This window comes from Pinus tabuliformis, chromosome J (genome assembly GCF_031772625.1).
Source record: "Pinus tabuliformis cultivar Carrire ecotype Pingquan chromosome J, CPIR1, whole genome shotgun sequence".
Taxonomy (NCBI): Eukaryota; Viridiplantae; Streptophyta; class Pinopsida; order Pinales; family Pinaceae; genus Pinus; species Pinus tabuliformis.
The window spans coordinates 1,323,835,327-1,323,907,415 of record NC_142295.1 but is presented as its reverse complement, the minus strand read 5'-3'; positions in this window follow the sequence as shown (position 1 = coordinate 1,323,907,415).

Genomic DNA, 72,089 nt, shown 5'->3' with positions numbered 1-72,089 from the left:
TGAGAGAAGGTTGTAGCCTTCTGTAGGCCGACGCCTATGTACTGCTAAACATATCGGTCAGTACAAGAGCTAGGGGGTTGTAGCTCCCTTCCAGTAGTAGCTAGAGAATGAGAGAAGGTTGTATCATTCTGCAGGTGGGTGCCTGCATACTGGCATGAGTTTGCACCAGTACAAGATTGTAAACAGTTTTTTCTTATATTAAAGGAAGACAACAACAGGTGGTTTTTGTCCCGCATTGGGTTTCCACCTTATATCTTGGTGTTCATGTGTGTTTCTTATGTGTGATGATCTGTTCTATTTTTACTGCACCTGGTTATTGTTTATATGGTTAATGAAGTACTGATGCACTGATTAAAGATCAACATATGATGAATTAACTGAATCATAAGTTTGCTTGATATACGATGGTTGCCTTGAACACAGCTGTGTGTACATGCGTGTTACCTTCACTGAAGTAGCATATATGAATTTGAGTATGAAAAGAAAAAGATGATTGATTTTCTAATACTAATTCACCCCCCCCCCTCTCAGTATTATTTCCAACAATTGGTATCAGAGCAGGTCCTTTGGTAGAAGCTTGATCGCTTGAAGGAGATCCATAGAACAACAGGAAAGAAGCTAAAGAAGAAAGTGCCTCAGGAGAAGAAGTCAACTCAAAGGAACAACGACAGTAGGAGAGACAATTGGCCATTAGGTGGAAGCAAGGATTCAGATTCCAAATCACCTCAAGATGAACAAGCAAATGAAGCATCAGATAAATTCATAGATCAAAAAAATCTATTTAACAAAAGGGAGTGTGCCCTCAAAGAAGAAGTTACCAGATTAAAAGCTTAGCTGGAGTGTGCCTTCACAGTACGTCACATGCTGCAGGATGAAGTGATATCATTAAAAAATAAGCAGAATGAAGAACTACCTCAAGCAGATAAAGAACAAGAAAATGAGATTTTCGAATTAAGGCAACAAGTGGAAGAAGGAAGAAAGGCTGAAGAAACCTTGAAGAAGCAACATTTGGAAAAGGAAGAACAACATCAGGTTGAGGTAAATATCTTAAAAAGTAAGTTAGAAGAAAAGGATAAGCTCTTATGATTTCAAGATAGTACTAAGATCTTGGATGATATTCTTAGTAGTCAAAGGTCTCCTGCCATCAAAAATGGTCTTGGTCTTCATGAATCTATTGAAGGTGAATCTAGCTCACAAGGTGAGGTAAGGAACTCTAATGCAAAATCTGAAATGCTCAACAAGGAGATGAGAGGTCAACTCCATCAACAACTAAGGAAAGAAAGTCTTCAAAGAAAATATTTTACTCTTAACCGTGGAAGTGATAGATAGTTATTTCCTCCAATGAATGATGTTGAATGTTTTATATGTCATAATTTTGGACATGTTGCAGCCAGATGCAGAAGTAGAATGGTTCAAGACCATCACACAGAGATATCATCACATTCCAGGTACTTTAAGGGATATTGTTTTTCTCGAAATATGTTTGGTCACAAATCCATTGACTGCTATAGAAGGAATATGAAACATGTAAGATGTTATGCATGTAACAAGCTTGGACATATAGCAAAGAAATGCAGGAGAAGATTTCAGGTACCATACCAAAAGGAGAAAACATCATCACAGTCGAAGAGATGGAAGAAGAAGGAAGTACAGTCAGAAAGATGTGGCATAGTAGAGTATATAGACATGACAGACTTAGAGGGAGCTGGAAGTGTGAAACTTTAGTGTTCTAAATCTGATACGCAAGTTTCATGAAGAAAAGTTGCATATATACGCGAGTTCGAAGCTACACAGTCACGTATATGTTGGTTTGAGGAAAAGAAGTGGGACAGACTCAAGAAAAAGGGTCTGAAATGGTTTAGTTAATTATTTTGTCTGTTTGATGATGGTTATAATCTACTGATGATGTATGGAAATGTGTTGGTACTCATAAGATGTTATTTAGAAGTGCTTTTGATCCTCACAAGTTAACTTGGTGTATATCTCATTAATGATGATGCCTTGATACTTCTTGCTGATATATGCATGGTCAGATCTGACAGTGAACAAATGGAACAGGTTCAGGGGGAGCATATGCTTTGAATAATGCATTGTTGGCATTATGGTCAGAAGTCTTTGGTGAAGATGCTTATGTGGTTAAATGATACATCTTTCTATCTCAGATGATACTTGGGGTCACATTGTTGGTATTTAGATCAGATTCATGGATGATCACTTAAGTGGCATATTATTGTTGGTTGGCCAAGAGAATGGTATTGCAGGTTACAGGTCTGGATGTTGTTGACATATGCTTATGATTCAGATCATATATGTTGTATATGACTATCATGGTCTTGTTTAGATTGTTGGTCTTTGTTATAAAAGGCATGTATAGCATTTGATGTAAAGGTCATGCAAAGACCTAATTTGTAACCCCACTATGCATGAGAAGGATGATGTAATATTTTCTATGTCAGTCATGTATAAACATTTGGTATATCCCCACTTGGTTGGAGCATGGATGGATTGGTACATCTTAGCATGTACAAAGAGGGAGCTCAATCAGAGATTTCAACATGTACTTAGGGGGAGTATGGACAACATAATGTATATCAAAGGGAGAGAATATCTTGGTCTACCCTTTGCCCTTGATGTCAAAGGGGGAGAGTGACTTGGTGTTGTTGTTGCCATTAAGTCCAAAGGGGGAGATTGTTGGCATTATGATACAAGTGTTGTCCTTGATGGAAACTCACTCAGATGACAGATCATAGTGCAGTAGGTCAATAGCAAAGAATTAATGATCAGAGAGAGGTATACGCAGGTTCATCTTGACAAAGGAGTGTATACATGCGGGTTAACATACCAAAAGGAGCGTATAACGTACAAATGCACTTTCATAGAAAGAAAGGCGTGTATATCTTGGAAAACTAAGTTTTGGTCGGAGGTATTTGGTCCATGGTATTGGTGCAAAGTATCTAGTCTAAGGCATTGACCCTAGGCATTTGGGCCAAGGTATTAGTCCTAAGTGGTTTTGGTCCATGGTATTGAGAAAGGCCTAAAACTATAAAAGGAGGAGAAGATCATTAGGTCATGTGTGCAAGTATTGAATATCTAATGAAGTGTGAGATCCACTATGCAGGTTATGGGTTTTTGATGCTTTGCTTGATTTGAACTAAGGATGCACCTATGTGGATGATGATGGATGATGGATCGGGATCTTAAGGCTTGGAATGTATTATCATTATGTGATTTGATCATGGATAGACGAGATCTGAATACTGACGCATGTTTTATTCTGCAAATGTTATGATTTGTGTATGACTGAATTTTGAAATAGCTGTGAAGTTTTCTGTATGCGGGTTTGCTTTGGTGAAAGTGTGTATACACGCTGTTTCGACACAGCCAAGTAGCATATACCTTATGAACTTGATGGTTGAAGTATCAGTTGCTTCTGATTGCTGTTATAGAGATATGGGTTCTGCTCTGTGTTCTGGTGACTGTGTTTTGTTGACTGAGTGATTCATAGAATGATGATTGGTTAATGCAATGGCTGTATTGCAGTGGTGATTGATTTTGAGCTTCAATGTTGTTGATGGGTCCAGTATGAAAATATGATGAAACATGGCCTTTCAGATTATTCTATTGTGTTCCAAGAGTATCCAGTCTGAAAATTTATGAAACGTGGTCCTTGGAGGAAGAGAGAAGCTCGTAGTCTTCTGTAGGCCGACGCCTACGTACTGGTAAACATATCAGCTAGTACAAGAGCCAGGGGGTTGGAGCTCCCTTCTAGTAGTTGCTGGAAAATGAGAGAAGCTTGTAGCCTTCTGTAGGCTGGCGCCTACGTACTGCTAAACATATCGGCTATTACAACAGCTAGGGGGTTGTAGCTCCCTTCTAGTAGGAGCTAGAGAATGAGAGAAGGTTGTAGCCTTCTACAGGTGGGTGCCTGCATACTGGTATGAGTCTGCACCATTACAAGATTGTAAACAGGTTTTTCTTATATTAAAGGAAGATAGTGGTAGGGGGTTTCCACCTTATATCTTGGTGTTCATGTGTGTTTCTTATGTGTGATGATCTGTTCTATTTTTACTGCACCTGGTTATTTTTTATATGGTTAATGAAGAACTGATGCACTGATTAAAGATCAACATATGATGAATTAACTGAATCATAAGTTTGCTTGATATACGCTGGTTGCATTAAACACAGCTGCGTGTACACGCGCGTTACCTTCACTGAAGTAGCGTATATGAATTTGAGTATGAAAATAAAAACATTATTGATTTGCTAATACTGATTCACCCCCCCCGCCCCCGCTCTTAGTATTATTTCCAACAACTGTCAGTATGACAGTTGGTCACAAGCATTACAGGGTATCTCTATCCTTAGATCTTCGTTCATCATGGTTATGGGTTAACCACATAAAACCCTTCTCTTCAGTGGCTCTTCATATTCAGCAAAGGCTTCGCAGGAGGGAACTTCACGCAATGGGGGCCATTGCTTCTTAATGAGGGAGAAATGATCTGAATGGAAAATGGCATCAACCCATGGTATTCATCCACCCATGTTATTTATCCACCCATGGAATTTACTCATGGTATTGTAAGTGGCATCCACCCATGGTATTGTAAGTGACATCCACCCATGGCATTCATTCACCCATGGTATTTTCCCATGGTATTGTGACATCCACCCATGGAATTGACTCATGGTATTGTGACATCCACCCATGGTATTCATTCACCCATGGAATTGACCCATGGTATTGTAATTGAAAAATACTATAAGTAACAAATCGCATTTTATAAAAGGATAGATTGTCCACCACAATGTCGTCCTTATAGTTATTATCTGTTTTAATAAAAAAAAATCTTTGTGGTGTTGTTTAGTGGGCATTCTACTCTTTTTCTTCTGCCAATTTCAAATTTTGAGATCTTGGGGGCCTCCCCCCCAAGATCCATTTCAATTTTTTAGATCTTGGGGGCCTCCCCCAAGATCCAGATCAGAGATTAGGATGGAATTTGAAAACAATATCACATGCATTCTTACTCTTTCTTGATGGAAAAATTAATAATTGTGGAGTCACCTGAAATCTAACCTAGAACTATTTATGAGTGTGCATAGATTGCCAAGTCTCTAATGTGATCTACCAAGCAATATCGATAAGTGTGCACATTACGATGAGCTATGTTATATTGTTGGTGGAACTTCCAAGTCCATGTTTGAAAGATAATGTATCACTAGAGGGTATTAAGAGCCATCCTCTAGTTTGTTTGAGTCCAATGTTCCCTTGAGAGGCACCATCAAAATATCCTCTATAAATTTTAGAATTATGTTTCAAAGATATGATTGTGGTGAAGTAAAATTATATGTGCAGACACAAACAAATTCCTCTAGCCCGATAATGGGTCTAGCCACAATAGATACATTCTATGGAAGATTTCCTTAGGTTAGAATCAATCAAGAGGGTCTACCTCTTAGTCCGCTTATCCTGTTTGATGATGTTCTCACTTTCTTTCTCTATCTATCTCTTGCTTCCTTCTTCAAGCACCTGAAACAAGTAAACAACAACAAACAACACACATGATAATAGAAAAATTGCAATTCAACCTACTTAACAAGTCAAGAAACATTAAGCCATGAATGTATAATATAAAAAAACATGTAGGAAATCAATCGATAGTTGCATATATTAATATCAAAGAGAGATTACAACCATTTGTCTTGATGTTGAAGTCCTCCTTTAACAAGACCAGGTTCCCACACACTTTTTCTAGTATTCCATGATGGCCTTAAGCAACAATAATTTTAAGGTTCTTCCCTTTAGGCTTCACTCCAAACCAAAATAGCATCAACACTCAACCAAAAAACTAGCTTGTGCTTGGGAAGAAGGGAGGTTTATATAGGAAAGATGGATGGGAGATGGATCCTCTTCTCATGGGAGAAGGGCTTATCCCTTGATGTAGTTCCATCATTATAGGGGAAAAGAGTCCAAACTGTCATCCTCGACTCCGTCCAGCCAAACCATATACCAAACTTCTGTTAGAAAGCTTCAGATCTTTATTTAAAAAACTTTCCATAATAGGACCGATGTGACTGGAACACAGCTTAGTCGCACTAGTCGGCATGAGGGATAGTGCTAATCTTTGGACATCGGCATGGGGAAGATAAAGGTCATTAGCATCGGTCTTGTAAATTGGGCAAAACAGAAGTTTTAGGGGAAATGGTGCAAAAGGGAATTGATATGCTCATGAAGAGGGACACAATGGGAGTTTCTTCATGAAGGTAAAGCATGTAGGGTTCATTGTAGAGGTCCTCTAGGATCAATGAATGGGGAGTACAGGGATAGTGAACAACTTTTGTGTAACAGATGCCCCCTAAAGCATGAAGGCTGAGCTGGAGTGAGGGATGAAATGCTTTATAAATCATTGCAGGGAATCGGTCTGCCGTCGGAAAACTTGCAAGCAAGTATAGATACATATACATAAAATGATATCTCTGTCACATGATACATGAATCGTGGCATGGACGCAGCCATCTAGATAATGATCATGTAAATGGATCTAGGAATGGGTGCAACGATCCGTCAAAGAGGATCATAATGAAACCAAAGTATGGTCACAGCCAACCATCTGATAGAGATATGCATATCATCATAACCATGTCACACCACTTCGCAACCTGGACTTTTTGTGATCTGAGTCTAGGGTCTTGCTCTCCAACATGACCCAATCAAATTACATATTCTAACATGTGAATAGATGTGTTGACGTCGAACATGTTATAAAGTCGCTTGATTACCAGTCAATGATGTAAACTATTAACAAGCGCAAGAGAAGCCACCAATAATGACAATGGTCCTCAAGGTAATATCAACACAATCCACGAAATGTGAACAGAGGAACTGAAGTCGAACACTCATGAAATCACTCGATCGAAATCCAATGATGTGAACTTGTCGTCGAGTGTGAAGAAATTGCCATTAGGGCATGCAAGCTCTAAGGTACCGGAAAGGAGTCTCTCAGTCAACTTCTGGGATAATGAGTTGAAGTTGATGGGAAACGAACGTGTCGAAGGAGGGCCATAATGAATCCCACATCATCGACACGAGACGAGAGGATGAAAAATGATTTTGGATGATATAGAGAATCAAAGGTAAATGTAATTGCAGAAGGACAACTTTTGAACATATCGACGACACAAATGGAAGGAAAAAATGAATTGCCCAACCTAAGAAAGTCAACGATACAAAAGAGGATTTCCCAACCCAACATGAAGTAGAAAGTGTCATGTTCAAGAATAAGCTACCAACACAACTGATAGATTTCCAAACTTCCCCCCACCATTTCTGGTAGGTAACCCAATTATTTTTTAATCGTAAGCTTGAAGGGGATATCATATGCTTTCACTGTAAGTTCATCCTCCGAACAAATCCGACCTAGCAAGTTTAATGAGCCCTAGGAAGGAGAAGCTCACGTTCGTCATGGTGACAAATCCGATGCCGTTTAATAGTTTAACGAGTCTGACAAAGGTGTAACTCGATATATTTTTCATGTTTAGATAGTTTGAAAAAGACACGGAAAAGAAAACTCCACATGGTCACTTTTCATACATTTGTGTCTCTTGAGCCCGAAAAGGTAGAAACCAATACTTGAGAGAACTGCTTGACCATTTCAGTCAAGGAGTACCTTTTTCGTAAATAGAGCATCCCAGCCTGAAAAAGGGGTAAAAATATACTGGGCGCACAATGTTTCACATCCGGTAACGAGTTCGAAATGACAAGGGCTCGACCATCTTCTCGCTTTTAAAGGGTCGGAAAAGAGCTAAAAGTCGACCCCTCATTTTATTTTCTTTTACGAATCAAAAGGGGAAAACACTCGGTAATATTTTCATACGAGTTTAAGGAGTCTAGAAAAGAGCTAAAACATGAATCTTCCTGGAGGAACGAATGGTATAAAGGGTATCAACTGGTTCCGACAATGGAGGAATTTCTCAAAACATGTAATGTTCAAGAGGCTGGCTAATAAAACCATTCATCATTGCGGTTCCTCAGGAAAGGAAAAACAACCAAGTGAAAGCATATGATCGGCCAAAGAGATGGTGGCGATGGAATGAAAAAACCAAGGATCATCTAGTAGAAATTAGTTGATTAAAACTGCAATCACGAGATGTAAATTGGGCATGGGTTAATTTTTACACAAGCTTGAACCATGGAGAACTCTGCTTGGATTCGGTTTCATGTTTACACAAGCTTGAAAGGAAAAACTATTCTTGCTATAAGTTTGCATGCCTCCAATATAATGACTCAATTGAGGTACATGCCCCTCAAGCTTCATTTCAGTTAACTAGGTAGATGGAATGAAGGTTCACTTTCGAGATCTTGGAAAGACTCGACTAGGAGTTTACGAGATCTTAATCAAAGACTCAATGTGGAAGACGAAGTTGCTTCATTTTTTAACGAGGTTGACACAGTAGAATAACTATCGTCGAGACCCTTGTTTCACTTTTAATGACGTTGACACAAGATCAGGAATTATCCTCACGACCCTGTTCATGAACCATATGAGAACATGGCTCCCAAGAGTTCTTCACTAGATGGAAGAACCATGCACTAGGAGGAATACATGTCAATTGGTAACATAGACAGATTGGGTTCCAATGCCCCCAGTACATAATGTACAATACCATCTGTGTGACCATCAGCAGATGCGGAGATGGAATGGGTAGCCACATAATTGACCTATGGTGGGGAAGGTACTTCTTACAAACAAGAGCCGATAGGGGATGATGGTTGCAAAGGAGGTGCTTGGTGACCAATAAAAAATAGTTGATCAATAATCACAATTCTCACTTCGTGCGAAAAAAAAACCACACAGAAAAGTGAAGAAATAAGATCTCCCATCATATAAACATAGTCGCGTCCAAGGAGAATATTGAAATCTAAGGGACCTTGGACTACCATCACGTCTATACAGATGGTCTTTCCTCCCAAAGTAATAGTGAACTTCGAAAGGATCCCTAAAGGTTGATTGGTTCCTCTGTTGAAAGCCAATAGATTCTGGGTGACAGGCACAAGCTATGGGGAACCCAAAGCTTTCCAAGTAGTAGAAGACATGATGCTAACAAATGCACCTTCATCTAATATAGTGCCAGGTACTAGCATATTACAGTCTTGTACTGTGATCTGGAAAGGCACATAAGATGGGAGGCAGAAAGCAGTCAATGGACCCCAATCGAAAGAGACGACATAATTACTTGGTGGGGGTATCATATGATTGCCCTCATGCTATACAGGAATAGGATAAAGACTCTTGTGAGCAACCGGGACGGGAGGGTCACTCTTTGATTCATGAGAATATGAGGAGATGAGAATAACTTGAGCATCATGATCATCACTACTCTCTTCGGGAACATAGTGAACAACTGAAGGCAGAGCCAAGTTGAAACTATTTTCGACCAATGGTTGGTCAGGAATGGACACAAGAGAGTCTTGCTTAGGAAGAGCAGGACCGGCAAGAGATGAATCCAGGTCAATCTCTTTACCAACCGGTAGAGGGTCAGAAGAAAGGCTTTGAGAACCAACATGAAGTTGGGGTTGAGGAGTTGCAAGGTTTTCCAAAACTTTGGAAGCTTTATCCATAAGAGGACAAAGGTGAAGAAGACGATCTCCTTCACATAACCTACAGGGGAATCTAATCTTCCCTTTCTTCTTACCATCAGTAACTGAGGATGCAACATCGACATGATCTCCAGAGGTCGATGGGGATGGTTGATCCATATTTTGAGACCATACCTCTAAGACTCTGGGAATACTAGGACAGTCTCGAAGGAGATGGTCACCCTTACATAGCCTGCAAGGGAATTTTACCTTTCATGGAGGATCGAAAGGTTTGTCTATGGGAGGTGCATTTGGAGTAACAGCTGCATGGTTGGCCTCTCACTTATTTGACTTCTTCTTCTTCGCCTCTTGGTTACTGGATTTCAAACTTTCACTAGGTGAAGTAGAAGAAGAGGGTGAAGAAATGGGGGAAGAAGGCGAGGGGTCAACCTTAGAATCACCATGATGTGATTCGAATGAAGAAGACATTTGGATAGGAGTCGGGACGCTTGGGACCATCGAAGTTGAAAACAACCAGACAGGTAGACCAATGGTTAACCTAGGAAGCGACAACGTCGCCATATAAGGAGCACCAGCATTTCCAAAAGAAGGAAAAGGACTAAGATTCCCATTTGAGGGGAATCCTTGACTGGTAGATTCTAGAAATGTTGTCATTGGAATCAACCCTAAATAATCACTAAGGAAGATAACTTTAACCAGGAATATTTCATGGGTAGTTAATTTTAAGACACTAAAACAAAACTTTTCCTTTTCATATTTTAAGAGTCGAGAAAAGAGTGAAAGGTGACTCTATCACTTTTAATTTGAAACGAGCTCGAAAGGACAAGTGCTTGGGTGATCTTTTATATTTAGGGAGTCAAAAAGATCAAAATGACTACTCAGGGTGCTCTAGGTAGAAAGGATTACTAGGTAACCGTGAAATGCATAATACCTCCCAGCGAACTGAGAAGTATGGGCAGGAAATCTCTCCAAATGCTGTGTTCGGTGTATCATGTTTACAAGGTGGTAGATTTGGCTTCCAACGGATAAAGGATTGCAACCTTAGTGGGGTCTCCCTTTATATACACGACGGTACAGGGAGCACAAGTTTGTACTAGCATTGTCTAATGCTGAAGCAAACAACAACTGCTAGGTTTAAAGATGCCAGAACACGTCTCTAGCCTAGACCACTAAATGTGAATGTTAAGTTTCAATGCTTCCTTAGGTCAATTCAATAAATTTTAATGGTTGATCTTGAATTAGGTTTCAATTACAAGGCCCTACTGTTGTCATCTGAAAAAACTCCTACATGAAGCTATATGAGAAAAGAGATCTTTGCCTTTGATGAAAGTTATCACTAATTGAGAGATAGAGAAAACAAAATTAATGCAACAATCGAAGAATGAAATCTTTCACTAATAAATCTATTAAATGCACTTAATATTCCTATAACAACATACGGAGTTTCATTTCATTTCCAATTCTTATGATGATGCAATTGTAGCTTCTCAATAATGCTACTAATGCAATATTTTCGCTTAAGTAAACTAGAATGATGTTCTCCTTTTCATAAAATGCAAAATGAATCTTTCACATAAAGCACTTTAAATGAAAATTTTCACAATTCTGAACAAACAAGCATCAATCAATTCCAAATAATTATAAATGAAACTAAAAGAAAATTCTTCCCTGAATCAAACAAACCAAACACATAAAAGCTTCAGTCGACAAACCAAGCAATGTAATCTATTCTTGGAAAGAGAAAAGAGACACTCAAAATAAGAGAACAAATGAGACTCGTTCACTCATTCAATTGAAAACAAAGTATCCTAGTCACTTTCGGGCGGAAGAAGAGAGTTTGAGGGTCAAGACACACTGGCACTGGAATGGGAGAAATTCTGATTTTTCTTAACTTAGAGACCGGAGCAACTTTTGGGCCAAAAGTAGCGCTGGTCGGCAAGACTGACTAGTACTACAACTAGCGTTGATGGCCTGATCAACGCGAATTTTTGGGAAAAAAAGGCACTGATTGAGGGATTCAAAGAAAAGATAAAAAAGAACTTCACACAAGGCCAAACCTAACACATCAGAGGGTGGGCTAAACCAAGCAAGCACATAAAGCAAGCTAAATGAAGATTTCTAGTCAGGGAGAAGACGGTCTAAAAGGCTTACAGGGTCAAAATCATGAGAGAAATGGCCAAGATTGGGGACAAACCCTAGTCTTCACTTACAGGCATCGACGCGACTGCCTAACTGACAACAAGTGCCAGAGGGAGGTTGGTGTGACTGTTCCTCAGCAACTCGTGCTGATCAGTGCGATTATCAGTGAATTAAGTGCGCTGATCGAGGGAACTAAGGGGAAAAACAAAAAACTAAATAGGGACCGAATCTGCTACTATGAATTTTAGACTCAGGCTAGTAAGCACGAGAAAAGAAATAGAACCAAAGGGAAAAAGTGGAACTAGAAAAGTTCTCACGAAATCATGAAATCCAAGACAAACAAAAGGATTGGGTTCCCCAGTGGAGTCGCCAATTTGTGGTGAAGCAAAATTATAAGTGTGGATAGGAACGAATTCCTCTAGTCCGATAATGGGTCTAGTCACAATAGATACATTTTATGGAAGATTTCCTTAGGTTAGAATCAATCAAGAGGGCCTACCTCTTGGTTCGCTTATCCTGTTTGATGATGTCCTCACTTGCTCGCTCCATCTATCTCTCGCTTCCTTCTTCAAGCACCTGAAACAAGTAAACAACAACAAACAACACACATGATAATAGACAAATTACAATTCAACCTACTTAACAAGTCAAGAAACATTAAGCCATGAACATATAATATAACAAAACATGTAGGAAATCAATTGATAGTTGCATATATTAATATCAAAGAGAGATTACAACCATTTGTCCTGACGTTGTAGTCCTCCTCTGACAAGACTAGGTTTCCACACACTTTTGCTAGCATTCCATGATGGCCTCAAGCAACAATAGTTTTAAGGCTCTTCCCTTTAGGCTTCACTCCAAACCAATATAGCATCAACACTCAACCCAAAAACTAGCTTGTGCTTGGGAAGAAGGGAGGTTTATATAGGAAAGATGGATGGGAGATGGATCCTCTTCTCATGGGAGAAGGGCTTATCCCTTGAAGTAGTTCCACCATTATAGGGGAAAAAAGCCCAAACTATCATCCTCGACTCCATCTAGCCAAACCATTTACCAGACTTTTGTTATGAAGCTTCTAGAGCTGGAAGCATCAGATATTTATTTAAAAAACTTTCCATAATAGGACCAGCATGACTAGAACACAGCTCAGTCGCACTGGTCGGCGCGAGGGATAGTGCTAATCTCTGCACATCGACACAGGGAAGACAAAGGTCATTAGCACCAGTCTTGTAAACTGGGAAAAACAGAAGTTTCAGGGGAAATGGTGCAAAAGGGAATTGATCTTCTCATGAAGAGGGATGCAATGCGAGTTTCTTCATGAAGGCAAAGCATGCAGGGTTCATTGTAGAGGTCCTCTAGGATCAAGGAATGAGGAGTATAGGGACAGTGACAAAATGTTGTGTAACAATGATAGTGCGAGGAAGTCTTGTGTTTGGTGAGGTGCATGACAAGTTAATGATTGCCTTCACATGTAGAAATTATTGTAGATGTTTAGAGGTTTATTTTGGAATACACCATTGGTTTGAGCTAGCCAAATGGAGCAGATCACCTCTAGAACCAAAATTTTGTCCTCTTTTTTTCTCGTTGTAGTCTATTCATTTAATGCCTCAATGTTATATCCAATCCATTATTGTTGCATTTTATGTAGTCTATGAGTGATATCCCATATCTCATTAGTGAGATGACAATGAATCAAAAGGTGATTTCATGCATTCATGTTATTCCCTTAAGGGTGCATGTGTTGGGATTTGTCCATCCTCTTATTCTAAGCATGTCTAGGTTAGGATTGCACCCTTGATTTGAGTTTTTGGGCCCCAACCTTAGTTGTAGATAGTGGTATTGCATCTAGAGGGTCTACACTTGTGCTTGAAAAACTTATTTGGTGCAAACCTATTCATAAATATTCATCAATTGATTTCTCATCATCACATAGATCATTTTATATATGCACATAATCAATATTCCTAAAATATGGTTGATATTTGTGTGCCTTAGGCCATTAAATGCCTCAAATCATAGTGAGATGTGCTTGAGTGTGGGTTGAGTAATTGCATTGTGGGAGAACTAATATGCAATCTAAAATGTATATCAAAAGAAGAAAGATGCATTGTAGAATGCATGTGGGTCATATGAGAGGCATCATGTCACTATGCTAGGGATGTAAATATAAAGGGGTATACAAAATGTTAATGAAAAAATGGATACCTACAATATCTAGTGAATGTTATGGTTTTTTAAATCGGGAAGGTGTATTGGGTTCGTATTGGTAGTGGGTTAAATAAAGTGATTTTTAGAGGTATTTTCCATTATTTAGGCAAATTAAGGGTATTGTTTAGTATGTCACGAACACACATGCTAATTCTAAGGTTTATTCAGTGAAGCCCCCATGTAGAAGTCAACAATCATAGTCTTTGCTTCCGCATATTGTAAGTGTTTTTAAATCTTGGAACATTTATTTTTTGTGTTTTTGTGTTTAATTATTCAAGTTTGTTGGATATGTAACCATGAACTAATCTGATTCCTGGATGTAGCTTCTTATTTTTCATTACAAGTTCCTTTTTGGCATTATGGTTTATAGGAGCCCAATCCTAGTCTCCATTGGGGTGAATGCATTTATATTTATGATTTAGGTATCAAGATTTTGATAAGAACTTTATGCAAAAAATATTATTCTTTGGACCATGACTTCGCATTCAATCTTCATTCCAATTCTGATTACTTCGGGTTCTAATTCTGAGCCTGTTTACTAATTCCAAAAATAATTTTGAGATAACTTTTTGGATGAGATGTTGTATAGGCTTTAATTATGTGATGTTGTGAAAAAACATGATTTGAACATATGTTTTTGGTAATTTTCTTTGATATCTATGTATTACCTAATGTTTTGTAGATTCCAAATTATGCTAAGTGTGAGGGGCCATTTCTAGAAGCATGTGAAGGGTGGGGAATTTTTGTTACTTGCTCAACAACCTCGTTCTGCTGCATAACACTCCTTCCTTATATGCATTAGAAAGACATTTAATTTAATATTGGATAATAACTATTTAATTAGAAAATTTCAAATCACAAATGCATTTAGTATTCAAGAATCTCAAGTAAAACAAGTCCACATAGACATAGTAGTGGGAACAATTAATCGGTCACCCTTATCTCGCACCCGATATACACAAAACTGAAACTTTTCATGCCTCAAAATTTTGTAGTTAATTTTACTATAAAGTTTCAAAGATGTTATATGTTTTAATAATTTAAAGTTATGCAGAGTGTGAAGGTGTGGAAGAAACTTTCATGTTGTACTTGCTTCCTTCATACTTGCTTATAACTACACCTTTGCACTCAAAGCCACTGAAAATAATTTTGAGAACCTGACATCGAGCCACCTGCAAAGAAATTTTGCCATAACTCTTTTTCATCACGATAAGAAAAAAAAAACACCCACGATGACATAGTAGTGCACATAGTTGGTCGCCCACCTTTATTTCAGAGGTGCAAACATTGTGGATGAAGGTTATTCACATGCATTTAAAAATAACTTCATTTAATATTGCATAGTAAGCCAAAAACACTAATATTAATTGAACATATCAATCAATTAATTAGTAGTTTTGACTTATTAATGTGTGTTAAGAAGAAGCATTTTGTGGTAAAACGGGTGTGCGGGACAATCAACCTAAAATTTATTCCACAATGTTTTGTATCTTCACATACATTTGCACATATTACATATTAATCAATTAATTAGTGGTTTGGGCTTATTAAAGTTTCAGACATGAAATGTTTGGGTTATGTGTATATCGGGTGCAAATAAGGGTCAATTAAAATTTTCCATTACTATGTTGACATGGACTCGTTTTATTGAAGCTTCTCAAATATGAAGTCCATTTGTGACTTCACATCTATTAATTAAATAGATATATTAAATCTAATGTTTTTAAAATGTGTATGAGGAAGTAGTGTTGTGTGGGAAAATGTGTGCGTGGAACAAAGAATATAAACTTTCATTCATAGTGTTTGTGCTTCCAGATGCATTGCTCACCCACACACTTCTATTGCAGATATCCTTTTCATATAACACTACACATTAACCAATTATTTAGTAGTTTTGGGTTATTATTATGCGTGAGGAAGAAGTTTTGTGTGGGAAAACATGTGTTCAAAGCAAGGAACAAAATATTTCTTTGGAAATGTTTTGTACCCCTGCACACATTTCCACAAACTAAATATTAGTCAATTAATTGGAAGTTTTGTCTTATTAAAATTTTGGCCATGAAAGGTTTGAGTTACGTGTATATCGGCTGCAAATATTATCTAAAACATATTATGAAATTTTGAAAGGTAATGTGATAATTCTAACTACTAATTCTATTTGTTCTCTCTATAGGTGCATTGGTAAGATGTTCAAAATATGATTTTCAAAATATGATATCGTGAACGAATAACATATCATCTTCAGTTAGTATCTAATATGTATTTTGAAAGTTTGAAATATAATGTGACAATCGTAACCATTATTTCTAGTTATGTTGTCCATAAGAGCATTGCCTAGGTGTTTATCATGCATTTTTTAGCATACACGTTGCCAACACATGCTTGAGTACTTTTTGGGGGATATGGTTACAAAAATATTTTTTCTCTTGGCTATACAGTGGTTGTTCTAGTAGTTGCATGACATGAGGGATTTTCTCTGCAAGATCATTTCGAATGCAGGTGCAAAATGTGTAGCATTTTTGTCAGGAAAGCAGTGCATCTATACAGTGGTTGGTCTGGTAGTTGCATGAGGTGAGGGATTTTCTCTGCAAGCTCATTTTGAATGCAGGTGAAAAATGTGTAGCATTTTTTTCAGGGAAGCAGTGCATCCTTCCTTATGTATGCAAGTACTTAGAGTGTTCATATAGTATACGTTATAGCCCTGTAGAAATTATGTGCATAGTTTAAAAAGTGGATAATATGAGAGTGCTAAAAATGTTTATAAAATATACGATACAATCATGTAGCTATTAGGTCTGAATTGTTTTCATGCTATGAAATTAGAACCTCTTTTTTTTCTTATTTCTATATATTTGATCTAATTCATATCTTCAGAGTAGGGAAAATGAACACAAGTAGAACATATACAATTAAAGACAATGATAACTTTGATAAGAGGTGTGTTTTTGTTCTATTTATTTTCATTTGATTATTACATTATACAACTCTCCATTTTTTTGCTAATTTTTTTATATGTACTCTAACTAAAAACGACATTTTTTCAATTTTCAAGAAACATGTAAATATTAGAGATTCAGATCCAGGACAAAAACTACAAGGAAAAAGGTACTTTGAATATTTCTATAAAACATTTGTGCATTTGTACATTTGTTAATTCTTCATTTTATATATGTAACAAGGAACTATAAATTAGAATTTGTTGAAACTAAAATCTATTTAGTATTTTACCTATATGCATAGAAATCAGATTCTATCTACTAACTATGAACCTGATATTAGAATATACATTATAAATGAATTTGTGATATATGATTCTATATTCATAACCCAATTCTTACTTAGTATCAATTATAATTTCCTTTTAAGTAGTGATTTGAGTGTTGTATTTGTGAACATGAAAAAAAATTAGATTTTGAATTGGTTTCAAATAAAGATACTGTCAATGATGTGACGATAGACATGGATGAAGAAGTAGAGATGGCAATAAGCACAATTACAAAATTAGATATTGTAGGAGACACAATGAAAGGAGCATAAAAGATGCAAGAAACACAGACAGAAAGGTAGTCGTGTCCAAGTTTAGGTAACCATATATAAGATTTCCTTTTGTTTTCTTGAATTAATTTCAATGCAATGGTCATGACTAGGGAAGAAAAGGTTGAGTCTATTCCATTAATAATTGAAGATATTATTAACAACATAACATAAAACAATTTCAATGGCATTGTGTTAGTTACATATCCAAATTTTTTGGATAAAACAAATAAGAAAAACCAGTACTCTGTGAAGATTTGACATATAAGAAGGCCAAAATGACAATAACATAGTTTATTGAACAACACGAGGAAAAATTATTGCAAATTTTGGTGTTTCTATTAGAAATTTCCAAATAATTCCAAAGCACAAATACGATAGTGGTGATTTTGAGAAAACTATTTCACTTAATAACTTTAGTATTGTAGAAAATATTTGTCTTGTTTATGGAGAGTACCAATTTTTCCCAAATATGACAATTGCAAATATGTCTCATAGTCAAGATCTATTTCTAGTTGGAAAAATCAATACCATTGAAATTTCAGCAACATGGACAAGGATGCAATATGTACTAGAAATCAAAGATGGGAATGAAAATTAGGAGAGGGCAATAGTAAGCTTATATTTATTTGAATGTCTCAATGATGGAAAGTTATTGTTCATATCTTATGCGGTTTACATGTATTGTTTTACAAATACTGCATATTTGACAAGTTCAAGTACATGAAAAAATTCTTCCAACATATCCTTCAATCCAAGGACAATTGCTTGAAAACATTTTTCCGCTCATCTTGCTAAAATATATAGTCAAAAAACAAGAACACATTTTCCAAACTTCACAATCCACTTTCATATGTTCATTGAAAACATAAAATAAGGTTGAAAGTCTCAGAAAACTTCTATATATAGATAACGAGAGAAGAATAGAAAGACATTTGATTTCAAGTTGCGAAGTCTCAGTTTTCAATATCAATTTTGCAGCACTTGCAAGGACTACTGATGGTAACTAGTACATATGAAAATCCCTTTGAGATTGTATGTACTAAATGTAGTACTCCAATTACAACTACTAGAACTATGGATGAAACTATGGTTTATTGTACCATTTGTAAGGAAAATGGCCACTTTGTTTATTTCCATCAATTAAATTGTATCATACGTGCACACAAAAATACTACAACATATTGTGTTCTAAGAAGCATGGAACTGGAGAAGGTATCCCTTGATCTATGAAAAATTTCTACCAACAATACTGTGCGAACAAATTAGTTTCCATTGGTTTGTTTTCTAGTTTGGAGATCCATGGCACAATTACAATAAAGCATCAAAATGTGATTTTATACATACAATGATGGTTCTCTTTGTTTGCATTCTCGAAGAATATAATGATAATATATTTCTCTTTAGTTGCATGGTCAAGTAATCTATTGACGATATTCTAGAGATGATGCTATTGTCAAGTTGTCAAAATCAAGAAGTGTTCCATAGAAAGTGCAGATATCCATGTTAGTAGTAACTAATAAGACTAAATTACCATTAGCTAGTTGTGAGGAGTAGGGGGGCGTCTACACTTCCACAACTTTGCATCTCCATAGTTCCAATATTAACACTACTTCCTAGTTTCTGTTTGAAGAATTTAACCACTACTACAAATATTTTTCAATTTTTGGGATGGTTGGGATCTTATTTCATCTTGTAGTTACCTGATATATAACTATTAACATTGTATAAAGATGTACTTCAATGAATTTGTTTGTTTAAGTTCCATGTTTTGTATTATGCTATTTACTAACATCATATATACTCTAACATTCGCAACATATAATGTGTAGCTAGCTCATTTTCCTATGCTGTCTTTGTTTCTTTGCTAGTGATTTCTTACGTCGTTTAATTGATTTACCAAATTTTCAAATCCTATGATTATTAAAAAATATTAGAATTTTTTTTTCCTTTGCACATGGTTTATGTTTGCATAGACTTTGGCATTTGACATGACTTCTTAAACAAAGAAATAAGACAAGTTAATGCTAGCATGTAACTTTTCCTAAAGTAAGTAATGATATGTGTCTGTTTGTAATTGCTAGCATGTAACTTTTCCTAAAGAGGAGAACAAGATATGTTTGTTTGCAATTGTACAATTTGATTAGATTAGAAAATGAAAGAAAATACTTTCACACATAACATTTACAATAAACCATCAAAATGTGATTTTTCGTATACAATGATGGTTCTCTTTGTTTACATTGTCGAGGAATCTAATGACGATATGGTTCTCTTTAGTTGCGTTGTTAAGCAATCTACTATTGATACTCTAGAGATGGTATTATTGTCGATTTCTCAAATAAAGAAGAATTTTACGGAAATTATGGATATCCCTATAATTGATAAAAAGTAAGACTAACTTCCCATTGACTATTGGCGATGGGTGGGGGGGCATCCGCACTTCCACACCTTCGCATATCTGCAGTTCCAATATTAAAACCACCTTTTACTTTCTGCTTGAATAATTTGACGATTTCCAGAGACATTTTTTGGTTTGTTGGATGGTTGGGATCTTATTTCATCTTGTGGTTACCTGATCTATAACTATTAACATTGTATAAAGATGCATTTCAATGAATTTGTTTTTTTAAGTTCCATGTTTTGTACTATGCTATTTACTAACATTATATATACTCTAACATTCGCAACAATGTGTAGCTAGTTCATTGTGCTATGTCGTGTCTGCTTTTTTGCAATGTGATTTCCTACATTGTTTTATTGATTTACCAAATTTGCAAATACTATGATTAGTAAAACAATATTAGAAATGTATTTCCTCCACACATAGTTTATGTTTGAATAGGATTTTTCATCACAAATGACTTTTTAAATAAAGAAATAAGACAAGTTAATGCTAGCATGTAAATTTTCCTAAAGGAAGGAACAATATCTGTTTGTTTGAAGTTGTTAGCATGTCACTTTTTCTAAAGGAGAGAACATGATATGTATTCTTGCAATTGTACAACTTGATTAGATTAGAAACAAAAGAAAATACTTTCACACATAACATTTACATTAGTCTGATGATCCAATTCGGCATAATTTACAAAATTTATGTTCTATGAACATGATCAGAGTATAGGTAATGCAATGTTATTGGACTATTCTATTATATGTTTTGAAAATTGCAATAAATAGCCTTTAATATATACTAAATTTCCAAATTGGCTAAGAAAGTAGCAAAATTTCGTAATTATTTCTTTATTAATCAACAATAGTTCCTAGAGGTTGGTGATTTTACTCATTTTGCTACGAGAATGGAGATATGATTGCTCCATTCATGTTTTGAAAAATCTCTTCTAATTGCATTCTTATGGTGTCCAGTACATCTTCCAGTTTCCCAAGTGTTTGCTGAAGTTTCAATATACTTTCATTAGTGTTAAGATATATTAGCTAAGCATTAAGATATCTTGGCTGAGTATTAACATATCTTGGCTGACTGCATATAACTCTTCTTGTATGCTTCTTCTATTGCTTCCTTCAACCATTTGCCTCATTATTAGTATTGCAATAGTAACAACTAAATTGTGATATTTTGAGTGATAGAGTGTTCCTCCACCCCCAGTACTCCCCCTCCTCCTCTATTTATCTTACCATTTATCTAGAATAGTGACAATAGAGTCTAGTGCAACGCCAAATTAATAACACCAAGAACATCAAAATCGTCTTTCAAATTCATGGAAGAGTTTCCATTTAAAATAATTTTGTCTTAAAACAAAAACAATTTCATAAGACTTCACTAGAAAAAAAAAATTCAATAATGATGATACCAAAAAGACTTATAAATTCAAAAAAAAAGACAAATGAGAAAACAAATCCTGATAACACTTGTCATTTTCAGAAGAAACAAATCAAATCATTTTCCTAGAGATTTTAGAAACTATTTTAGTGTTAGAAGGCCTATAACAAGATTTAGGAAATTCATAAAATAATGGGCATATGATAAATAAAACCTTGATAACGTTCATCAAGTTTAGAATAGCTGAATCAAATCACTTTTCCAGAGATTTTATAAATTAGTTCATAGCCAACAGGTCTACATATAATGCGTCGGAGGCCATAAGTCATCTAAATCATGAATTGACATCAAAGTTATGAAAGGAAATTTAATTGTTATCAATTTTAATGGTTTTCATTAACCAATGATTGTCATAAATATGGCTAGTACTGATTTGCATGATCTGCAAAAAAAAGAAGAATGTTCTGATATCGATTACTATAAACCATATATGTTTTTATTTAAATTCTCACTTGAGGTAGTATACTTCATAGGATCACATTTCATGATTGTTGCATTCTCCATGCTTTAGAAATCCATATCAGAATACTATTTTATTGATATCCTAATTCTCATTCTATTTTGACTTATGTAATGACACAATGACACTTAAACATTGATTTTATTGGTTTGGGTTACTGCTTGTTTATGGCAGTTTTATTTTTCGTGTTAGTTCAACCCAGATGTTCGATTTAGCTTAACCCTATAATTAACTATAGCTACCCTACCAATAAATAGAAGTCATTTTATCATTTATTCAGCGAATCAATGTGTATTCAGCACATCATTCGAGTGCTCAATATAAAATGCTCTATTAACTTGTTTTTCTGCTAGCCAATGTTTTGTTATCAAAAGAGTGAGCAAACCTTGGTATTGATGTTTCCTAAGTACTAAGTGCATTAGTGATTGAACAGGAAGAAAAAGTGTTGTGTAAGGGAATGGATATGTGGAGTAAGCAACACAAACTTTGTTTCACAATGTTCTAGACTTTTGCATACATTCTCCCTTCAGGCAATTCTTTTGCACACTTTCATTTTACACAATACTACACATAAATCAATTAATTAGTAGTTTTTTTCTTGTTAAAGTTTGGGGCATGAAACATTTGATTTACATGTATATCAGATGTAGAATAAGTGTAGATGATTAACTACCTCTGCAATCCAATTTTGTATCTTGACTCAATATGGTTTCTACCAGTTCATGTTAGGCTAAAAACTAGCATTTTAAAACTATTATCAATTTTTATAAATTTTTTTATTTTTAGTATAAATTTTATATTTTTGGTGATCAACGGGTGTGAAAAACAAGTGATAGAAACCTTCCCCCCTTCACACATAATTATTGGGGATTTTGGTGTATCGAGAAAAGGTGAAAAGTAGTTTATGTCTCTTGCTCTACACATGCATTCCTTGGACACACTTTCTGTTGCACTCCACGCATTACTTTTCTTCACACCTCAAAATAGAGCTTATTATCCTCATAGCTTAGCTTGTCTATGTACCTTGGTAAAATTTCATATTCCTAAGAATATATCTCAATAGCAAGACATACCATTTGATATTGCTAATAGGGAGCTCGAAGTATTGTGTGAGGAAATAGATTGCATCCTGATATGACAATGATTAGCAAGAGGTCAATTGGAGAATCAATATTTACTATTATGGGAAATAAAAATACTGGTTTGGAATTCTTTCTAACTCCATATTATTGATTAATGTAAATATTTGACCTTTTGAATATTTAGGATTCTAGGAAAGGAGGGATGTTGTATTATTCCACATTGAAGGAGAATTAAATTATTGAACCATTAGCATAAGTCTCCTGCATACATGACTGCTTTGAAAGTACCTTGAGTAAAATGCATTGAGCATTAAAATGAAGTGTTTGAGTTTTAAATAGTTTCTGGAAAGTGAATTAATTAACTAAGTAACACTTTTGGCTTATTAATGCATGTGAGGAAGGAGTGTTTTGTGAAAAAACAGGCGTTTGGAACAAAGAACATACACTTTATTCTGCAATGTCTCGTATCTCCACATAATTTTTTGCACTTTGCATATTAATCAATTAATTAGCAATTTGGGCTTATTAAATTTTGGTGCATGAAAATTTTGGATTATGTGAATACTAAGTTCATTTGTGATTTCACATTTTTCAATTAAATAGTTATATTAAATGGTTTCTTTTTAATTCATACAAGGAAGAATTTTGTGCACGAAAAAGGTGTCTGGAGAAAATAACAAAAAAATTATTTGGAAATATTCCATGCCTCCGCATATGTTCCCGCAATCTACATATTAATGAATTAATTATTGGTTTTTGACATAAATAGGGCAATAACTCCCTCTATACAACACTACATATTAATTGATTAATAATTAGTGCTTTTGTCTTATTAAAGATTGGGACATGGAAATTTTAAGGGTGGGCGATTAATTGTTACTCATTTTATTTGAACTTATCGAATACTAAGTGTGATTTCACATTTGTGAATTAAGTTTGTATCTTCGAAATAAGGGTGGTTGATGGAATATGCACACTACTATGTCAACGAGGGCATGTTTTATTTGATATCAAGATACAAATGAGATTTGGTGAAATTGATTTACAGGTGGCTTTGAGTGCGAAGGTGTAGTTGTGCATAAGTAAGGAAGAAGCACATTGAAAGCCTCTTCCGCACCTCTACACTTTGTATAAATTTAAATGATTAAAACATATAACATATTTTGAGCCTTATAGTAGAAAACCATTCGCATTATCCCCTTAATCAGTTTATGAAAAAAATATTACATAGTCCAGAACAACTTGAAAAAATCTTACCAGCCTCACTCTTACCAAATTTATTGACTAGTGGCTAATTACCAAAAAAACATTACAAATTGTGAAAAATTGCTTCCCTGGAAAAAAGGGAAAATAAACATAAATCCAAAAAACTTTCAGGATTAGTACACAACCAAGAGCTATTAATTATGAGTGGTTGTTATCAAATAGGATTCTCCAGTCCTAAACCTGATGATGATGGAGGTCGAAGATCACAGTGTACATTTGTTTCCATGTGATCCAATATGGCTTCAAAGCAATTTAGTTTTTCTTGTAGACATCCCTAACCCGTTTTCATTTTTGCTAAATTGTCTTGCATTTGGCACTAGTTGCGTTGGAGATCATCCATGAATTAGATGATCATATTCTAGACATCATGTTTATCTCTTACGAGTTGTTCCAGAAGCATATTGATATATCCAAGCTCATTTCCAAATTGTTGTTGATCAGATGTGAGGTTGTTAAAATCAGGTCTATTGACAAGGTTGGGATCTATAACCTCCCCTTGTCTAATGCTATCTAGGTTATTTTGGCTTGACTCTCCTCATTCGCCAACTACATGCCTTACTCTACCACATTCACATGGCATCTCGTATTTCATCAGAGAAAAAAAATAAAAATAAATAAATAATTCTATGGATGGACTAAACTAACATAACCTTTTATGTTAAACACAATACCAACCCAATTGAGAAAGAAAGCAACCCACCTAGTCTTGCACTATAATGAACCAGGACATAGTCCCAAAAACTTATATCTAAATAAGTAGTCAAATATTGCAAAATAAAAGTTATAAAACCCACAAGAAGTTCGTCGAAACAAAAAGCATAAACACATAAATCATTATACCACTTAATAATAACAGAAAATAATCAAATGACCCCCAAAAAAGAAAGAAAAGATAGCATCACTGATCAAATGAAACAGGAGCATAGAATCGTTCCACCTTACCTCGTTATTGAGCTAGGAATCTTGAAAAGGGTTGGTGCGCAGTTGTCAGCATGCCCTCTGATAAACAACAAAATATCGTATTACCAAACTTTCCAAATAAATAACTTTTAATTACCATTGTTAGCAATATGTATCTATATACCTATTTTAAATTCATTGGATATACCCTACATCAATGTAGATCGCCATTGATTTCGGTGTTTCCCTACTCTAGGTGTAAGAACTTATTTCCCCCTCTTTCCATAAATAAGAAAATATTCCCTCATTTAATTTGCATATTTCTCAATTCCTTGCCTATTTTCTATTCCTTTCCTCATTTCTCCTGCGATATTTGCTTCTATAATTGTGCCCATATGATATTAATAATGAAATGGTTATGCGTCAAATTGCAATTTGTGAAGTGCAGAGATGCGAGATTTTGGAGGCCCAACACAATAAATGCTTCCTTCACATTCTGCACATATCATTTAGATGTTTTGGATTTTTCCCAAAATCTATTTCCCTAATTTTAAAATATTTCCCTAATTTAATTTACATATTTCTCTACTTCTTGCCTAATTTCTGCCCCTTTTGCTATGTCTCTTGCAATATCTTCTTTTGTAATTATGGTCACATTATATTAATAATGAAATGGTTATGCCTCACATTGCAATTTGCAGAGTGCAAAGATGCAAAACTATGGAGGAAACACAATAAAATATTCCTCCACACTCGACACATATCATTTAGATGTTTTGGGTATTTCCCAAAATTTAATAATACAATTTATCAAACTATTTATTTATTTAATTAAATAAATTGATTTAAGATACCAAAATAAATATGTTTTTAAAACTATTTATGTATTTGTTCATGCATTTCAACATTCCTTTCAATTTGCAAAAATCTAATAACATAATTGAACTTTTTTTATCAATTTTCTATTTCCAAGGTTGAATATGCATGATAAATCTACATGCTCCAACAGTTGCATTTCTTTCAATAGTTATGGAAACAATTACAATGGAAAAAGAACAATTAATTCATAATTATGATATTTATATAATCATCGTAAATTTCAATATTGACATAAATATATATAGTAAAATTAGCAAACAATAACTAGATTACATGCAATCAAAACAAAGGCCATAACTTATGAGATTTGGAGAAATTATAGTTGATGCTTTATTATATTCAATGTGATTCTATCTAAGAAATTGGTGTAGTAGATCATGATCTACCCACATTGCTTCTAAGGCATTATTGCTGAAGCAATCATCATGATTAAATTTCTTTAGAAGCCTTCTTCATATGTAGATAACCTAACTAAACACAAATATCATGTTGAATCCTTTACACATACACATTTTTCCTAATAAATCTTGGAGCTATTGTCACCCCATTTTCTAATGTGTTAACTTTAATGGCTACTATCTTTGAGAATTTAACAATATAAAATCAGAATTAGTTTCCTCTTTCTATATTTCCTTACATAGGTCTCTTGACTTCTTCATCGTCCTTGTTCACAACAAGACAATAATTGAGCACACTAGACAAACAATACCATAAATTCTCTTTCCATAAAGAGTGCATCTATAAGCTATGAGTTTGTTAGAGATGTTAATTGGACATACTAATTCATTCCTTCTTGTATACTACATTTTTTCCCTTGATATCGTAAATATTACGAGTTTACTAAGTGATGTATACTATGCCATGCTTCTTTCTGCAACACTGAAACATGAATACTTAAAATTCATCCTCCATGTAATTTCTAGATTTTGAAAAAGGGTTTATATTTCATTGCCCTATGTTCCCTTGTTCATATTGACTTGGAAAAAATTTAGATGAGAGGAACCTTTTACAATTTCTTCTTACTGTAAACAATATAAAAATATGGTAGCACGAGTAAACAAGAACTACTAGAAAAATTCAATATGATTGAATTCACAGAAGCTCTAAATATATAATGATCTTACCATTACTCTACTACAAACACTTATGATTTAATAGTAATTTCAATTAAGATTTTAAAAGATATATGTTAATAATAGGATTAAGCCTTAATAAGTTTTTAATATTCACTAATCCACATTACCAGAAGTTGATATGTGCTTAGGGTTCGCTCATGTATTTGGTGAACACACGACTAGACATGTGCTATGTAGTTAACCAACTTAGTCAAGGGATGGTTATACCTACCAAGCTGTATTGAAAGGCGGCCAAGCATGTGTTGAGATACCTTAGAGGCACTACTCAGTATGAATTGTGGTACATACGGACAGAGGGAGTGAAGCTTCAAGGCTTCACCGATGCAGATTGGGTAGGGAGTCCATCCAACAAAAATAGCACATCAGGAGGGATCTTCATTATTAGGTCAGCAGTTGTTTCTTGGTACAACAAGAAATAAAGACCGGTTGCACTCAGTTTGGCAGTGACAGAGTACATGACTAGTATTCAAGCAGCGTGTGAGGCCATCTGGATGAGCAATATTCTAGTTGGTTTGTTTTGTCAGTAGATGGATCCAACTAAGATTTACTATGACAATTACGGTTGTATCAAACTCTCTGAAAGTCTAGTTTCTCAAGATTTGTCCAAGCATGTTGATATCCAGTATCATCATATTCGAGATTGTGTGCAGAGCCAGATTATGTTGTTGGAGTACATTCCCACAGAGGAGGAGGATGTTGACATTTTGACAAAGGCATATGCAGAGATGTAAAAGAGAGGGAACTAAGGTTTTGTTTCACATATCGATCTTCCACATATCCTTCCAAATTGTCAGAACAAGTAGTTGTTGTAGAGCCATGTTTACACATTGATTTACTGAATAAATGCCAAAATGAATATTTTATAATATCGATGGATACAATATTATTGATTTGTTAACAAGCAATAATTATTACGCAATATGTTAGAGTAAATGTTATTAAGCATTGGAATGATGTCCTGATTACACATCAATTCACTAAATAAATGCTTATGTTAACCAGGAAGGGACCTTTGGTTCATTGTAGGATTAAGCCTTAATTATTATTTTAGTATGCTATCAAGCACTTGAACGGTTTCTTGATTACATGTCGATTATTCTTTTATATCTGGTAATCCGTGTTGTAGGAGGCTGATTGAATCTATGTAACATTCCTCCAAAACATTGTCGACAAACGAGGCAATGTGTGCAAGAAGTGTGTGAAGGGGATCTGCATATCATTTCATTTTTCTACAAAAAATACTAGTTGCTGAGTTGTGTGCATCTTTTCGAGTTTTTTTATATGCAATAAACGCTACTAAGAACTCAAGAAATGTGTTGATTATGCATTGATTCGCTGAATAAATGTTGAAAAGGCTATTTTATAATATCGATAAATACAATATTATTGATATAATTACAATGAGTAATCATTACACAATACATTAGAGTAAATGTTATTAAGCACTCGAATGATGTAAGTTCTTTGTGCATAGTGCAGAGGTGCGGGGGGTGGGCGGGGGTGGTTTTTTTTGGGGGGGGGGGGGTGGTTGATTGTGCTCCATCGTCACCTTTTCATTCAATAATTATTTTAATAACTATAACCATTAAACTTTAGAAAATTAATTAATACAAGTAAAACATTATAACATCATTTTATTCGTGATTGCATTGTTTCTTCCTTGTGTTTCGCAGGTGTCAGTTGTATCCTCTTCCATATCATAATTTACCATCTTTGAGCATGTATGGATCCTTTAATTAAGTTCCAACGATAATTTGACTCGAAAAAATAACATTTCAAAGAAAACTTAATAAGATTTTATTCGCATAAGCTTCGTTAATCATAAGTTCTGAAAAGATATATGTTAATCATAGGACTAAGATTTAATTAAGTTTTATAATATACAATAATGTACACTACAATGGATTTGATATGTGCGGATGGGTAACATATTTGTAACTATGCAAATGAGGGAACAAATTTTTTCCCACACATATCCCTTTTCCACACATCCTTCCAATTTGTTAGAACACCAAAGGGACCCTTGGCATAATAAATTCATTAAAAGTAAATCATTTCAATATGGTTATTGGGAATTGTCGTATGAGTCAAGATTTTGGGATTTCAAGGGAAAAATAACCATAAGATGGTTAGGACCATATAAGGTTGAAACTGTATATATGAATGGAATTGTTAAATTGAGGACAATTGATGAATAATTTTTACCACTATTAGTGAATGACAATCGTCTCAAATTATACAAGAAACTTGCTTATAAATATGAATTCATAAGAAAAGTCAAGAAACATCATAATTTGATTTTGGTTGACAACCTCTTAGGTCTCAACCTTACCTATTTTTCTATCTATATTCTTCTAACAAATAAACACCCTTTTTGCAATGAAAACCAACAATTATTTTATGAGTAACAATGACTTTTGAAAACCAGCAATGGCGCAATTCATTGTAGTGGTGCGATAATGTGTTTTGAAAAAATATCTTGTAATAAAAATAAAAAATGGCGTGACAATCTATAATAGTGTTTTAAAACTAGAATGTCAATGTAACACCCTCCTCCCACATCTACCCAAGTAACTAGCCAACCAGGGTAAACATGCGACGGGAGGCTACTATGATTGGATTCAACCTCCTATGTGAGCTTAAGGAAGTGGAATTGATAGAAACATCACACATAGTCATCCAAAATCAACTTCAGGACCCACAGAAACCAATACAACACTTCAAATAAGTTTCCCTTGGGTCCTGTTGAAGTTTTGACCATCTTAGGCCTCAGTCGCTCTCATGCTACAGGCATGAAAACATCCAAAAACCCAAATTTGCTCTCACAGGCTTATGTTCCGGTGTCCAGGGAACCAATTTGTCAGTTATGTGCTAGCAACATCGGGATTTAAGCCACTTTTTTAGGCCCAGAGCCCAGGTCATTGCCCAAAATGGAGTGATAGCTTAAGATTAGTAAAATAACAAGAAAACAATGATGCCAAAGTAATAAGTTGGACAAGATCTTAACCAAACCCCTACTATCAATGACAACCATTTCCTTAAATATATCATCAACATGTAACATACAAGTGTAAACAACATAATTAAGTGTAGGGATTTCATACATATCTGAGAATCGCTATGAACGATTTCTCCCTCATTCCATTTGCTGCATTCATATATTAGGCCATAGATACATTATGCATTCATTTACAGGTAAAAACATTCTAAGAGCCATACATGGTTGTTGTCATAAAACATACATATTACCAACATAATAGGGATAGAAATATCGTAAACATATCAGCCATAAAATCCACATATACATCAGTAAATTTACACATGAAAATCAAGGGAATAAATTTCTCATTAATGAAAGCGATAAACCAACCGGAGATGGGACTACCATGTTCCACCTGACCATAGATTAGCTGACCCAAGTCTCTCTTCAGCCAATCACCTCCGTGTCATATTCCAAGCATGAATGTGGGACTCATAGAATACACCAAAAAACACCAACAAGCATGGATGCCACCAGAGTTCTCCGCCTACACATTGAGGAATTTGAATGTCTCCTAGTCTCTCAGGCTTTACCGTAATCCACATTTCGATCCAGGGATCATGAGTCCCTACATCGAGACATTCTCTCCAGGCTTTACCGTACATCCCATCCCAGGATTACTAGGCCCAATAGAGAGAAATCCACCTCTTGTCTTTACTGCATATCCCGCCATTCATTAACAAGGATTCCTAGGCCTGCCAAGGCACACAATTTGGCTTTACCACAACCCATAGTCTGGTTTAGGGATTACTAGGCCAGTGGCTTGACCGTGATCCACAGTTTGGTTTGGGGACCACTCGATCATGTTTTTTTTCAGTTCGAAGATCCACCCCACTCAGCTTTGAATCCATCCGACCATCCCACATTAACCGAATATGAGAAACCCATCTCATCAAAGCTATCAGGAGATGGAAAGGCTAAGCTGAATAACACTGTCACACCTGGAAAAACCCATTCCATGATACAAAAGAACCACATGAAATATGGTGCATGCCAAATCTAGCAAGGAAAATACACATGCAAGTTCATACCTGCAATGAAGCCTGTTGTAGAAACTCAAGTGTCCAAGAGTGAGAGAGAGAGAGAATAATGAGAGAGCTCCAAAGCTAAATTGACAAAAGGTTACCAACTGATCCTCATAAGCCTTTTTATGAGTGAGGCCTCTATTTTCTTCATTTTCCATTATTTTCCTTCATTTTCCTCCTCACATGCAGACTATGACCTTTCAACTCCTTTTTCTCCTAATTTCCTTTATTTTCATAAATAATTGTGCCAAAAATGCCATTTTTCCTTTCCAAAGCCTTAGTCATTTCCTTTTCCAATCTCCTTAGCCATAAAAAAACAAATGAACACCCCCTAGGATGTATTTCCCAACATTCAGCTTAGAATATGTGTCTCATCACCTATGGCTATTGTTTTTAACTTTTATTACATGGAATTTTCACCATGGCTGTAACAGAACCCTCCCCCTTGGGGGACACTGTCCTCGATGTTCAATCACACATATGCCTTAGCAAAACCCGTTGAAAGAATACATACTACTCATGGCGATTTATAACATAGTTCGATGTAGTATTTATAATGAAGGATTTGCTCAAAAGGAAAACACCATGACAACATAGCGCATACTAGAGCTTTATAGCATAGCTCATTATGGTATTTATAATGATCATCCTGCTGAGTGCCAACCCACATGACATCATAACATCATGATAACATAACCACATGATAGCATAGTAACATGGCAACATAATCATAATGACATGACACCCATACTGCTTAGTGGAGCTTTATAACATATCTCATGGCAATATTTACATCCATATACATATGTACATATAGAAATATCACCAAAATATATACCAAAAACATGTACCAAAACATATACCAAAACATCATATCAAAACATATACCAAAACACCATATCAAAGCATATACCAAAACACCATATCAAAGCATATACCAAAACACCATATCAAAGCTGCTTTGCCTCAACCGACAAACAAGGAAGGATACATAGCCCACATTTGATCCGCCATCTCCCATGTAGCTTCATCGGGCCCAAAGTGCTTCCATTGCACTTTAACTTGCTCGATTCTGGAGCATGAGCACCTTTTTCTGTAATATACACTAAGGCTCCAACTAGAATTCTCCATCTGGTTCCACCTGCAATACAGATCAGTCAATCACATGATCAACATCCTTAACATGCTTCTTCAACAAAGATACATGGAAAACATCATGGAATTTCACTGTCAGAGGTAGTAAAATTTGATAAGCTACTTGCCCAATCCTCTCAAGGATACTAAAGGATCCAAAAAACCGTGGTGCCAGCTTGGCACAAGATCGAATCTGTAAGGAGATTTTCTTTGGTTTGATGCACAAGTACACATGTTCTGTGACCTATAACTCCTTGAAAAAATTGTTCCTATCTGGATAACTCTTCTACCTATCCTATGCTGCCTTTAGATTCTTCTTGATCACCTACATTTCCTGTTCCATGTCTACCAACATATCTATTTCAATCAATACCCTGCTAACTAGATCAATCCAAATGATAGGAGTGTTACAAATCCACCCATACAATGCCTCAAAAGGACTGATCCTCAAAGACTCCTGATAATCTTTGTTGTATACAAACTCTACCAAAGGAAGATACTCTTCCCACTTTCGTTGCTAATGCATCACATGAATTCTCAACATGTCCTCCAATATCCTATTTACCCTCTCTTTCTGTCCATCTATCTGTGGATGATAGGTTGTAATGAAGGCCAAATCTATGCCCAAACCTGCAAATAGCTCCTTCCAGAACTTGGAAGTGAACTTCGCATCCCTGTCTGACACAATCTTCTTTGGAACACCATGTGACCTGACCACATCTCTGATGAATACGTGTGCTACATTGCTAGCTAAGAGCGTAGACTTCACTGGAATGAAATGTGAAACCTTTGTCAACCTATCCACGATAACCATGGTGGAATCATGTTGTCTCACTGTCTTCGAAACCCTGTCATCAAATCCATGGAAATAATCTCCCACTTCCATTTTGGAATCGCGATCTACTGTAGCAATACACATAGATTTTTACACTCTATTTTCACTTATTGATGGTTGAAAAACCTCGCCACAAACTCTGCTACATCCCTCTTAAATTTCGGCAATAGTCAAATATCTTCATTGTTGTTAGTGTCTTCTGATAACCTGGGTGACTTGAATATGGTTTTGCATGAAACTCCCTGAATATCACCTTCTTTAGCTCACTGTTATCCAATACATATATCCTGTCTCGGAACCTAACCAATCCATCTATTGTAAGACAATAATCCATACCCCGTGCACCTATACTTGTACTTGTACCTGTACTTGTGCATGTACCGGTACTTCCACTAGTACATGTACCTACACCTTTACCTGTACCTATACCTATACTATCACATGTACCTATACAAGTACCTTTCTGCAACCTGTGCATAATCTCCATATATGTAACATCCTGCTGACCTGCCTGCAATATCCTATCTTGTAGATCTATCCCATAGGATCTCATACCTTCCAAGTGATTTACCTGTACCCGTATGCTAAGAGCATCTGCCACCCTATTCTCTTTATGTTTGATGTGCCTGATATCGAAATCAAACTCAATGATCGTGGCCAACAATATAGCCTGCCTGGCATTAAGATTTAGCTAGTCAAACAAATACCTCAACCCAATGCGATCACTCATAAGTACAAACCTCTTGCCAAGAAGATAATGCCTCCACATCCTCAATGCATGTATGATCGCTACTAACTCAAGATCATGTGTTGGGTAGTTCTTCTTATGATCTTTTAGTTTCTGAGATTCATAGTATACCACCTATCCATCCTACATAAGGACTGCACCAAGCCCTCTCTTGCAAGCATCTGTGCATACCACAAATGCTTTTTCTGGATCTGCAATCTGTAGCATGTTGCATGTTTCAACAACTACTTAAGCAGCTCAAAGCTAGCCTCAAACGCCTCTATCCATTTAAACTTCTTACCTTTCCTCTATAATGATGTAACAAGATAAGCAATTTGCGAGAAGTTCCTGATGAACCTCCGATAATAGCTTGCCAGACCCATGAAAGATATCACCTCACCCACACTCTTAGGAGCTACCCATTCCATGATGGCTCTTATCTTTTTTGGATCTACTACAATTCCCTCCTTAGAGACAACATGCCCCAAGTAGTGTACCTCAGTCTGAAAGAAACTGCACTTGCTAAGCTTAGCATACAACTGATGCTCTCTCAACAACCTCAACACTGCTACTAAATGCTTGACATGCTCTTCCTCATTTTTAAAATATACCAGTATATCATTAATGAACACAATAACAAACTTATCCAAATATGGACGCAACACACTATTCAAAAGAGTGAAGGGAACTCTACTTGAATGGTTCATGAGGCACAAATACTTGCTAAGGTTTTGCAAATGGGGTAGCAAGATAAGTGGGCTTGATTGTGGGGAAAATACATAGTTAAGCACGCTTGAGCCAGATATGATCTAGGATGGGTGACCTCCCGAGAAGTCCTGGTTACCGGGTGCAAGGCTCGAAAGTGATGATTGACACTGTGATTCATTTCACTAGTTTCAATCTCACTTCTTCACCCCTGTGAGCATCACCTGATGCAATGAGTTCAAAGTGGACTATTCAAAAAATCATGAGAAATTAGTTAGTTACGACTACCTCTCATGGAAATGGTCATACATGAATGACTTACTTAATGCAGTTGAATCTCAAAAAATGATTAATATAATGCATTGCGGAAACCCCTTAATACTTAAATTCAAAAGAGTGAAGGGAACTCTACTTGAATGGTTCATGAGGCACAATACTTGCTAAGGTTTTGCAAATGGGGTAGCAAGCTAAGTGGGATTGATTGTGGTAAAAACTCCACAGTTGAGTGCACTTGACCTAGAGGCGATCTGGGATGGATGACCTCCCGGGAAGTCCTAGTTACCAGGTGCAAGGCCCGGAAGTGATGATTGATAAAGTTATGTGATTCATTTCACTAGTTTCAATCTCACTTCTTCACCCCTGTGAGCATCACCCGATGCAATCAGTGCTAAGCGGAATATTCAAAAAATCATGAGAAATTAGTGAGTTACAACTACCTCTCATGGAAATGATCATACATGAATGACTTACTTAATGCAGTTGAATCCCAAAGAATGATTAATATAATGAACTGCGAAAACCCCTTAATACATAAATGTAGCTGGAGCATTAGTCAAGCCAAATGGAACAACAACAAACTCATAATGTCCATACCTGGTCTAGAATGCAGTCTTGTAAATGTCATCCTCTTTGGTGCGTTCCTGATGGTATCCAGATCTCAAATCAATCTTCGAGAACATTACTGCTTCCTTCATCTGATCGAACAAGTAATCAATCCTCAACAAAGGGTACATGTTCTTGATGGTCAATTTGTTCAACTACCTGTCATCAATGCATAATCTCACAGTACCATCTTTCTTCTTCATAAACAATACTAGTGTGCCCCAAGGTGATAAACTTGGCCTAACATATCCCTTTTCCAACATTTCCTTCAACTGCAAATTTAACTCAACTAACTCAGGTGTGCTCATCCTACAAGGTGCTTTTGATTTTGGAGTTCCCCCTAGCACTAACTGAATAGAAAATTATACCTCCGTGTGAGGTGTGTGATGAAATATGCACACTACTATGTCGACAAGGGCATGTTTTATTTGATATAAAGATACAAATGAGATTTTGTGAAATTGATTTACAGGTGGCTTTGAGTGCGGAGGTGCGGTTGTGCATAAGTAAGGAAGAAGCACATTGAAAGCCTCTTCTGTACCTCTACACTTCGCATAAATTTAAATGATTAAAACATATAACATATAACAATTTTCATTATCCCCTTAATCAGTTTATGAAAAAAATATTACACAGTCGAGAACAACTTGAAATTTTTTTACCAGCCTCACTCTTACCAAATTTATTAGCTAGTAGTTAATTACCAAAAAACATTACAAATTGTTAAAAATTTCTTCCCTGGAAAAAGGGAAAATAAACATAAATCCAAAAAACTTTTAGGATTAGTACACAACCAAGAGCTATTAATTATGAGGGGTTCTTATCAAATAAGATTCTCTAGTCCTAAACCTGATGATGATGGAGGTCGAAGCTCATAGTGTACATGTTTTTCCATGTGATCCAATATGGCTTCAAATCAATTTAGTTTTTCTTGTAGACGTCCTTGACCTGTTTTCATATTTGTTAATTTGTCTTACATTTGGAACTAGTTGCGTTAGAGATCATCCATGAATTAGATGATCATATTCTGGTCATCATATTTCTCTTATGAGTTGTTCCAAAAGCATATTGAGATATCCAAGCTCATTTCCAAATTGTTGTTGATCAAATGTGAGGTTGTTAAAATCTGGTCTATTGACAAGGTTGGGATCTATAACCTCCCCTTGACCAATGCTATCTAGGTGATGTTGGCTTGACTCTCCTCATTCACCAACTACATGCCTTACTCTATGACGTTCACATGGCATCTCGTATTTCACTAGAGAAAAAAAATAAAAATAAGTAAATAATGCTATGGATGGGCTAAACTAACATAACCTTTTATGTTAAACACAATACCAACCCAATCGGAAAGAAAACAGCCCACCTAGTCTTGCATTGTAACGAACCAGGACATAGTCCCAAAAACTTATATCTAAATAAGTAGTCAAATATTTCAAAATAAAAGTTATAAAACCCACAAGAAGTCGGTCGAAACAAAAAACATAAACACATAAATCATTATACCACTTAATAATAACATAAAATAGTCGAATGACCACAAAAAAGGAAAAAAAATAGCATCACTAATCAAATGAAACGGGAGCATAGAATCGTTCCACCTTACCTCGTTATTGAGCTAAGAATCTTGAAAATGGTTAGTGCGTAGCTGTCAGCATGCCCTCCGATAAACAAAAAATATTGTATTATCAAAGTTTCGAAATAAATAACTTTTAATTACCATTGTTAGCAATATGTATTTATATACCTCTTTTAAATTCATTGGATCTACCCTACATCAATGTAGATCACCACTGATTTCGTTGTTTCCCTGTTCTAGGTGTAAGAACTTATTTTCGCCATCTTTCCATAAATAAAAAATATTCCCTCATTTAATTTGCATATTTCTCAGTTCCTTGCCTATTTTATGTTCCTTTCCTCATTTCTCTTGCGATATTAATATTGAAATGGTTATGACTCAAATTCCAATTTCCGAAGTGTAGAGATGCGAGATTTTGGAGAAACAACACAATAAAAGCTTCCTTCACATTCTGCACATACGATTTAGATGTTTTTGCTTTTTCCCAAAATCTATTTCCTTAATTTAATTTACATATTTCTCTACTTCTTGCCTAATTTCTGCTCCTTTTTCTATGTCTCTTGTAATATCTTCTTTTGTAATTATGGTCACGTTATTTTAATAATAAAATGGTTATGCCTCAGATTGCAATTTGCAGAGTGCAAAGATGCAAAACTGTGGAGGAAACAAAATAAAATATTCCTCCACACTCGACACATATCATTTAAATGTTTAAGGTATTTCCCAAATTTTAATAATACAATTTATCAAACTATTTATTTCTTTAATTAAATAAATTGATTTAAGATACCCAAATAAATATGTTTCTAAAACTATTTATGTATTCGTTTGTGCATTTCAACATTCCTTTCAATTTGCAAAAAGCAAAGACTGAATATGCATGATAAATCTTCATGGTCCACCAATTGCAGTTCTTTCAATAGTTATGAAAACAATTACAATGGAAAAAGAACAATTAATTCATAATTATTATATTTATATAATCATCTTAAATTTCAATATTGACATAAATATATATAGTGAAATTAGCAAACAATAACTAGATTACATGCTATCAAAACAAAGGCCATAATTCATGAAAATTGGAGAAATTATAGTTGATGCTTTATTATATTCAATGTGATTCTATCTAAGTAATTGGTGTAGCAGATAGTGATCTACCCACATTACTTCTAAGGAAGTATTTCTGAAGCGATCATCATGATTAAATTTCTTTAGAAGCCTTCTTCATATGTACATAGCCTAACTAAACACAAATATCATGTTGAATCCTTTACACATACACATTTTTCCTAATAAATATTGAAGTTGTTGTCACCCCCTTTTCTAATTTCTTAACTTTAATGGCTATTATCTTTGAGAATTTAACAATATAAAATAAAAATTAGTTTCCTCTTTCTATATTTCCTTACATAGGTCTCTCGACTTCTTCATCATCCTTGTTCACAACAAGACAATAACTGAGCACACAAGACAAGCAATACCATAAATGCTCTTTCCATAAAGAGTGCATCTATAAGCTATGAGTTTGTTAGAGATGTTAATTGGACAAACTAATTCATTCCTTCTTGTATACTAATTTTTTTCCCTTGATATTGTAAATATTATGGGTTTACTTAGTGATGTATACTGTGCCATGCTGCTTTCTGCAACATTGAAACAAGAATACTTAAAATTCATCCTCCATGTAATTTCTAGATTCTGAACAAGGGCTTATATTTCATTGGCGTACATTCCCTTGTTCATATTGACTTGGAAAAAATTTAGATGAGAGGAACCTTTTACAATTTCTTCTTACTGTAAACAATATAAAAATATGGTAGCACGAATAAACAAGAACTACTAGAAGAATTCAGTATTCTTGAATTCACAGAAGCTCTAAATATATAATGATCTCACCATTACTCTGCTATGAACACTTATGATATTAATAGTACTTTCAATTAAGATTTTAAAATATATATTTTAATCATAGTATTAAGCCTTAATTAAGTTTTTAATGTTCACTAATCCACATTACCAGAAGTTGATATGTGCTTAGGGTTCACTCATGTATTTGGTGAACACACGACTAGACATGTGCTATGTAGTTAACTAGCTTAGTCAAGCGATGGTTAGGCCTACCAAGCTGTATTGGAAGGTGGCCAAGCATGTGTTGAGATACCTTAGAGGCACTACTCAGTATGAATTGTAGCACATACAGATAGAGGGAGTGAAGCTTCAAGGCTTCACTGATGCAGATTGGGCAGGGAGTCCATCTGACAGAAAGAGCACATCAAGAGGGATCTTCAGTATTAGGGTAGTAGTTGTTTCGTGGTATAGTAGGAAACAAAGACCGATTGCACTTAGTTTAGCAGCGACATAGTACATGACTGCTAGTCAAGAAACATGTGAGGCCATTTGGATGAGAAAGATTCTGGTTGGTTTGTTTGGTCAGTAGATGGATCCAACTAAGATTTAGTATGACAATCATAGTTGTATCAAACTCTCTGAAAATCTAGTTTCTCATGATCGGTCCCAGCATATTGATATTTAGTATCATCATCTTTGAGATTTTGTGCAGCGACAGATAATTTTGTTGGAGTACATTCCCACAGAGGAGGAGGATGTTGACATTCTGACAAAGGCATATGCAGAGATGTAAAAAAGAGGGAACTAAGGTTTTGTTGCACATATCTCTCTTCCACATATCCTTCCAAACTATTAGAACAAGTAGTTGTTGTAGGGCCATGTTTACGCATTGATTTACTGAATAAATGCCAAAATGGTTATTTTATAATATCGATGGATACATTATTATATATTTGTTAGAAAGCAATAATTATTACACAATATGTTAGATTAAATATTATTAAGCATTGGAATGATTCCTGATTACACATCAATTCACTGAATAAATTCTTATGTTAACCAGGAAGGGACCTTTGGTTCATTGTAGGATTAAGCCTTAATTATTATTTTAGTATGCTATCAAGCACTTGAACAATGTCTTGATTACATGTCGATTATTCTTTTATATCTAGTAATCCATCTTGTAGGAGGCTGATTGAATCTATGTACCATTCTGCCAAAACATTGTCAACAAACGAGGCAATGTGTGCAAGAAGTGTATGATGGGGATCTACATATCATTTCAATTTTCTACAACAAATAATGGTTGCTGAGCCGTGTGCATCCTTTTGAGTTTTTTACATGCAATAAATGCTACTAAGCACTCGATAAATGTGTTGATTACGCATTGATTCGCTGAATAAATGTTGAAAAGACTATTTTATAATATCGATAAATATGATATTATTGATATGTTTACAATGAGTAATCATTACACAATACATTAGAGTAAATGTTATTAAGCACTCAAATGATGTAAGTTCTCTGTGCAGAGTGCAAAGGTGTGGGGGGTGGGCGGGGGTGGGGGCGGGGGGTTGATTTTTCTCCGTCCTCACCTTTTCACTCAATAATTATTTTAATAACTATAACCATTAAAATTTAGAAAATTAATTAATACAAGTATAACATTATAACATCATTTTATTAGTGATTGCATTTTTTCTTCCTTGTGTCTTGCAAGTGTTGGTTGTATCCTCTTCCATATCATAATTTACCATCTTTGAGCATGTATGGATCCTTTAATTAAGTTCCAACGAAAATCTAACTTGATAAAATTAATATTTCAAAGAAAAACTTAATAGGATTTTATTCGCATAAGATTTGTTAATCATAACTTCTTAAAAGATATATGTTAATCATAGGACTAAGATTTAATTAAGTTTTATAATATATGAAAATATACACTACGATGGAGTTGATATGCGTGGAGGGGTAACACATGTGTAACTATGCAAATGAGGGAACAAATTTTTTCCCACACATATCCCTTTTCCGCACATCCTTCCAATTTATTAGAACACCAAAGGGACCATTGGCACAATAAATTCATTAAAAGTAAATCATTTCAATATGGTTATTGGGCATTGTTGTATGACTCAAGATTTCGGGTTTTCAAGAGAAAAATAAACATAAGATAGTTAGGACCATATAAGGTTGAAATCGTATATGAGAATCGAACTATTAAATTGAGGACAATTTGATGAATAATTTTTACCACTATTAGTGAATGTCCATTTTCTCAAATTATACAAGAAACTTACCTATAAATAGGAATTCACAAGAAATGTCAAGCAACATTTGACAACCTCTTAGGTCTCAACCTTATCTATTTTTCAACATATATTCTTCTAACAAATAAACACCCTTTTTGCAATGAAAAACAACAATGGTTTTATGAGTAACAATGACTTTTGAAAACCAGCAATGGCGCAATTCATTGTAATGGTGCAATAATGTCTTTTAAAAAAATATCTTGTAATAAAAATAAAAAATGGCGTGACAAGCTATAATAGTGTTTTAAAACTAGAATGTTAATGTAACACCCTCCTCCCACATCTACCCAAGTAACTAGCCAACTAGGGTAAACATGCGACGAGAGGCTACTATGATTGGATTTGACCTCCTATGTGACCTTAAGGAAGTGGAATTGACGGAAACATCACACACAGTCATCCAACATCATCTTCAGGACCCATAGAAACCAATCCAACACTTCAGACAACTTTCCCTTGGGTCCTACTGAAGTTTTGACCATCTTAGGCCTCAGTCACTCTCATGCTATAGGCATGACAACATCCAGAAACCTAAAGTAGCTCTCATAGGCTTATGTGCTAGCATCCAAGGAACCAATTTTCTACTTATGTGCCAGCGACATTGGGATTTAAGCCACTTTTTTAGGCCTAGATCCCAGGTCATTGCCCAGAATGGAGTGATAGCTTAAGATTAGTAAAAGAACAAGAAAACAATGATGCCAAAGTAATAAGTTGAGAAAGACCTTAACAAAACCCCTACTATCAATGACAACCATTTCCTTAAATATATCATCAACATGTAACCTACAGGTGTAAACAACATAATTAAGTGTAGGGATCTCATACTTATCTAAGCATCTCTATGAAACATTTATCCTTCATGCCATTTGTTGCATTATCATATATTAGGCCATAGATACATTATCCATTGATTTACAAGTAAAAACATGCTAAGAGCCATACATGGTTGCTCTCATAAAACATAAATATAACCAACATAATAGGGATAGAAATATCGTAAACATATCAACCATAAAATCCACATATACATCAGTACATTTACACATGAAAATCAAGGGAATAAATTTCTCATTAATGAATGAAATAAACCAACAGGAGATGGGACTACCACGTTCCACCCAACCATAGATTAGTTGAGCCAAGTCTCTCTTCATCCAATCACCCCTGTGCCATATTCCAAGCATGAATGTGGGACTCATAGAATACACCAAAAAAACACCAACAAGAATGGATGTCACCAAAGTTCTCTGCCTACACAATGAGGAATTTGAGTGCCTTCTAGTCTCTTAGGCCTTACTATGATCCACATTTTGATCCAGGGATCATGAGGCCCTACACCGAGACACATTCTCTAGGATTTACCATACATACCATCTTAGGATTACTAGGCTCAACAGAGAGAAATCCACCTCTTGGATTTACTGTATATCCTACCATTTATCGATAAGGATTCCTAAGCACACAATCTGACATTACCGCAACCCATAGTCCTATTCAGGGGTTACTAGGCTAGTGGCTTTACTGTGATCCACATTGTCATTCGGGGACCACTAGGCCATGTGTTTTTTAGTTCGGAGATCCACCCCACTTAGCTTCAAATCCATTCGGCCATCCCACAATAACCAAATATGAGAAACCAATCTCATCAAAGCTATTAGGAGATGGAAAGGCTAGGCTGAATAACATTGTCACACCTAGAAAACCCATTCCATGATATAATAGAACCACATGAAATATAGTGCATGCCAAATCTAGCAAGGAAAATACACATGCAAGTCGATACCTACAATGAAGCCTGTTGTAGCTACTTGATCTTGCCTTTCCCTACTTGATCTTTCCTTCCTCTTACCTTCTTTGTCTTTCTTTCTCCAATTCCAAAGTGCTCCAAGAAACTCAAGTGTCCAAGAGTGAGAGAGAGAGAGAGAGAATAATGAGAGAGCTCCAAAGCTAAACTGACAAAAGGTTACCAATTGATCCTCATAAGCCTTGTTATGAGTAAGGCCTCTATTTTCTTCATTTTCCGTTATTTTCCTTCATTTGCCTCACATGCAGAATGTGACCTTTCAACTCCTTTTTCTCCTAATTTCCTTTATTTTCATAAATAATTGTGCCAAAAATGCCATTTTTCCTTTCCAAAACCTTAGCCATTTCCTTTTCCAATTTCCTTAGCCATAAACAACCAAATATACACCCCCTAGGTTGTCTTGCCCAACATTCATCTTGGAATAAGTGTCCCATCAACTATGGCTATTGTTTTTAACTTTTATTACATGGAATTTTCACCATGGCTGTAACAGAACCCTCCCTTGGGGGACAATATCCTTGGTGTTCAATCACACATATGCCTCAGCAAAACTCGCTGAAAGAAGACATATTGCTCATGGAGCTTGATAACATAGCTCGATGCAGTATTTACAATGAAGGACCTGCTCAAAAGAAAAACACCATGACAACATAGCGCATACTAGAGCTTCATAACATAACTCATTATGGTATTTACAATGATCATCCTGCTGAGTGCCAACCCACATGATGTCATAACATCATGATAACATAACCACATGATAGCATAGTAACATGACAATAAAATCAAAATGACATGACACCCATACCGCTTAGTGGAGCTTTATAACATAGCTCATTGTAGTATTTACATCCATATATGTATGTACATATAGAAATATCACCAAAATATATACCAAAAACATGTACGAAAACATCATATCCAAACATATACCAAAACACCATATCAAAGCATATACCAAAATGCCATATCAAAGCATATACCAAAATACCATATCAAATCTTATTTTCTTCAACTGACAAACAAGGAAGGATACATAGCCTGCATTTGATCCACCATCTCCCATGTAGCTTCATCAGCCCTAAATTGCTTCCAATGCACTTTAACTTGCTCGATTACTCGATTCTGGAGCATGAGAACCTTTTTCTGTAATATACACTAAGGCTCCAGCTGAAATTCTCCATCTGTTTCCACCTACAATTCAAACCAGTCAATCACATGATCAACATCCTTAACATACTTCTTCAGCAAAGATACATGGAAAACATCATGGAATTTCACTTTGAGAGGGAGTGCAAGTCGATAGGCTACTCACCCAATCTTCTAAAGGATACTGAAGGGTCCACAAAACCGTGGTGCCAACTTGGCACAAGATCCAATATGTAAGGAGATTTCCTTTGGTTTGATGTGAAAGTACACCTGTTCCCTAACCTGGAACTCCTTGAAAAATTGTTCCTAGCTACATAACTCTTCTTCCTATACTGTTCTACGTTTAGATTCTTCTTGATCACCTACATTTCATGTTCCATGGCTCGCAACATATCTATCTCAATAAATACCCTGTTAACTGGATCACTCCAACTGATAGGAGTGTTACAACTCCACCCATACAATGCCTCAAAAGGACTCATCCTCAAAGAATCCTGATAATCATTGTTGTATACGAACTCTACCAAAGGAAGATACTCTTCCCACTTCCGATATTGATGCATCACATGCATCCTCAACATGTCCTCTAATATCCTATTTACCCTCTATTTCTTTCCATCTATCTGCGGATGATAAGTTGTAATGAAGGTCAACTCTATGCCCAAACCTACAAATAGCTCCTTCCAGAACTTGGAAGTGAACTTTGCATCCCTGCCTGACACAATCTTATTTTGAACACCATGTAACGTGACCACATCTCTGATGAATACTTGTGCTACATCGCTAGCTGAGAAGGTAGACTTCACTGGAATGAAATGTGAAACCTTTGTCAACCTATCCACGATAACCATGATGGAATCATGTTGTCTCACTTTCTTTGGAAACTTTGGCATGAAATCCATGGAAATAACCTCCCACTTCCATTTTGGAATCGTGATCAATTGTAGCAATACACTTGGATGTTTACACTCTGTTTTCACTTGTTGATGGTTGAAACACCTCACCACAAACTCTGCTACATCCCTTTTCAAATTTAGCAATAATAAAATCTCTTCACTGTTGTCAGTGTCTTCTAATAAACTGGATGACCCGAATATGGTTTTGCATGAAACTCCCTGTACCTATACTTGTGCATGTACCTGTACTGCCACTAGTATTTGTACCTACACCTTTACCTGTACCTGTACCTATACTATCACATGTACCTATACGAGTACCTTGCTGCAACCTGTGCACAATCTCCATATACCTAACATCCTGTTGACCTGCCTGCAATATCCTATCCTATAGATCTGTCCCATGGGATCTCATAAATTCCAAGTGATTTACCTGTACCCATCTGTTAAGAGCATCTGCCACCCTGTTATCTTTACGTTTGATGTGCATAATCTCGAAATCAAACTCGATGATCGTGGCCAACCATATAGCCTGCCTAGCATTCAGATTCAGCTGGTAAAAAAAATACCTCAACCCAATGTCATCACTCATAAGTACAAACCTCCTGCCAAGAAGATAATGCCTCCACATCCTCAATGCATGTATGATCATTGCCAACAAAAGAACATGTGTTGGGTAGTTCTTCTTGTTCAATTTTAGTTTCTAGGACTCATAGTATACCACCTGTCCATCCTGCATATGGACTCCACCAAGCCCTCTCTTGCAAGAATCTATGCATACCACAAACTCTTTGTCAAGATCTGCAATCTGTAGCATGGTGCATGTTTCAAAAACTGCTTAAGAAGCTCAAATCTAGCCTCACACTCCTCTATCCATTTAAACTTCTTACCTTTTCTCTACAATGATGTAATAGGATAAGAAATTTGCGAGACGTTCTTAATGAACCTATGATAATAGCCTTCCAAACCCATGAAATATCTCACCTCATCCACACTCTTAGGATCTACCCATTCCATGATGGCTCGTATCTTTTTTGGATCTACTGCAATGCCCTCCATGGAGACAACATGCCCCAAGTAGTGTACCTCAATCTGAAAGAAACTACACTTGCTAAGCTTAGCATATAATTGATGCTCTCTCAACAACCTCAACACTGCTACTAAATGCTTGACATGCTCTTCTTCATTTTTAGAATATACTAGTATATCATCAATGAACACAATAACAAACTTATCCAAATATGGATGCAACACACTATTCAAAAGAGTGAAGGGAACTCTACTTGAATGGTTCATGAGGCACAATACTTGCTAAGGTTTTTTAAATGGGGTAGCAAGCTAAGTGGTATTGATTGTGGGGAAACCTCCATAGTTAAGCAAACTTGAGCCAGAGGCGATCTAGGATGAGTGACCTCCCAGGAAGTCCTAGTTACCGGGTGCAAGGCCCGGAAGTGATGGTTGAAATTATGTGATTCATTTCACTAGTTTCAATCTCACTTCTTCACCCCTGTGAGCATCACCTGATGTAATGAGTGCTAAGTGGACTATTCAAAAAATCATGAGAAATTAGTCAGTTATGACTACCTCTCATGGAAATGGTCATACATGAATGACTTACTTAATGCAGTTGAATCCCAAAAAATTATTAATATAATGCACTGTGAAAACCCCTTAATACTTAAATTCAAAAGAGTGAAGGGAACTCTACTTGAATGGTTCATGAGGCACAATACTTGCTAAGATTTTGTAAATGGGGTAGCAAGTTAAGTGGGCTTGATTGTGGGGAAGACTCCACAGTTAAGCGCGCTTGAGCAAGATGCGATCTGGGATGGGTGACCTCCTGGGAAGTCCTAGTTACCAGGTGTAAGGCTCAAAAGTGATGATTGACACTCTGTGATTCATTTCACTAGTTTCAATCTCACTTCTTCACCCTGTGAGCATCACCTAATGTAGTGAGTTGTAAGCAGACTATTCAAAAAATCATGTGAAATTGGTGAGTTACAACTAACCTCTCATGGAAATGGTCATACATGAATGACTTAATTAACGCAGTTGAATCCCAAAAAATGATTAATATAATGCACTGTGAAAACCCCTTAATACATAAATCTAGTTGGAGCATTAGTCAAGCCAAATGGAACAACAACGAACTCATAGTGTCCATACCTGGTCTAGAATGCAATCTTGTAAATGTCATCCTCTTTGGTGCGTACCTGATGATATATAGATCTTAGATCAATCTTCGAGAACACTGATGCTCCCTTCAACTGATCGAACAAGTAATCAATCATCGACAAAGGGTACCTATTCTTGATGGTCACTTTGTTCAACTGCCTGTAATCAATGCATAATCTAATAGTACCATCTTTCTTCCTCATAAACAATACCGATGTGCCCCAAGGTGATACATTTGACCTAACGTATCCTTTTTCCAACTTTTCTTTCAACTACAACTTTAACTCAACTAACTCAAGTGTGCTCCTCCTGCAAGGTTCTTTTGATGTTGGAGTTTCCCCTAGCACTAACTCAATAGAAAATTATACCTCTCTGTGAGGTGACAAATCTATAATGTCTTAAGGAAATACATCCTGAAATTACTGCAAACTGAGTACCTACTCAACACATATGCATCCTCAACCCTGTTACCCTTATCACTAGAAATGTGTACTACAAATAACATACACCCTTTCCTATGGCTACACTTTGCTTGCATAACTGTCACCATCCTAGCTGACGTGGCTTTCTTCTTACCCTGCAAGACTCTTGGTTCCCCATTGTCATCAAAACACTCAATAGCTTTATCATAGCAGTCTAACTTTCTTCTACGAAAGTACAATCAATCCATGCACAACAATATACTATATGATCCCAACAATAATATATTTAGATGTGCAACGCTAGACATACCATTCAATTCAAATGTGCAAGCTCTTACCCAATGATGAACTTGATTCTTTGTACTTGTAGCCAACTGCACTGACCAAGACTCTGCATGTGATTCCTTACTCAAACCACACTTATCAACCAAGTTAGGACTAACATAGCTATAATTATATCTAGGGTCAATCAAAATAGAAATAACTTTATCACAAAGATTACCGTCCATCTCAATGATAGATCCCTAGTTTTTTGGCTGTCTGTTGTCCACTGCTACATAAATACGAGGAATATTGTGGCCAACATCCCCAACAGTCTGTGCCTCCTGTGCACTGTATATCTTAGGCCTACCACCCTGATGTTGTGGACAATCTCTCCTAAGGTGTTCCTCACCATTTCCAACACTCCAACCAACCATTGCCCTCACCTCTATGATGCTACTGTTGTGACCCTTGTTCCTTTCTAGCTGCATTAAACTTCTTTTGTGGTGCCATATTTTCTTTCCCATCTACATTTTGAGGCCTTGTTCTCTTAGACTTTCATTTAACTCTACCTTTGTATTTTTTCCTTCCATCCTTGCTGATATTCATTCTTATGCTTTGATTGTTCATAAAAATGCTTCAATTTCCCAATGACTTCCTCAAGTGACCGAGGCTCGTCATACTCAATCTGATCTCTAAATGCTAATGGAAAACCACTGAAAAATATCTAAACTTTAGCCTTCTCATCAGTAATATATTGTACATACCTCAATAGCTCCAAAAAATTGGTCATGTACTCTTCATCTGTCATTGACCCCATCTTTAGCTCATAGAATTCTTTGGCCTTACTATCGTAGTACCTTTCTAACAAGTACTTCTTCCTAAAAAGCCTCTTGAACTCTTGTCAATTCAAGTCATATGTCCTGATGTCTTTGACCCACTTAACATCTTCCCACCAAATTTGTGCTTTACCTTTCAAGCTAAAGATAGTTATTCTGGCCTTCATGTTATCTATGCACTCATGCAACTCAAAGAATTTGTTAAACCCAAGTATCCAAGCCTCTGCATCTTCCAGCTTCTTCACATCTCCATCAAAAGTAGGTGGTTTTTTTTTCTTGAATTCATCTGACAAGTATCCCCTATCACTCCTCTTGTAAGGATGATAACGATGATGATCATGATGTCTATCAGAACCAGAACTAGAATAGTACCTATACTCATTGCCCCTCCTATCTGAAGTGTCCAACAACCTGCCATCTCTCACTATATTAGATCTATCCAACTTATGTCTACTAGGAGACCTACTGCCATATGCCCCATTAGTTATATCCTCATGTCCATGGTTGATCTGAAGTGGCCCTTGTCGTTGCAAGTCTGACAAACCCTGAAGAAGTATTTTATTAACTTTTGCTTGCTTATCTTGTGCTTGTATGATCCAGTCATTATCTGCCTTATAAATCCTTATCTCTTCCTTTAAGCTCCTCAATGTATCTACTGAATCATAAGGGTACCCTGCATCACGCTACTTGTCTGATGCATAGGGAGATTCTATGGCCTACCACCTTGCTAGCCATTTGATATTTTTCTTGTAATGCATAATATAACAACCATTACTCTGTTGTACACATTTCCACATGAAACCAACAACATGCATAAGCAATGCCTAATCAACTACACATACACATAAACACATGTAGTCGAACATAAGCAATCAATTCTTGTAATAAACTTACAAGTCTGATACATGTAATCAAATCTACAAGAAAGTATCCTAACATACAAGGATGTAAGTAGGAGACATAAATTTAACATGTAAGAGACATATAACAATATGTAACCAGTCATATACTCATAACAAATGCATTCCACAAAATCAACATCAAATTCAACATGGTAACCTCACTACAACCATAATAAATCATCCAACAAATGCAACAATAACATGGAATGCAAGTGTAAAAGACACACATGCAACTGACATGCACACATGACCAACACACACCACCCATCCAGTCCGAGGGGCGAGCCATGCTCTGGTACCACTCTGTAACATCCTCCTCCCACATCTACCCAAGTAGTTAGCCAACTATGGTAAACATGCGATGAGAGGCTACTATGATTGGATTTTACCTCCTATGTGAGCTTAAGGAAGTGGAATCAACGAAAAAATCACACACATTCATCTAACATCAGCTTCAAGACCCATGGAAACTAATCTAACACTTCAGACAACTTGCCCTTGGGTCTTACTGATGTTTTGACCATCTTAGGCCTCAATCGCTCTCATGCTATAGGCATGAGAACGTCCAAAAACCCAAAGTCGCTCTCATAGGCTTATGTGCCAGTGTCTAGGGACCCAATTTTCCAGTTTTGTGCCAATGAACCTGGGATTTAAGCCACTTCTTCAGGCCCAGACTCCAGGTCACTGCCAAGAATGGAGTGATAGCTTAAGATCAGTAAAATAACAATAAAACAATGATGCAAAAGAAATAAGTTGAGAAAGACCTTAACCCGACCCTTACTAGCCATGACAAAAATTTCATCAAACATATCATCAACATTTAACCTACATGTGTAAACAACATAATTAAGTGTGGGGATCTTATACTTATTTGAGAATCGCTATGAACCATTGTTCCCTCATGTCATTTGTTGTATTAACATCTATTAGGCCATAGATACATTATCCGTTCATTTACAAGTAAAAACATGCTGAGAGCCATATATAGATGTTGTCATAAAACATACATATAACCAACATAATAGGGCCATAAATATCATGAACATATCAACCGTAAAATCCACATATACATCAGTACATTTACACATGAAAATTAGGGAATAAATTTATCATTAATGAATGCAATAAACCAACTGAAGATGGGACTGCTATGTTCCACCTGCTCATATATTGGTTGAGCCAAGTCTCCGTTCAGCCAATCACCCATGTGCCATACTCCAAGCATGAACATTGGACTCATAGAACACACCAAAAAAACACCAACACACATGGATGCCACCAAAGTTCTCTACCTACACCGTGAGGAATTTGAGTGCCTCCTAGTCTCTCACGCTTTACCATAATCCACAATGTGATATAGGGATCACTAGGCCCTACACCGAGACACACTCTCCAAGCTTACCATACATCCCATCCCAGTCTACTAGGCCCAACGAAGAGAAATCCACTTCTTGGAATTATCATATATCCCAACATTCACCGTCAAGGATTCCTAGGCCCACCAAGGCACACAATCTAGCTTTACCACAACCCACAGTTCAGTTCAGGGGTTACTAGGCCAGAGGCTTTACCATGACCCACAGTCTGGTTCAAGGACTACTAGGCCATGTGTTTGTTACTTCGGAGATCCACCCCACTCAGCTTTGAATCCATCTAGCCATCCCACATTAATCGGATATGAGAAACCCATCTCATAAAAGCTACCAAGAGATGGAAAGGCTAGGCTGAAGAACATTGTCACACCTGGAAAAACCCATGCCATGATAGAAAAGAACCGCATGCAATACCATGCATGCCAAATATAACAAGGAAAATACACATGTAAGTCGATACCTGCAATCAAGCATTATGTAGTTGCTTGATCTCACCTTTCCCTGATTGATATCTGCTTCCTCTTGCCTTCTTTTCCTTTCTTTTTCCAATGCCAAATTGCTCCAAGAAAATCCAAGTGTCCAAGAGTGTGTGTGTGTGAGAGAGAGAGAATAATGAGAGAGCTCCAAAGCTAAACTTACAAAAGCTTACCCACTGATCCTCATAAGCCTTTTTATGAATGAGGCCTCTATTTTATTCATTTTCCATTATTTTCCTTCATTTTCCTCCTCACATGCAATCTATGACCTTTCACCTCCTTTTTCTCCTAATTTCCATTATTTTCATAAATAATTATGCCAAAAATGCCATTTTTCCTTTCCAAAGCCTTATCCATTGCCTTTGCCAATTTCCTTAGCCATAAACAACCAAATAAACACCCCCCTAGGATGTCTTGCCCAACGTTCATCTTGGAATAAGTGTCCAATCAACCATGGTTATTGTTTTAAACTTTTTTTACATGAAATTTTCACCAGGGCTACTACAGTACACTTTATTATGGTCCTAAAAAAAATTCTATTAAAACTTTTTGTAGTAACATTTTTTCTCATTCTATATCTAAATTTGCAAAATAAATATTAAACAACATATTTAATGCTACAAACAAATTCACATCTATCAACAATTTCACCAAAGCTATTTTCTTAATTGTTGCAATCAATTTCACCAATAACAACTTTTCATCAATGGCTACAACAATTCTCTACAAAAACTTTTGGCAACAACATACAAAAAGTCCAATGTTGTTGACATATTCTGAAGCAACATACAAAAACTACAAATGCTAATGACATCTTCTACAACAACATCAACACAAAAACTATACATTTATTAATGAAAACTACTCTAACAACATAAAAATACAACTAAGTACATGTCCTATATAAATTCCCAGTATCCAACAACAAAATATTCCAACTATATTTACAATGTGTTAGGTATTCCTTTTATTTTATTCAATACTCATTTCTTTTTCATATGAGTCTCAACCACCCCTTGGTTAATGGGATGATAACCCTATTTTTGGGGGTTTGGTCATTCATTTATTAGTCCTCTAAGTTATATTCTTGTTCAAAAACAACATATTCGTTAATGATACCAGTTACTAGCCTTTCTTCTTGCAAATTTCATCATTGATTTTCACAATTTTTATAAGTGTTATCTATCGAGGCCACAATTTTTCCCATAAAACATTTTTATCGGAATCCGGCCATTTTTTTAAACAAAAAATCGAACCATAGGTACGTTTAAATCATTTTTTTGATTGTGGATATGGATTCAACACCATAAAAACCCCCAGGGCACCACAAAATCCTGAAACTTGATAGTTGTAACCCATATTTCCCAAAATTTCTACCGATTTTTTGTCAAAACCTGGCCAAAATTTCCATTATTTTCAAGGAAAATTGTGGCTTGTTAGACTACTCTATTTTTATATGACGCTAATTTTTGTGTGCCACCTTTTGTTCAAGTGACGTGTTATAAAAAAGTAGTGGAATTCATTACCACATACGTCAAAATCCATCACTTAATTCGATTATGATCATATCTCGACACTTATACCATTAACCATTTTTCAAATATTGCATTTATGAATAATTGAATGGGAAATTATAGCATGATCATAACCATAGTGGATTCATCACTATCACAAACATGTAAACACAACATAGTTATCATATTAGTAAGGTATTGGAAATTATGTTTAGTTAATGGCTAGTACATTGTAGCAATCAGTACAATTTTCAATTTCAACATCAACACAATTTCAATTTGTGTTGAAGTTGCACACAAAATATGAATCCATTTTTCCTATAGAAACCGAATTTATTTGTAGCATTGCAATATATAAAGTGGGTTTATTTAGCATCCATTGATTGTATTGAAGCAAGTTTTTTTGGTAGCATTACAACTTATAAAGTGGGTTATTTTGTTAATCTAGGTTGTCATCGATGTCAATATGGAATTCTTGGGATGGAAAATATTCTTGTGATTCATATTATTATGATGTCCTTGCTCATGATGACAAGTCCTTCTTGTTTGATAAGGATACCATGAATGAAGATGTCAAGCTATTAATGATGTCATTATGAAGTTAAGCCACTAATAAGATGTCTTGTCCTAGATGCTTGAACTAACCATGAAGACACCATAATCTCATGTATCCTTGTTCTTGATGAACAAGCCCTAGAAATCATGATGATGTTCTTACTCTTGATGAAGAAGCCTAGAACCCGGATGATGTCCTTACCCTTGATATTTAAGGACTATACATGAATGACCACACTTGATGATGTTATACGTGATGGCACTTGATGAAGGTCTTGATGACATAGACACTGATTGGAGACATGACATGAAGGACTTGGAAATCTCCTAATGGAAAATTAATAAATGTTGCACTATTGTTGGTGACATATCACAACACTATTATTGGATACATGATGCTAGAATATCATGTGACATGAATGCTAAATTCACTATCATGATGCCGGATACACTATCATGGTGAAATGGATGACTTACATGATGACAAAGCACTTGGGGACACACTAATAGCCTCTTGTTGTCCTAATAATCAAGCCATAATAGCTTATTATTGTCCTAATCATTTAATCTGCACTAAAAATTCCAAACAGTCATAAAGAAAATTAATTTTTGACATATTGAAGACAACATTTCATTATGAATCCTCCACTATCTTGTATAGGACTCTTTCCTCTTTCTAATGAGCCCTCACTTGCCTCCTAACTCCTTGTAGTCTAAGATAAATTAATTACATAAGTTAATATATCCTATTTTTAAAAGCTTTCCGACCTACACTCAGTCTGTCATGTTGGCCTCCCTCCATAAGACATGTCCATTAATCTTAACATCAATCTCATATAAAAAATAGGTATGGACTACTCATTTGACTAAGCAATTTCAGTGAAAATTTTAGAGATAAAAGGCAGAAGAGGACAAAACAGTAAAGAGGTTGAGGAGGATTGTTTTTAGAGCACTGTTTGGGCATTTTTTAAGCTTAGAATTGTTGTAAGCTCGGACAAAAAACAATAGCAGAAATAACACACCTGTGGAGGCCTGTAAATTTGGACGTATGGCACTATAATTGTGGACAACAACATGTGTTAGTTACAGTCACATATAGTTGTGTTTCTAGACAGAACAATGGTGAATTTTGACTCAGATCTATGGTAACAGGATTGTAGAAACTCTTTTCTAAATGCAGTCTTGTGGAAGGACTACGCCTTCAGACACGTGACCAGTCTCCTTGGAGACACAACTTTTAGGCTCAGTGGTGTACTATCCTTGAAGGACAATCATCAAGATGTGGACAGTCATGTAGTGACACTTCTCTAGACCCTGTGACATCTTGAAGGAGGAACCAGACCAGTGGACATTCAAGGTGGTTGGACTGTAGCTTGAGGAGCTCATTTCTTGAACCAACATTTGGGTTATACACCTATGACAGGAAGTCTGCTGTAAAGATTGGGTTGTGGACAATTTTTCTATGGTACAGTCACATATCTTGTGAATCTGAGGGAGCCTGCATTTATTGAATACATATGATGGCTTATTGATAGTTTGGGACCTAGACTTGAAGTTCAATGGTGATTTATTGCCACTAATCTATGACGCTATTGAAGACGGTGTTTTGTAGTTAGGCATATTTTGAGGCAAGTTATTGGACTCTTTTGAATTTGTTTGCAACCCTCTCTTCCAACCTCTTTAGAGCAGACTTGGAGCAGTTGTTAAGTGTCTTTTGAAGTGTTTGAGACCTATAATTGTGAACCTTGGAGGCTTGTGCAAGTTGAAGGACTTGAAGACCTTGAACACTGGAACATTTGAGGATTTGCACAAGAGAAGTGTTAGATCTTGAAGAACTCCTTGGAGAAACCCGTTGAAGACTCTCTTCAAAAATCTCGTTGAAGTCACTCTTGGAAAAGCTTATTGAAGCCATCATGAGGTGACCTTGAAGTTCTTTTGTTTGGGTACCATGAAGGACATCAGAGATACCTTCATGTGAAGAGATCAAGGTTGTCATTGATGACATAACGTGGAGACTACAACAAAGACGTAGATAGATAGGGCTCATTGAAGAATACTTTGGGAGCTATGAAGTACAACTAAACATTTCTTGATGAAGTAAAGCAAGGGTTGGAGCCCAAGAGGTTGGAGCCTCGAAAAGACAAGGTTGGTGCCTTGGAGAATAGGGTTGGAGCCCTAGTGGATCGAAGTCCTCAAGAAACCAGGTTGGAGCCTGTACCAGAGAAGGGTTGGTGCCCTAAGGGTTGGATCCTCTAAACGCAAGGTTGGAGCCTTGAGAAGATAGGGTCGGTGCCCTAGAGGTTAGAGCCTCACAAAAGTCTGAGTTGGTGCTTGGCAATAGGTTGGAGCCTGGGAGATTGAATATTGGTGTCTTCATCAAGGGTTGGAGCCCTACCCATATTTTATTTGATTCATTATAAAGATTATACTAATAAAAGCATTTACTTCTATTGTTCATTTTTGTGTTCTAAATATAAGTGATCTAACTAGTAAAAGTAACAATTGAAAAGAACTACTGATTCACCCCCTCTCAGTATTTCCAACAATTGGTATCAGATCCAGTACCTTCACTCAAAGCCTAACAACTTGAAGGTTGATCATTAGAACACAAATGGAAAAGCCAAGGAAGAAATTTTCCAATCCTCCTAAATATGTGTCTCCCTCAACCATCGAAATTGAAGTCAATCAATTTGTGATGACCCCATTATTCAATGGAAACTTTGATATATGGGAGGCAAGAATGAGAAATTTCTTAAAGACTCAAGGCATTGAAGTCTGGAAATCGATGATTGTTGATAGCATGATGGATGGAGAATCCAAAGTACATAATACAGGAGCAATGAAAGCAATCTTGAATGGGCTACCTGATTCTATGAAGGCCAATTTCGAAAAATGTTCGTCAGCAAAAGGAATATGGGATAAAATTCACGATCTTCACTCAAAAGGAGCATTGACAATGATCTCTAGTCAAGATAGTGATGGAAAACAAGAAGGAAATCTAGAGCCCATCAAGGAAGTTGAAGATAAGAGTGATAACATCAAGGCTAAAGAAGATCTAGAAGATGAAGAAAATGAAAAAGATTTTGAAGAAAATATCCTCACTAAACTTATGGCTACCATAGAAGAGATTAACAATTTGAAAAACGAAAATGAGGAACTTAAGAAGAAAGCACAAGTTTGTGACCAAGACAAGACAAGGAAGGAAGTTGACCTTGTCAAGCTTCAAGTACAAGAAATAGATGATGAGCTCGCCAAGATTAAGGAAGAATTTCATCAAAACAAGAGAAAGCATCATGAAGAAGTCATATCTATGACAGATCAATTGGATAAGGCAAAGAAACGGGAATATACCTTGGCAAGCCACCTTGAACAAAGGCACAAGAGCTTGAACAAACTTGAAGCAAAGATTGGTCAATACAAGGAAGAGGTCTCCTCCCTTAGATCTCAACTAGAAGAAGCAAGGAAACAAACACAAGGAGCTGAGAAGGTGATGGAAGCTTTGACATTCATAGAAGGACAAGTTTATGAAGCAAAAAATGAGAGAAACACCATGATATTCCAACTAGAAGAAAAGGATGATGACATCACCAAGTTAAAATCAGAAATCACTTCTCTTAAGGCCCAATCATGTAAAGAAATCAAGATGAAGGAAGAAATGGAGATCATTATGTCAAAGAAGGATGAAGAATGCAAGAAAATGAAGAAAGAAATTGTCTTTCATAAAAATAAAGTTGAGTTGCTTAATAAGAACTTGAAAAGTTCTCAAACCCTAGATGACATCCTAGGTCATCAAAGGTTCCCCCTCGATAAATCATGTCTTGGCTATGCAGGTGAATCTTCAAGCAAGGCTAATGCAAACCCTAATGCTTCAAACAACAAGGATGTGAGGAAGCCTGGAAGAAATTTTGATGCTCTCAGTTCTAGCAAAACCAAGGAGAAGAGTCAAGACAACTATGGAAGAAACCTTCCTCCAAGAAGAATTGCAAATGGTGTCAAGGATGCAAGAAGAAATGGTTATCATCAAAGGATCCCAAGGCAAAAAGACTTCAAAAGCACATCAAGGAAACCCTCTTCTCCCAGGTACCAAACTATATTTCTTGGTTATTGCTATTCTTGTACAAACTTTGGGCACATGGAAAAATATTGTAGGACATATCACAAAGATAAATATAATGGTCCCCGTCAATCTCCAAGAAGAAATTCTACAAGAAGTCATGAATTATTATTCATGAACAACATAGAGTGCTTCAAGTGTCATAACATTGGACATATGGCACATGATTGTAACTTGACTTGGGCTCCTACACAAGCTAGAACCATGCAAGAGAAGAAAGTTACACAAGTATTGAGAAGGAAGCAAATACAATCCGAAAATCTCCTGAACTCTCCAGCCAACAACACATGTTGTTGACATGGTCTTTGACAATATAAGCATTTGACGGGGAGACTTTGCCAAAAGGAAGATCATGCATACATTTAGGGGGAGCTTATGATGATTAGGCATTCCTGAAGAAGCTATCTATGAATGGGCCCTATGAAATCCTTGATGAGCAACATGGACAATCATCCTTTGATAGATTGTCTCTTGGAAGTAATTCCATTGAAGAACATGATCCCTTATTCATCCACGAACTATTATTAAATATCTCGTCCACTTTACCACTAATCTTTCATGAGCTAAAGAAGGTCATGCAGACAGGGGGAGTTGGGTCATCACATGAATGAATGTAAGCACATCTATCATGGACCACATTACCAAAAACAAGAGCACCATGACAGGGGGAGTAACATACCCATGAATATCTACCATTCATGAATAAGAGAAGCAACTTGACAGGGGGAGTTCTTGGACACCCTGTTTGCCATTGATGTCAAAGGGGGAGAGAATATTTGAAAGGGCAAGAATATTGCCATCAATGACAAAAGGGGAGATTGTTAATCTAGGTTGTCATTGATGTCAATATGGATTTCTTGGGATGAAAAATATTCTTGTGATTCATATTATGATGATGTCCTTTCTCATGATGACAAGTCCCTCTTGTTTGATAAGGATACCATTAATAAAGATGTCAAGCTATTAATGATGCCATTATGAAGTCAAGCCACTAAGAAGGTGTCTTGTCATAGTTGCTTGAACTAACCATGAACACCATAATATCATGTATCCTTTTTCTTCATGAAGAAGCCCTAGAAATCATGATGATGTTCTTACTCTTGATGAAGAAGCCTAGAACCCGGATGATGTCCTTACCCTTGATATTTAAGGACTATACATGAATGACCACACTTGATGATGTTATACGTGATGGCACTTGATGAAGGTCTTGATGACATGGAAAATGATTGGAGACATGAGATGTGGGACTTGGAAATCACTTAATGGCAAGACATGACATGAAGGACTTGGAAATCTCCTAATGGAAAATTAATAAATGCTGCACTATTGTTGGTGACATATCACTGCACTATTATTGGATACTTGATGCTGGACTATCATGTGACCTGAATGTTAAATTCACTATCATGATGCCAGATACACTATCATGGTGACGTGGATGACTTACATGTACTTGGGGACACACTAATAACCTCTTGTTGTCCTAATCGTCAAGCCATAATAACCTATTGTTGTCCTAATCATTTTTTCTGCACTAAAAATTCCAAACAGTCATAAAGAAAATTAATTTTTGACATCTTGAAGACATCATTTCATTATGACTCCTTGACTATCTTGTAGAGGACTCTTTCCTCTTTCTAATGAGCCCTCACTTGCCTCCTAACTACTAGTATTCTGAGCGAAATTAATTTTTAAGTTAATATATCCTAATTTTTAAAGCTAGCTAACCTACACTCAGTCTGTCATGTTGGCCTCCCTCCATAAGACATGTCCATTCATCTTAACGTCAATCTCATATAAAAAGGAGGTATGCACTACTCATTTGATTAAGCAATTTCGTGAAAATTTCAGAGATAAAAGGCAGAAGAGGACACAACAACAAAGAGGCTGAAGAAGATTGTTTTTAGAGCACTATTTGGGCATTTTTTCAGCTCATAATTATTGTAAGCTTGGACAAAAAATAGTAGCAGAAATAACACACCTATGGAGGCCTGTAAATTCAGACCTGTGGCACTGTATTTTTGGACATCAACATGTGATAGTTACAGTCACTTGTAGCTGCTTTTTTAGACAGAACAATGGTGGATTTTGACTTGGACCTGTGGTAACAAGATTGGAGAACCTCTTTTCTAAATGCAGTCTTGTGGAAGGACTATGCCTTCAGACATGTGACCAGTCTCCTTGTAGACACAAATTTTAGGCTCAGTGGTGTACTATCCTTGAAGGACAGTCATCAAGATGTGGACAGTCCTATAGTGACACTTCTCTAGACCCTGTGACAACTTGAAAGAGGAATCGAACCAGTGGATAGTCAAGGTGGTTGGACTGTAGTTTGAGGAGCTCATTTCTTGAACTAGCATTTGGGTTATACACTTGTGACAGGAAGTCTCTTGTGAAGCTTGTATTGTGGACAATTTTTCTATGGTATAGTCACATATCTTGTGAATCTGAGGGAGCCTGCATTTCTTGAAGACATATGATGGCTTGTTGATAGTTTGAGACCTAGAATTGAAGTTCAGTGGTGATTTATTACCACTGATCTATGACGCTATTGAAGACAGTGTTTTGTATTTAGGCATCTTTTGAGGCAGATTATTGGACTCTTTTGAAGTTTTTTGCAACCCTCTCTTCCAACCTCTTTAGAGCAGACTTGGAGCAGTTGTTAAGTGTCTTTTGAAGTGTTGGAGACCTATAGTTGTGAACCTTGGAGGCTTGTGCAAGTTGAAGAACTTGAAGACCTTGAACAGTGGAACATTTGGGGATTTGCACAAGAGAAGTATTAGATCTTGAAGAACTCCTTGGAGAAGCCCATTAAAGACTCACTTCAAAAAACCCATTGAAGTCACTCTTGGAAAAGCTTATTAAAGACATCATGAGGTGACCTTGAAGTTATTTTGTTTGGGTACCATGAAGGACAATGGAGACACCTTCATGTGAAGAGATCAAGGTTGTCATTGTTGACATAACGTGGAGACTACAACGAAGATGCAGATAGATAGGGCTCATTGAAGAAGACATTAGGAGCTATGAAGTACAGCTAAACATATCTTGACGAAGTAAAGCAAGGGTTGGAGCCTAAGAGGTTGGAGCCTTGAAAAGACAAGGTTGGTGCCTAAGAGGTTGGAGCCTTGAAAAGACAAGGTTGGTTCCTTGGAGGATAGGGTTGGAGCCCTAGAGGATCTGAGTCCTCAAGAAAGCAGGTCGGAGCTTGTACCAGAGAAGTGTTGGTGCCCTAGGGGTTGGAGCCTCTAAACGCAAGGTTGGTTCCTTTAGAAGATAGGGTCATTGTCCTAGAGGTTGGAGCCTCACAAAAGTCCAAGTTAGTGCTTGGCAATAGGTTGGAGCCTGGGAGATTGAAGATTGGTGTCTTCATCAAGGGTTTGAGCCCTACTCATATTGTATTTGATTCATTATAAATATTATATTAATAAAAGTGTTTACTTCTATTGTTAATTTTTGTGTCCTAAATATAAGTGATCTAACTGGTAAAAGTAACAATTGAAAATAAATAATGATTTATCCCCCGCTTAGTATTTCTGACAATTGGTATCAAAGTCAGTACCTTCACTCAAAGCCTAACAGCTTTAAGGTTGATCATTAGAACACAAATGGAAAATCCAAGGAAGAAAGTTTCCAATCCTCCTAAAGATGTGTCTCCCTCAACCACCGAAATTGAAGTCAATCAATTTGTGGCAGCTCCATTGTTCAATGGAAACTTTGATATGTGGGAGGAAAGAATGAGGAATTTCTTAGAGACTCAAGGCATTGAAGTCTAGAAATTGGTTATTATTGATAGCATGATGAATGGAGAATCCAAAGAACATAATACAAGAGCAATGAAAGTAATCTTGAATGGGCTACCTGATTTTATGAAGGACAATTTTGAAAAATGTTCGTCAACAAAAGGCATATGGGATAAACTTCATGATCTTCACTCAAAAGGAGCATTGACAATGATCTCTAGTCAAGAAAATGATGGAAAACAAGAAGGAAATCCAAAGCCCATCAAGGAAGCTGAAGATAAGAGTGATAACATCAAGGCTAAAGAAGATCTAGAAGATGAAGAAAATGAAGAAGATTTTGAAGAAAATCTCCTCACTAAACTTATGGCTACCATAGAAGAGATTAACAATTTGAAAAATGAAAATGAGGAACTTAAGAAGAAACCACAAGTTTGTGACCAAGACAAGACAAGGCAGGAAGTTGACCTTATCAAGCTTCAAGTACAAGAAAGAGATGATGAGCTCACCAAGATTAAGGAAGAATTTCATCAAAACAAGAGAAAGCATCATGAAGAAGTCATATCTATGACAAATCAATTGGATAAGGCAAAGAAATGGGAAGATACCTTGTCAAGCCACCTTGAACAAAGGCACAAGAGCTTGAACAAACTTGAAGTAGAGATTGGTCAATACAAGGAAGAGGTCTCCTCCCTTAGATCTCAACTATAAGAAGAAAGGAAACAAACACAAGGAGCTGAGAAGGTGATGGAAGCTTTGACAGTCATAGAAGGACAAGTTGATGAAGCAGAAAAGGAGAGAAACACCATGATATTCCAACTAGAAGAAAAGGATGATGACATCACCAAGTTAAAATCAGAAATCACTTCTCTTAAGGTCCAATCGTGTAAAGCAACCAAGATGAAGGAAGAAATGGAGATCATTCTATCAAAGAAGGATGATGAATGCAGGAAAATGAAAGAAGAAATTGTCTTTCTTAAAAAGGAAGTTGACTTGCTTAATAAGAACTTGAAAAGTTCTCAAACCCTATATGACATCCTAAGTCATCAAAGGTCTCCCCTCGATAAATCAGGTCTTGGCTATGCAAGTGAATCTTGAAGAAAGACTAATGCAAACCATAATGCTTCAAACAACAAGGATGTGAGGAAGCCTGGAAGAAATGTTGATGCTCCCAGTTCCAGCAAAGGCAAGGAGAAGAGTCAAGACAACTATGGAAGAAACCTTCCTCCAAGAAGAATTGCAGATGGTGTCAAAGATGCAAGAATAAATGGTTATCGTCAAAGGATCCCAAGGAAAAGAGACTTCAGAAGTACATCAAGGAAATCTTCTTCTCCTAGGCACCAAACTATATTTCTTGGTTATTGCTATTCTTGTACAAACTTTGGGCACATGGAAAAATATTGTAGGGCATATCACAAAGACAAATATAATGGTCCTCGTCAATCTCCAAGAAGCAATTCTACAAGAATTCATGAATTCTTATTCATGAACAACATAGAGTGCTTCAAGTGTCATAACATTGGACATATGGCACGTGATTGTAACTTGACTTGGGCTCCTACACAAGCTATAACCATGCAAGAGAATAAAGTTACACAAGTATGGAGAAGGAAGAAAATACAATCTGAAAATATCCTGAACTCTCGAGCCAACAACACATGTTGTTGACATGATCTTCGACAATCTAAGCATTTGATGGGGAGACTCTACCAAAAGGAAGATCATGCATACAGTTAGGGGGAGCTTATCATGATTAGGCATTCCTGTAGAAGCTATCTGTGAATGGGCCCTATGAAATCCTTGATGAGAAACATGGACAATCATCCTTTGATAGATTGTCTCTCGGAAGTAATTCCATTGAAGAACATGATCCCTTATTCATCCATGAACTATTATTAAATATCTCGTCCACTTGATCACTAATCTTTCATGAGATAAAGAAGTTCATGCAGACAGGGGGAGTTGGTTCATCACATGAATGAATGTAAGCACATCTATCATGGACCACATTACCAGAAAGAAGAGCACCATGACATGGGGAGTAACATACCCATGAAGATCTACTATTCATGAAGAAGAGAATCAGCTTGACAGGAGGAGTTCTTGGACACCCCATTTTCCATTGATGTCAAAGGGGGAGAAATATTTGAAAGGGCAAGAATATTACCATCAATGACAAAGGGGGAGATTGTTAATCTAGGTTGTCTTTGATGTCAATATGGAATTCTTGGGATGGAAAATATTCTTGTGATTCATATTATGATGATGTCATTGCTCATGATGACAAGTCCCTCTTGTTTGATAAGGATACCATTAATGAAGATGTCAAGGTATTAATGATGCCATTATGAAGTCAAGCCACTAAGAATATGTCTTGTCCTAGATGCTTGAACTAACCATGAAGACACCATAACCTCATGTATCCTTTTTCCTTATGAACAAGCCCTAGAAGTCATGATGATGTTCTTACTCTTGATGAAGAAGCCTAGAACCCGGATGATGTCCTTACCCTTGATATTTAAGGACTATACATGAATGACCACACTTGATGATGTTATACGTGATGGCACTTAATGAAGGTCTTGATGACATGGACAATGATTGGAGACATGACATGAAGGACTTGGAAATCACTTAATGGCAAGACATGACAGGAAGGACTTGGAAATGTCCTAATGGAAAATTAATAAATGCTGCACTAATGTTGGTGATATATCACTACATTATTATTGGATACATGATGCTAGACTATCATGTGACATGAATTTTAAATTCACTATCATGATGTCGAATACACTATCATGGTGAAATGGATGAATTACATGATGAAAAAGCACTCGGGGACACACTAATAACCTCTTGCTGTCCTAATCATCAAGCCATAATAACCTATTGTTGTCCTAATCATTTTTTCTGCACTAAAAATTCCAAATAGTCATAAAGAAAATCAATTTTTGACATCTTGAAGACATCATTTCATTATGAATCTTTGACTATCTTGTAGAGGACTCTTTCCTCTTCCGAATGATCCCTCACTTGCCTCCTAACTCCTAGTAGTGTAAGAGAAATTAATTTTGTAAATTAATATATCCTATTTTAAAGCTAGCCGACCTACACTCAGTCTGTCATGTCGACCTCCCTCCATAAGACATGTCCATTCATCTTAACGTCAATCTCATATAAAAAGGAGGTATGGATTACTCATTTGACTAAGCGATTTTGTGAAAATTTTAGAGATAAAAGGCAGAAGAGGACAAAACAACAAAGAGGCTGAGGAGGATTGTATTTAGAGCACTGTTTTGGCATTTTTTAAGCTTAGAATTGTTGTAAGATTGGATAGCAAATAGTAGTAGAAATAACACACCTGTGGAGGCCCGTACATTCGGACCTATGGCACTATAATTGCATACAACAACATGTGATAGTTATAGTCACCTGTAGCTACATTTTTATATAGAACAATGGTGGATTTTGACTCGAACCTATGGTAACAGCATTGCAGAACCTCTTTTATAAATGCAGTCTTATGGAAGGACTATGCCTTCAGACATGTGACCAGTCTCCTTGGAGACACAAATTTTAGGCTTAGTGGTGTACTATCCTTGAAGGACGGTCATCAAGATGTGGATAGTCCTATAGTGACACTTCTCTAGACCCTGTGATAGCTTGAAGGAGGAACCAGACCAGTGGACAGTCAAGGTGGTTGGACTGTAGTTTAAGGAGCTCATTTCTTGAACCAGCATTTGGGTTATACACCTGTGACATGAAGTCTACTGTGAAGCTTGGATTGTGGAAAAAAATTTTGTGGTACAATCACATATCTTGTGAATCTGAGGGAGCCTACATTTCTTGAAGTCATATGATGGCTTGTTGATAGTTTGGGATCTAGACTTGAAGTTCAGTGGTAATTTATTGCCACCGATCTATGACATTGTTGAAGAAAGTGTTTTGTATTTAGGCAGATTCTTTTGAGGAAGATTATTGGACTCTTTTGAAGTTGTTTGCAACCCTCTCTTCCAGCCTCTTTAGAGCAGACTTGGAGCAGTTGTTAAGTGTCTTTTGAAGTGTTGGAGACCTATAGCTGTGAAGCTTGGAGGCTTGTGCATGTCAAAGGACTTGAAGACCTTGAACACTGGAATATTTGGGGATTTGCACAAGAGAAGTATTAGATATTGAAGAACTCCTTGGAGAAGCCCATTAAAGACTCTCTTTAAAAAACCCTTGAAGTCACCCTTCGAAAAGCTTATTGAAGCCATCATGAGGTGACCTTGAAGTTCTTTTGTTTGGGCACCATGAAGGAAAGTGGAGACTCCTTCATGTGAAGAGATCAAGGTTGTCATTGATGACATAACATGGAGACTACAATGAAGACGAAGATATACAGGGCTCATTGAAGAAGACATTGAGAGCTATGAATTACAACTAAACATATCTCAACGAAGTGAAGCAAGGGTTGGAGCCCAAGAGGTTGGAGCCTCAAAAAGACAAGGTTGGTGCCTTGGAGGATAGGGTTGGAGCCCTAGAGGATCGAAGTCCTCAAGAAACCAGGTCGGAGCCTATACCAGAGAAGGGTTGGTTCCCTAGGGGTTAGAGCCTCTAAATGCAAGGTTGGTGCCTTGAGAAGATAGGATCAGTGCCTTAGAGGTTGAAGCCTCACAAAAGTCCAAGTTTGTGCTTGGCAACAAGTTGGAGCCTGGGAGATTGAATATTGGTGTCTTCATCAAGGGTTGGAGCCCTACCCATATTGTATTTGATTCATTATAAATATTATATTAATAAAAGCGTTTACTTCTATTGTTCATTTTTGTGTTCTAAATATAAGTGATCTAACTTGTAAAAGTAACAATTGAAAAGAAATACTGATCCACCCCCTCTCAGTATTTCCAACATATTCATCAAGCAAAATGGGGGAAATTCTCTTCATACAAGATTCAATAGAAATGGTTTTGAGTAATCCACAAGTCATTGACATTTTCTAACAATTCAAATGGTTTGAATTTTTTGAGAGAATCTAGGATACTAGTTTTATAATGGTGGAATATTTGCAATGAATCATAATTTTACAAAGAAATGTTACTAATGTGGCTAATTTGAGTTCATTGTTACATCATTATGTAGGTTATTGGTTTAGTACCAAATGGAAGAAGATGATTTAAAGAAAGAATTGAACCCTTTAAAGCTAGAGAAATATTCTTTGATGAGGGAGAGTGTGACATACGATACAGGTCATGGGTAAAAATATTATCCTCACTAGCTCCATGGGGAGAGGTCTTACAATATATAATTAAATACTTCACTAATGAAGGATGATCATCCTTTTTCATGGCATATAATTTTTGTTTCCTATCACAATTAGGAAGAAACAAGAAGATCAATGTTCCATATTTTCTATTGAAATCCATACAAACAATCACAAATTATTTTCATAAGGGGAAGAGAGACCAATTAGCACACCGTGGGCTAGTTTATCTTTTAGTAAGAGAAAAAATTGTTTATTAGTGTCCATTATCCAATTCATGAGAGTTTATTGAGTGGTTCGTCAATCCAACTTTGAAAGGAAAACAACTTCTGAAAACTTCTCAATAGTAGGGAGAATCTCTTAGGTAGAAACAAGAGTGAATTAGAGGGAGAAAAAAAAGGAGAAGAGATGGTGTAGACATTCCAAGAAGAAAAAATATGAAAACTAAATCAAGACCTTCTACAACACCAATGAAAGTAGATGAACTTGAGAATAGGGAAGAATTGGTGCTCCCTACTAAGATTGAGAAAGTGGATGCTCCACGTCAAGTAACCTTGGAAACACAATCACTACCTTTTGATTTAATTTTAGAAATAGATAAATTCCATGAAAAAGATAAAGGGATTAATATATAGAAAGACATGTTGACAAATATTTTGTATGCATCCTTTAAACCTAAGACCTATAGAAACTATCCAAAAAATAATAACTTCAGAGAAGGAAAAACGTTTTGAATATTGTAGTAGCCAAGTGGAAACAATATAGAGGCCAAAAGAGAATAATAAAGACTCGAGAAAATAATTAGTAGAGTTGAAACGAAACCATCAAGAAGAGATTAAAGAAAAAGAGGAGGAAACTAAAGAGTTGAAATAGAAAATTGACAAAATGGGGGATTTGGCTTCTAAATTAGTGATTTGCAAACCACCTTCACTAGTCTACACTATTTATTTGGAAGAGAAATGATTAACGTTACAAATGGAGATATTAAATTATTAACTTAATCATTGTCTAAAAACTTACAGGGAATTGTTTTGTTCAATTTACTTCTCTAGTATAGCTAGAGGAAAGAATGTAATGTGTGAATTTTATCTACATAATTATTTTCTTCCTATGAGCATTATCTATAAACCCAATCATTTTATTGATGATATAATTATAAGAGATTTCCAATCAATAATGGAAAATGTATTAAAAAGATCCCATGAGATGGAAATCTACAAAATAAAGAAACTCACCACTCCTTTGTGGATATGACCTAGGCCAAATTCCATTCTTAGTGTCCTTATGGATCAGAAGAGTAAGTTGTCTAATCCAAGAATAAGGGTAACTATTAGACAAGTACAAAGTGAAGCTATCAAAGAATTCATCAACTTCTATATAATCATAAAAAATAATTCTATATACACTCTGAAATCAAAGGAGCCCCATTCACTACCAATTTGCATGCATCTTTATACAAATGAAGGATTTATGTTAATTTTGCTAGAAATGTTGGACTTTAGTGGATAGGATTACACCATTTAAACATCCATTAATCATGTATCAAATTCCATATTATATAGGAGACTTACTTGTCAATAAGGAACACGAGAGAAAAAGATGGAATATGATTGAGATGGTAGTAGTATTCCATGTAAAGGAAACAACTACTTAGGGTTCAGATGACTACCAAGTATTTCACATAGATCAACATACATAAGTCATTGTATCAAATTCTAACTAATTGCACAAAGGATATGCAAGAAAATAAGTTTAGGGGTGATTATGAGGTTTGTAATGGTCTTTTTCAGTGATACATTACGCTATGCTTTTTCCCATAATTTAATCCTTTCCTTGAGTTATTTTCCAATTTTAGCTCATTTCACCATTCTCAAAACACTACATTCATTATAGTTAGACTCTCATGTGAAATGAATTGATTTTGTTATAAAATTAACAATATTACATGATTTGTGTCTTAATGGAATGGTCAATATGTTAATTGTAAGACTTAATGGGATACAAACGTGTTCTACTACTGAGCAGATGCTGCAAAATTATTCACCAACCAACAATTGTTGTTGTACGAATTTTCAATAACATTGGTTTATTTTATAAAATTATAAGTGGTTGGAAAGTTTCTTTGTAGTGGAAGTACCCTCATGAGAAAGATCCAACTACTACCAAAAAAAAAATTTAAAGAGAATTGTTTCAAAATTAAAAATATTATTTGTACTATTTTACTTTAAGAACTTATTATATTACCAAGAACTTATTATATTACCAGGTCATCCATCTTAATTATTCACAATTACACATTTATTTGTATATCTTAATTACAAATTATGGGTTGCATATTTAACGAGATGGTTAAGGTAGTTAGTACCATACCTTATCTTTTTAATGATTACCCTATTTTTCTTCTCTATTTGGAGTATTTATTTATTTATTTATTTTTCAGTTAAGTTAGTTCCTAAACTCAAGTAACTATTTTTGGAGAAATTTTGTCATGATGGCATAAAAGATAAAAAACAAACTGATGAGGGTTCACAACTTTTATATGTTTGGAATAAAGAAATCATTTCTAAAATCTTGGTGCTAGTTTTGGTAATTGATTGAAGCTTTTCTCCCGTGGATCATGAACTATAGAGTAAGGGCCACTCTATGATTGTATTGATCTTGTTCCTATTGATTTTATGATTCTAAATTACTTCTAGATAAGCAATTGTTGATTTATTTCTACTATATTTCTATTTCCTACAGCAATATTTATTTTAGAATATTTACTATGTCTTTAAGCATATAAACATTTAGGACATATTTCATTTTAGAACTAATTAATACTAATTGAGCTATTTTTTCATACCATAATTATAGAAATGCAATTGGTTGGATAAGCTTAGTTAGAAACTATAGTTAATTTATGTATTTTGTTTGATGTAGCTAATTTAGTTAGTTGATGTAGTTAATTTAGTTACTTGATATAGTTAATTTCTCTATTCAATTTATGTAAGTTAATTAGAATGATCAAGTAGAATTGTAACATGCCTCAGCCACCTTTTGGTGTATTCTTGCCTCTTGTGAGGCCCAATTTCATGCCATATTACCCCTAAAACCCTATCCTCTACAACTTTCCTTTTTCTAGGAAGATTTTCACCTAATAACTTACATAATGCAATGCATACTCTAATTCCTACTAATATGTAAATCAGGAACAGGCACACCCTAGCATAATTATGTCTTTTCGATTAACAATCAAATATATTTCAGTAAAATATATCTATAAATATTGCAGTGAAAATAAATATAACATAAGGAAAATGCTTATATTTTAAATTGCGCAATTGGTTGTAGACCTTCGATGTTCCACCCAACCATAGACCACACTATTCATTTCTTTCAACCGTGGGTCATTCTTGAGCTAGATATTTGAGTACTCGATGGGGCATTAGCACCATATTTCCAAAATCCTAGTACATACCTAGTACCAACAACCACTGGCTAAGATACCAAGCCCAACAAACTCAAACTAGTAGTCATGTGGCTTCCAGGAGTTCCACTACCCTCACAGGGCTTCTAAGCACCCTTCTAGGCCTCACACAACCAAGGTATCATGCTCGACAACCTCCAAACAACATTCTTATGGATTTTAGGAGTTTCACTACGATAATAGGCCTTCTGTTAAAACATCAACAATAAATTTCAATTTAATTTGTCCTTGAATTCAATTGCGAATTAAAATTGAGTTCTATTCTCATAACAACTTGTAAATAGTTAATTAAGTTAAATTGACTTAATTTACTTAGGAATTTCGAGTTGGAATTCTATCTGGAGTCATGTAAGTGTGATCCCTAAATTTTAGGGGTCCATTTTGAGTTCTTTGGAGTTGTAATTAGATAACTCAGTCTAACTGATTTATAGTCAGTTAAACTAGTTCTAACTGTTGGATGAACTAGTAGAGGTTTAGTAGTGAGTCAGTGCACCAATGCATCCTCAGTGCCAGATTAGTTAACTAAAGATTCACTCACAATTAGTTCATGCATATCAGTTCAGAGGAAGACCCAGTTGAGACTAGAGTGCAAGCACAGTGTAATATCAGTTATATGATTTTCCGAGTTGTACAGATCATGCATGTAATCAGTTGAGGACCTAAGTTTGGATTACATAGTTTTGGAAGAAGGATTTCCCAATTAAATATGGGTTGATCCTCTTAGGAATTGCGCAAGGAAATAGGGGCTTGGCAGGCAACAAAATTGGCTAAGTGTTGGCTAGAGCGGGCTTGTGAGGCAAAGAGTTGATCATACTTGTGTAGGGATTGTTCTAGTGAGAACAAGCATTGTATTTTCTTCTTGGATTTCTGATTAATGCAATATAGATAGTCAGGGTTTTGAGCAGTTTCTTTCCCCAGAGAAATATTGTGTTATGTGCAATTGATATTCTTCCTCTTGTTGATTATTGTTTTCATCGATCATTATTGGTTTCTGCTGTTGAAAGTAGAGTAGATTCTTGTCTTATGTTTTAGAAAATTACATGAGCTATTGAATCTACAGAAAAATCTACATGGTATCGAAGCTTAAGAGAGTATAGAAGAGGATATTTCCAGTTTGTTGTGTAGGTGAAAATTGAATTTTCAGTTCATACTTCAGACCAATAATATGCCTTTCTATGGGTTGCAACTTGGGGATGCCTTGGAAGGAAACTCGAATTACATAGCATGGAAAGACATGATGGAAGCAGTGCTAGAAGAAAATGGCCTCAAGGAATTCATTGATCAAGACATTCATAGGCCTCCAACATCGGATGCTAATGATCTAGCTAAATGGAGAAAGTTTACGGCAAAGGCGAGGCAAATTATTCTTGGGGGAGTTTGAGACCACATTGTCTCGAGTCTCCATGGCAAGGAAACTCTATATGCTATGTGGAAGGCATTGAAGGACCTGTTTTAGAATAGCAGTGACCATAGGAAGTTGGAACTGAAGGAAAAACTCAGAAAGATCAAGATGGAGAAGGGTGATTCAATTCTGAAATACTTGACCAAGTTCACTCATTGTCAAGATGAGCTTGGAAGTGTTGGGATTACTGTTATCTGGGATGATATGGTGAACCTAGATCTTCTAGGACTCCCCAAGAGATGGCATAGTTATCATGAATATGTCAATGGGAAGGAGAAGTTGCCATATTGGGAATGAATGTGGTCATATTTGGTACATGAAGAGATTTAGAGGAGCAGTAGGGATGGATCCTCATCAAAGACTGATGATGAGGAAAATTGTGCCTTAGTGGGTAAGGCAAATAAAGGGAAGGGGAAGGTGTCCAATTCCAAATCGGATTCTTGTCATGGAGGCAAGAAGAAGGACATGTCGAAAGTCAAGTTCTTTCATTGTCACGCGCTGGGACATTTTTCTACAAATTTTCCGCTCAAGAAATCCAAGAAGAAGTCCTCAAGAGGAGAAACAGGTGAGGCTCTTGCATCACAAATTTAACTAGACTTTACCCTCATCACATGCATGGT